The 64,613-nt window shown below is 37.1% G+C and overlaps 8 protein-coding genes and 1 pseudogene across 8 annotated transcripts; 5 read left to right on the top strand and 4 right to left on the bottom strand.

Moving 5' to 3' along the window:
* Positions 1–5,999: 5,999 nt before the first annotated feature.
* On the top strand, positions 6,000–12,722 carry LOC131784268 (transient receptor potential cation channel subfamily A member 1-like). The gene is made up of 14 exons (XM_059101066.2): positions 6,000–6,134; positions 6,405–6,599; positions 7,347–7,633; positions 8,077–8,176; positions 8,261–8,551; positions 9,139–9,212; positions 9,624–9,806; positions 10,146–10,319; positions 10,797–10,952; positions 11,441–11,521; positions 11,685–11,859; positions 12,124–12,184; positions 12,379–12,445; positions 12,597–12,722. The coding sequence occupies exons 1-14, from the start codon at positions 6,000–6,002 to the stop codon at positions 12,643–12,645; spliced, it is 2,028 nt and encodes a 675-aa protein (XP_058957049.2). The 3' UTR covers positions 12,646–12,722.
* Positions 12,723–12,961: 239 nt separating this feature from the next.
* On the bottom strand, positions 12,962–14,847 carry LOC131784267 (uncharacterized). The gene has a single exon (XM_059101065.2). The coding sequence runs from the start codon at positions 14,578–14,580 to the stop codon at positions 13,270–13,272; it is 1,311 nt and encodes a 436-aa protein (XP_058957048.2). The 5' UTR covers positions 14,581–14,847; the 3' UTR covers positions 12,962–13,269.
* Positions 14,848–16,976: 2,129 nt separating this feature from the next.
* On the bottom strand, positions 16,977–25,017 carry LOC131784264 (sorting nexin-7-like). Its single transcript, XM_059101061.2, has 11 exons — positions 24,857–25,017; positions 24,098–24,292; positions 23,565–23,675; positions 22,466–22,630; positions 21,689–21,884; positions 20,877–21,007; positions 20,105–20,173; positions 19,932–20,018; positions 19,462–19,566; positions 18,484–18,636; positions 16,977–17,919 (listed from the first exon to the last, which is right to left on the bottom strand). The coding sequence occupies exons 1-11, from the start codon at positions 24,968–24,970 to the stop codon at positions 17,845–17,847; spliced, it is 1,401 nt and encodes a 466-aa protein (XP_058957044.2). The 5' UTR covers positions 24,971–25,017; the 3' UTR covers positions 16,977–17,844.
* A 9-nt stretch (positions 25,018–25,026) lies between these two features.
* LOC131784265 (ADP-ribosylation factor-like protein 16) lies at positions 25,027–26,707 on the top strand. Its single transcript, XM_059101062.2, has one exon. It carries the CDS (start codon positions 25,096–25,098, stop codon positions 25,642–25,644), a length of 549 nt encoding a protein of 182 aa, XP_058957045.2. The 5' UTR covers positions 25,027–25,095; the 3' UTR covers positions 25,645–26,707.
* A 740-nt stretch (positions 26,708–27,447) lies between these two features.
* Positions 27,448–37,352, bottom strand: LOC131784261 (cystinosin). The gene is made up of 11 exons (XM_059101058.2): positions 37,178–37,352; positions 35,780–35,861; positions 35,204–35,282; positions 33,979–34,094; positions 33,760–33,859; positions 33,453–33,478; positions 32,573–32,672; positions 31,637–31,756; positions 30,911–31,081; positions 29,856–29,973; positions 27,448–28,420 (listed from the first exon to the last, which is right to left on the bottom strand). Exons 1-11 carry the CDS (start codon positions 37,233–37,235, stop codon positions 28,221–28,223), a joined length of 1,170 nt encoding a protein of 389 aa, XP_058957041.2. The 5' UTR covers positions 37,236–37,352; the 3' UTR covers positions 27,448–28,220.
* Positions 37,353–37,906: 554 nt separating this feature from the next.
* On the top strand, positions 37,907–39,721 carry LOC131784266 (large ribosomal subunit protein mL55-like). The gene is made up of 3 exons (XM_059101064.2): positions 37,907–37,971; positions 38,094–38,210; positions 38,661–39,721. The coding sequence occupies exons 1-3, from the start codon at positions 37,955–37,957 to the stop codon at positions 38,941–38,943; spliced, it is 417 nt and encodes a 138-aa protein (XP_058957047.2). The 5' UTR covers positions 37,907–37,954; the 3' UTR covers positions 38,944–39,721.
* A 709-nt stretch (positions 39,722–40,430) lies between these two features.
* On the bottom strand, positions 40,431–41,971 carry LOC131784259 (micronuclear linker histone polyprotein-like; annotated as a pseudogene).
* A 3,243-nt stretch (positions 41,972–45,214) lies between these two features.
* On the top strand, positions 45,215–48,487 carry LOC136277476 (uncharacterized). Its single transcript, XM_066159651.1, has 2 exons — positions 45,215–45,342; positions 47,113–48,487. The coding sequence occupies exons 1-2, from the start codon at positions 45,245–45,247 to the stop codon at positions 48,425–48,427; spliced, it is 1,413 nt and encodes a 470-aa protein (XP_066015748.1). The 5' UTR covers positions 45,215–45,244; the 3' UTR covers positions 48,428–48,487.
* A 9,426-nt stretch (positions 48,488–57,913) lies between these two features.
* LOC131773205 (angiopoietin-related protein 7-like) lies at positions 57,914–61,989 on the top strand. Its single transcript, XM_059089192.2, has 4 exons — positions 57,914–57,938; positions 60,381–60,557; positions 61,024–61,404; positions 61,715–61,989. The coding sequence occupies exons 1-4, from the start codon at positions 57,914–57,916 to the stop codon at positions 61,987–61,989; spliced, it is 858 nt and encodes a 285-aa protein (XP_058945175.1).
* The last annotated feature ends 2,624 nt before the right edge of the window (positions 61,990–64,613 follow it).

The raw sequence follows: 64,613 nt of genomic DNA, 5'->3' as shown, positions 1-64,613 counted from the left end.
CCTCAGTTTGTATGATTCTCATTAACCAATATGATTAAATTTGCAGACTAAAACACCCCTTATTTGATTAAGAATAATAAAAATAAACAGTGCATGTCGATTTTTAATTCCTGATGGATGCTACTGGGCTTTACTTTAACTGAGAAATTTGCAATCGCTTACCTCAGCTCTCTGTGTCCCATGCCGTAAGAAGCACAAGAAAAAAGTTGATGATAGTGAGTCTTGGCTGAGACAAGAAGAATCAAAGAAGAATCTACGGTCCCCAGAAACGCCACTTTTAAACACGAGACAACTAAGTTAAATTGAATGAATTGTTATTTCTTTTATTTAAAACTATCGTTCAGATTATAAGATACGCGAAAAAGTCTCCCCACCGATTTTTCCTACATTCTGTTAATCAAAAGTTTCAATAATTATAAAGGTTTTCTTGTTGATCGTCTTAATAGTAACAGTTTCCAGGATCCAAGGGGAGCAAAAGAGAGAACAATTTTCTGTGTAGTTAGGTAAGGCGACATGCCGGCTTTATACCACTTCCGGCGTGATAACGATACTGATGACAACCATGGGCAAAAAGCACCGTCCGCTAATGATGACGATTATCATAGTTATTAACAAATCTCAGTTATAGTCCTGAAAAAAATCTCAGGGGGTCCTTTGAACCATCCACTTAATCTCGCCAGAAGTCAAAGTTGCCTACACTCATTCTAAAGTTCGTGCGATTTTACGACGAATTTTCAATTCCGGTGTGTTGCACGCGCGACTTTTGATAGAAAAAATCTACACGCGCCATAACTTAAAAGAACGTGTCAGCGGAATGATTCAAATCTCTATCACTTTGCATACATTCTTGGGAACAGAAAAAATTACTTAGAGCAAACACTCTAAGTACAGTGTTCATTCCGTGCAATGGGGCATAAATAAAAGGTTCTGGTGGAAAAGACATTTTATTTTATACCACTGATGACAAGCAAAAAGGTTATATGGGTACCCCGTTAAAAATATATTGATAACTCTATTAATTAATACCAGTTCTAATTTAAAGGAGAAAGTTATGAGAATAAAATAAAAGTTGTCTGTACCACGAAGCATGCCTTCACTGTTTAGACTGATAGTCCTAGAGCTTTTTGAGCATTTATTCGAATATCTTATGACGATAAGCCCGCCAACCACCCCACCCCGCGCTATGCTGTTTTCACTTAGCGGCTGGTCAGCGGTCACGTTTATGAGGTAAACAAACCGATCGATTCCTGATCACCGTTCTTGTCGATCGGAAAATCAAAATACCAGCGTGATATTGCCGCGAAGATGAAGCAGTTATGTTACTTGATTCGTGCTTCATATTCGAGTCGAAGCTTGGGTGGCACAGGTTATTTCTTGCGGTGGAATCGACGAGGACTTAGAAGACTTACTAGGAAATTGAAAGTCAGGGAATTTCATCAGCTGTCAGTCGTAGACTGCTTTATCTCTCCAAACATCGCGACTATTCTAATCAAGCGTTTTTATAACGTCGCCACAATGAATCTTGCTTTGCAACCTGGCCGCCTACCCATAACGAAACAAGTCTCGCTCCTTATATATTTGATACCTAGAACGGCATCTCGGTTTGTGTTTGTATGAACTGACGGTTAGAGGCTGAAAAACAAACTTCAGATATTAAATCAGAAGTAACTCCTACTTTGTTTTTCAATCTTTTCAATATCTATTTGGAAGATCAGAAGTTCGATTTGAGGCCGTAGTTACCCTACCCCTAAAGGGATATCAAAATTTTTTCCTCTGAGCAATTAGGAATCAATTTTACTTTAAGAGAAGGGAGCTGATGCGAATGTCATCTATTGAACGCAATCAAAATTTCTGTTAGGCTACTTCTTTATCTTTCTCTAAACATTTTGTACCATATTGGGCTCATAAACCTTCACGGAAGATATGATGAGGCGTCGAATGACCCCAGGGAGCTCGCTGGTTCAGTTAGGGGGGTTAGTCTTCGGCCGTAAAACGGCCAAAAAAAGTAGGCGTTACGCATAAAAATTGAAAAATTCTAACTTTCAGTGTTAGAAAAAAATAACCGCAGAAATGTTCGTTTCAACCGAGAGGGAAAATTACTTCAGCCGTAAAATGGCCAAAATTTAACCGTTAGCCATGTAGAGCAGTCACCCCATTGAGACCCAAAATTAGATGCCAGAGTATAACGGCACCTCATGATCAGCCCACATACACTGTTTTACGAAATGACGTGCAGGAACCTTAAAAAAATCAACATTTTTTCCACTATTTAATGTGTAGTTTTCAACATTCGTATTCACTCTTACAATCTTTTAAATACTTGTGAAATTTAAGAAATTGCTTATCACACTAAACTTAAATAACAAACGGTGCCAAATAACGTACCTGGGCCTAGAACATAGTGACTATATTTGGATATACAAACATTTCTCCGTCATGAAATTGTAAGCTATATCAGGGTCCATTCCATTCAAAAATTGCTTCCTGAAAAGAATTACCTGGTAGCACAAGACTAATATAAATGTCTCACCAGTTACAATACCCATATGTTTAACCATCTCTCGTATCATAAATAATTTTGTGTCATAAAAGCAGCGTATTTTTAGCAGCTTTTGAAACTAAAAAACTCAAGTGTTTTGTCAAAAGGACACTTCTGTCCTTACAACAAAAATAATAAACTTCGTCCGAGTCGCTGATTACAACTAGTTTTTAAATTTATTTCTGACTCTATAAAGTATTAAAATACTTTTTATCAGCAGTTCTTCTTTTTATTTCAGTGGAAATATACAAAAATAGTACCAGTCTCCTGCTGTCAGTAGATGAAGCTGTACTCTTTCACCAATCCAGTACAGTCTCTCCCAGTACTCGTCTTATGGTATATTCGAGGTGGTCAAGGGCCGGGTTTCCCTCCCAAATTTTCTCTCCTTTCAGACGAAAAATTCTTTTTTCATCCATACCAGTTGGGATCCAATCATTCTTGTTTTTTTCGGTGAAGAAAACCATAATCAGTTTCTCCACAAGTTTTCTGTTTTCTGTGAACTCTTCATGTATAACTTTACCGTCAAAAATGATCAAACCATCTTCTGTTTCTTGCTGTTGGTTCTGAATAAGGAACGAAGCTTGACCCGAACCTACTAAAACAACGCAGTCACTGCCACGGAGTTCTTTCCTGAAATCATGTTCGTCTGCCAGAATGTCGTTGGTATTTTTCACGATTGCCTCTTTTTGCAGCTTTCCTCGTAAACAGTCTTGTAGCTCTTCAGGTTTATCACTGTCGATTCCGGAAAACATTCCAGTATACAGATATAAAATATATTTCATTTTGTCTTGGATTTTTCGGCGAGGGTAGAAAAAAGGTGCAGAGTAATACGCTTCTTTATAGGCAACAAATTTTGCGGGTCGTCTTTTAACTTTTGAGTTCCAGAGAGAATAAGGAAAAGTGCAAAGGACTGCTGCCAGAAGCAACATATATCTAGGTGGATGTGATATGCAAAATGCCACTGTGAAATAAACGTGGAATGTACGTAATAAACACCACCATTAAACATCTTTTTGTGTTATTTCTCATCTTTTCAACAGAGCTTCTATCTCCATGATTCTGGTGAAAGCTTAAAGGGAAGCCTCAAGCTGAGTGCGAAATCGCCTTCATTAGGAGGTGAAAGAAATTCCAAGAAAACACAATGCACGAGCAGATGGTAATTTGTTGCTGCCTATCCAAGGTCATCCGAGTGTTTGATAAAATACAGCGTAGCATACAATCTCCGCGTGGTTTGCACTGTTTTTGCAGATGCTAATTAGAAATAACGAGTAAGGGTGTACATTGAATGTCCCTCTGCTTGCATAAATTATGAAGAGTTTGCTGAGTTTTTGCCGCTTATTCATCGACACTCAGTTAGCTTTTACTCAGTGGAAAAGACGAGTGAAGCTCCTTTTTGGGAGAATAGAACTTCATCGGAGAAGCAGCATTTGTCAAATCGGGGCAAAAAACGTCTTTTTCAGTTTCTTAGTGGTGAAATGCTAATTCAGTTAATCATCGAGGATGAGGTGTTAGCCATTAGAAATGAAATAATTAACTCCTTGGAGCGCATAAATTTTTCCGTACAATGACAAGTTGACTATTGGTGCTAATACAGAAATGCGAAATATTAAATACGCTCGATTAACTCCAGTAATTTCCAAGAACAGAAATCTTTTTTCCAAGATTTTCCACAGGTTTTTCCAGAACCCACAGAACCCTATTTTGGGTCTTCGTCAAATATCGCCAGTTCGTTAAATTTGTTTTCATCGTCCGTACCGTGAAATACTAATGCTTGTAAATGCATTAGTTGATGTTCCAGTGTTACAGCAATTTCAACACCAGTTTTTCTCAGAACGAGACTGAGTCACGTGGCATTAGCAGGACTTGTGGAACCTTAGGGTTTAGATGCTAATTTAACTCGGACTTTTTAAAACTTATTGTATGGTTTCGGTCACGTCACGCTATTTTCACATGTCCTTCGTTTAAAATGGTTCAACGAAGGACACTGTGTCTTAGATTCTTGGTAAAAATTGAGTTACAACGGTTCACTTTAGCCAAGTGTGAGAGGCCTCCGCAAGCGGTCATTCTAATGCATTATATCAAGAAAGGCTTGGAGAAATACAAAAATTCGCAATTCGAATCAGTTCATGAAATTTACAATTGAAAGAAGTGCTTTTAGAACAGTTTAAATCCGGTATTAAAAAAGTTTTAGATGACCTGTTAGTTCATAAAAAGATAAATAGGAGAAAGATAAAATTCTGAGTCCCCACGAGGAATCGTACCTAAAACGTTCGAATTCCGCACTCCGATGCTCTACCACCGAGCCACAGAGACTTTCCGGTGAGCAAAGCACATTACGAAGTTCATATATGATAAGCGTCCTGCATACTGCTAGAATCAGCAATGTCGATAGCGTCATGTTTTATAAATAGAAAAGGAAATATGGTAAGTTTTGAATTCGGTAAAAAAAAAATTAACTGTTTCTTCACCGAGCTCAAAACAACCATTATTATTCTATATACAAAAGTTAAAATTCTTCAAGAGAGATAAACCATGAACTTGAGAACTAACGCCAAACGACCAAACTGTGGGTGACTTTAAACTCCAGCCTTATCCAAAAGAAAGAAACCAGAAAAATAAAAATTGTTATCTCACTGGTTTGAGGAGGTTTTTGCCTTATTGCAACTTCGCCTCATACAGCCTTTACGACTTCACCCCCTTAAGTAAAACAAGTTCCCCTCTACCTTGACCATTTCGCCCACAAAGATTTCAACTTATTTTCTGGACGCAGAACGTATTCCTATCTTGTCGAAATCATATTGTGACCAAAATACAATTTCATAGCGAAATTTCAGATTCAGATTGTCGTTGGGCACAACGTTTCATAGTAATATAACTTCTAGGGCTTTCGTGGTCTAGCGTTTAACGCAGAAAAAGTAGAATCGCATGTTGACCTAAATGTATCATGATTTCCACAGAAATGAAATATGCTCCGTCGAGGAAACGAGTTGAAAGATTTGGTAGCAAACTAAAAGCAGGGGCCAGCTTGTAGTGGGGGGAAATTTCCCCATCCCACCTGGTAGATCGAATTTCAGTTCGTATAAACCCCTTAAATAGCTACTCAAATCTTGCGTGATCTATTGTAGAAAACCCCTTCCCTAACCTTCCTTTTTTGTAGACCGTTCTCCTCTCCCTCCACCCCGCCTCCTATACATTCTTCGCTTGCTATATCAACTGCTCACCGGAATGATCGCTACTATTCAACGGCTCTCTACTGGCAGAGCCTCGGCACCAGAATTAGTCCCGAGGAACCGTTGGGACCTGGGAACTAGAAATGTAATGAGATAGTCCTGCGTACCGTGGCACCGTCGCTACTCTCACCTCGTTGGCGGAAGTCTCATTTCGTCGTCTTTAAAGAATGTTGAGAGACTGTTGGAACTTACCTACCTCTTAGATGTGGCTTGTGGCAAAATATTCAGATATGAGAAAAGAAGATCACTCTTTAGTAGAGTTTAGCTACAAAGAAAAAAACAAATACGAGTTCCAGCCTGAAATTGATCAACAACAAGAATCAGGCTTATTTGAAGATGAATTGCACACAGAGCTCTGGATTAAGGTGAAAATCTTTTTTAAGCCAAAATGTCGATATTGAACATTGCTAATGATATCTACGGCCTAATGTATATATGCTGATCAGGAAAACTTTTCAGTATAGTTTACTGAAGAATTTCAATATTACACACAGTGTGTGTCAGGCTCGTAGGAAATGGCTTACACAAACCAAACTTATCTTAAACTATGATCAAAAGCAACGAGCTGAAGGTATAAGTTGTAGCTAGTAAATGATTACGGTCGATGAGCCTTGCATGAAATCATTCTTTTGTAGATTAATCAAAAGCAGAGGGAAGGAATATCATGGAATAGGGCCATGGATGAGGTGCGAGTTGAAAAACTGATCCAAAAGTACAAGGATGATGGCGAATTGGACAGTGAGGATCCGGCACTCATGATGTTAAAACAGTGGCCAAACTCTGAACGGTATAAAAATAGCCCTGAAAAGCTTCCAGGCCTTGAAAGGCTGGTAAGTGTCGAAAACTAACCTACCCTCAATTTGTTAGTTAGAAGTACATAACTGGGGTTGAGGGGTACACACAATAACCAAAAGAGATTTGTATTCATTGGGCCCTAAAGATAGTTGGGCGACATATTTTTGGTGTATCATTACATCATGCATGTCCAATTTTTCTACTATGTAAAATGGATTAATATCAGTCTTGCTACCTCTAACTGTATGTGTTTTGATATTTAAAGTCATCTTTTCTTAAATATGATTTGGAACAGATAGTTACTGCATGAAAACCTTACTTGAAAAGTAGCCATTTAGTGGTCAAAATTGTAATATTTGATTTTCAGAAATTTGTTTTCTATTAAGATTTGATAAATATCAATCACTTAAAAAAGTGTGAAGCTTATGTCACAATATGCAATGACATGTAGTCCCCTCAAGGTGGAAAGTCAGAAAAATTGGAGAATTCCTGGTCCATGACTCCTTAAATTTCTTTCAGGTTGGGTTATTGAACAACCATTGCATACAATTCTATAAATCATGAAATGTAATATGTCTTCAGGCTTATGATAATTAAGTCTTGAATATCAGATGTTCTTAGGAATACCTTTAGCAACAGAGATTGCTCATTGTGGGGTTTGGAAGCAAGATTTTGAAAGAGCTATAAAACATGATTTGGGAGTTTTACATCTTGTTAATAGGGATCCTGAGTATGCATGCTGTGTTAGCATGATGCTATTGTGTGTTTATTTTTTTTTGCAGATAAACCGGTTATTGGATATTCTATTGGACAGTGAACTGAACTATGAGAACAAATACCAGAGATTCAGAGATAAAGAAGATAAAACAAAGAAAACTTTAATGCACTATGCAGCTGAACTTGGATTTTTAGATGTCACCAAAACTCTTGCAAAGAAATGTCCATGGTTATTAACAGTTGCAACAAAAGCACCCTTGAAAAAAAGAGGATTAATACCAGTTGAGATAGCATTAGAAGCAGAGAATGATGAAGTCACAGCATACTTGATTAGACTAATGTATCATGAAAGGTAAAGTGCCAGATGGAAAGACTAAAGGAGCTACTCCCTAGAATAATTAGGAGTTTTAGTATCCCTGCCCTCAGGTCTCAAGAGAAAGTAATGAAGAAGCTGCAGAACTATCCAGAAATCAGATGAAACTAGCCTGCACCATGAGAACCAAATAGTTTCCTCAATTATTTTCAATTTACAAATAAAATTTATGTAGGAAAAAAATTCTCCACCAGCTTGGCAAGAGAAATTATAATTTTGTAATGAGTTTCATGAATACAGTTTTATTTTGATGTTGTGAAATTGGAGGTGTATTAGCAGTAGCGTGTATCTTCTTGATCCAGATAGTGCACAAACTGTAGGAAGGCACAGATAGGTACTTATTATATCTTATGTTCACAACTCTCTACTGAGGTCAACATTGAATATTTAATCTAAATTTCTTGTTTCTTCTGCCCTAATAGAGCCCAGAGTTTATTTTCTTGGCGACCAGATCAGGACATTACAAATCCCCAGCCATCTTTCTACACTTTCAAGTCCATTATTGAAAATCCCAAAATGAAGGTGAGTATTTTTTTTTCACCAAATTGCCTAATTTTATTCCTTTTTAAATATGCATTTTACTTTGTGTTTGTTATTCACATGCAGAAAACAGTAGTGGCGGTCCTTGACCAGATGGTGAATCCTCATTGGCCACACCTTCCAAAACGGAAGGAAACATACAGCAATGAAGAAGAGAGAGAGGGAGTTGAAGGTGCCTGGAATTCAATCACTGATGATCCTTTGGACTATCAATTTTATTATCATATCTTGGATGGTGATGAGGGAGGGCGGCCTCCTAAGATTGAGACCTCAGCAGAGAAAAAGGAGAGAGACAATCCACATTTTAATTGGAGGAACAAATCTTGTTTAGAAGTCATAGCAAAGAGCAAAAATAAGGTAAGATCAAAACCTTTTTCATTGTGACAATGAAGGCTACTTAGAAATGTTGAAATATTTATAGCAAGAAGGACCCTTTTTATTTCTGTTACAGCTAGATCAAAGAGGGCAACCTAAAGCCCAGCTTGCCTGGCAAATCCATTAGAGTATCAATTACAATATCATATGAGATGCATTACATCCATGATAAAGGCTATTTGTCTTTAACTTTAACTTTCTTCCAACATTAATATTCATGACTACATAATAAACTTTTGGGCCCACCCACCCTTATATTGATAAAGATAAAAAATTTTCTACTTGTTGAGGCTTCATGTAATAGGGTATAAAAAGAGATGGGAAAAGCTGGGGGGCCCTGGGCAGGGCTGTGCAAGAAGCCAATTTAAATTGAAAGGAGAATTTAAGAAGAGAATTTAAAGTGAGAGTTGTACTCACATGCTAAACATGCTGAGTAATTGAGTTAGGTTGACCCAGCTGAGAAAATGTTTGGCCCAAGATCATCAATACTTTCCTGTCATTCTTCTCAATCAATAATTGATTTTTTTTAATTACATGATCATTTTATTCTGCTTAATTTTCATCTTCAGGAGGCTTTGCAACATCCTGTGGTAAGAATGTTGGTTAAAACAAAATGGAACAGTTATGGACACTTGTTTCTGAGGTAAAAGTGTTTGAGGCTTGTAAGATAGTTTTCCTAAGCAAGCTGACAGGTCCCTTACTAATTTTTAACAGTAGCCCTGCAACTTTAGCACTGCCTTCCTTCCACACAGGGTTCCCTATTAACAAGCTAATGAAAAGTGCATAGTCAGTTACTAGATTCACATCTACTGTTTATTCTGGGAACTTCTACAAGTTAATTGAAAACATGTTTTAAATAGTTTAATGAAAATTTTTTCAAGTCCAATAATGCATCTAATAGCTTCTTCACCTGACTGCTTCCTACAGAAGTGAAACGTTTCCATAAAACATCCCCACCGCTGGTTGTTAGACAGAGTTCTCTGATTATAATGCATATGTTCATGATAATGTGATATGCATATATTTACTCGGTTTATCTCTTTTTTTTCCTCAGCCTTCAAGCAGCTTTGTATGTCATCTTCTTGCTGTTCTTGTCATATTCTCTGCTTTATGCCTCCACAAAACTGGACCCTACCCAGTACAGGGGTACAGCAGATTTACTTCGTGGGATTTGTGAAGTGTTCACCCTTCTTATGGTTTTGTTTTACATGTGTGAAGAAATCAATCAAATGAGACTGTAAGTCGTGAAACTTTTTAATTTTTTACCTTTTTTCATTTCAATTAATTTTTAACAAATTTTGTGGTTGATATAAGTACTTATTATGTTACACTATTGTTGCATATTTGAGTAACAATATGGTAGTATTAGTGCTGTTTTGAGAAACTGCTTTATAAAGTTGAGTAATTTAATTACATGTAAAAATTGATACCATGCACAGAGATATATCATAATACATAAAAGGGTTCAATTTAATATTCTGGGACGCAGTTAATTTCAGATCAAGAATTCATGAAAACCTGTAGGGCTTAAAGAAAGTCTCGGTCTTAATTCTTGTGTCAAACTGGTTTCTTTCAGAAATGGCTATTCATACTTTATTGAGTGGATAACCTTGTTTGACTGGTTAGGCCTGGTGTTGATCCTGTGTGTAATACCCTTGCGGTATATTGGTAGTAAATCACAGTGGTTGGTGGCATCGTCAGCTTTCCTATTTAACTTCTTGAGGATATTAAAGTTTTCTTGCCTGACGAGGTAATCAAATACTCAATCTATGTTTTGTTGAATTTTAATGTTAATTTATTGTTCTCTGTAAACTTCTATAATTTGAATTATGACGAAGTTTGTGCTGTGCGACTTAGAGACCCCCCTAATCAAGTGTAACTTCAGAGGTTTAAAAAGGCCAAATTAATTTACTATTTTATAATGGAAGAAGATCGAAATAGGTTCTCAAATAAAGACCTTTAATTTTAAGTTTCGATGATGGAGTTTAATCTGACTTGTAGAGGCAAACAAAAACTTAAAATTATTAGCATAACTTAAATTTCTGGTCTGGTGCTGGTTACAGTTATCCCTTGTGTTTCAATTATTTTGTGTGTTGTTAATGTGCTTGGTTTTGTTTAGTCTTTTACCTTGTGTTGTGTTGTAACAGACTTGTTTTTTTTAGAGTAACGTTTATTCGTGATCCTGATTATTTGAGTTGACAGAGAACTATGATTATTTTGCCTGTAGGACCACAGGGTTATACACCAAGACCTTGGCTAAGATTATTCAGCAAGATTTAGCCCGCTTTCTGGCTGTTTTTTCCGTGATTTTTTTTCCTTTCTGCTCTGCCTTGTTTTTATCTCTCCGTTCTTCTCGTCAAATCCCAGATAACAAGGAATTTAGGTGGGTATCAAAGAGAAGCAAACTCCAAAAACCATTGAATGCTAATCTCTGCCATTAGAAGCGTATAGATTCCCGATGAGAGCGGTTTTTTTTAAGTACACAATACTCTTGGTCGTTACCATTCATCAAAACTTGGTAAAATTTGGTCGAGATTTGAAGAAAATGTCAGGGAAGTTTTTGTCGATGTTAGACAACTTTCTCTGTAGATGAAGATTTTTCTTTCTTTTTGGTTTTCTTTTGGGTCAAAATTCTCTCCATTTCCAATCTCATTTTTTCTATGCTTTAAAAAGGTCGTATTTGATGATGACGATTGCACAGGCGTGAAAATATTCTACAAGCCCAACTAACTTTGTTTTCAAACAGAGCATCCATATATTGATCTACGGCAGCTCTGTTTTTCTTTAGTGGCAGCTTTGACTTTGGCTCGTCATTCGTATGGCGGCTTTAGCCACAAAGAAAATCACTTTTTATTCACTCTTTGTTTTTAGTGGTTTTCAAAGTGTTTTGTTAAGAGGTTTTCGTGCACTGTCTGAACAACGACCAATTGCAGAAGATTACTCTACTTTCAAGTAAGTGCCTTTGACTGAAGTGCATGTAATGTATACGTTACATATGTTACGTTTTGTTCGTTACGTTTCGTTACCTTAGGCTGCGGTACGTGCTCGTTCTTGCACGAATGTCGTGATTGTTAATCGTTGAAAGTCACTGATTTCATTAATGTTTTCCTTGCAGTTGGCTCTCCATTCTGTTAATGCTGGCGTACATGGGGACAGTGATTGTGATTCTTCTCAACATACTCATTGCACAGATGAGCACGACCTACATTCAAGCTAAGAAAGTTGCTCGTCTGGAGTATGATGTGGATCGTATTTTACAGCTCACACGCATGGAAAGATTTCCTTTTCTGGTAGGTAATAAGCGGTAACGCACGGAGATCGTGTTTCAAAGGCGTGTATACTGGTCAGCGTTTTTCTTCTTGGGTTGTAGATTATTCATATGCAATAAATCTTTCGTTGCTGTGCAGTTGTGTAACCCGAATGAATTTGGCGTGAATCCTAACCCAAGTAATGCATCAACTCGATTTCTTTTTCTACTAGATGAATTGCAGATGAATAGATTATTCACCTGATTTACTCGTTTTTTTACGTGTTGTAATAAATTGTTCTTCCAGAATCTGCGTGTAAAGTATTACAAAAAGGGAGGCTGGATTAGCGAAAAGAAACTAGCAGAAGGTTTGGTTTTTGTTCAGACCGATTGAAATTCTTGTGACTTAATGATTACCTCATGGGTAATGGCTCTAAGAAGGAAAAATTCCGGCGTCATCTTTAACTGATGGACACTTACCTACTTTCAGTGTTTTATTATTGAAGTCTTTAAGTGTTTTCATCTTGAAGTCGGTTTAACTGGTCGTCTCGCCTTTTAATAGAACTTCTAGAATTTAGTGAAGATCGTAGTCCTTGGGAATCAGTGGAAGATAAGCTCTACGCGATCAGGTGAGAATCATATTTTCTATCTTTTTTACCACCGACCACTTACAACCGCGCAAGCTTAAACTGTTTACGCACTTGCCACTCGCCCATTTAATTATCCTCTCAAATAATTTGCGCCACAACAATTTTCCTAAATGAGACTTTTTTCGTTCAGGGATAAGATGAGGAAAATGATCAAACAGATGAGGCAACAAAGAGAGTAAACAGCGTCTGTCAGGAACCCACAATGGGAATATGTTCATTAAAATTTTAAAACTTTGTCTTTCTTTCAGATGTGTAGCATGTTTTCAACCTTTTTCGCGCAAAAATATTGACCGATAGGGTTTGCTCGTCAACGCTCTAAAGAAATTTCATTTAGTCGAGTAATGTTTAGGAGTCATGCAAACCGAAAAAACCACAAGGTCTAGCAGGAAAAGGAAATATAAAAATAAAAAGACAAGCATTAACAATATACTGATTTGTAAAGCACATCTTAACAGAGTAATTTATTGTACACTGATGTGATTTGAAAACAAAAACTACAGCAAAAACGAAAAGGGTCCAACAGTGAAGGGTCCAACAGTGCGTAGTGTCCAGAACACTTACGAAAAATTGAATTCAAATGCAGAGCTGTTTTTGTTGTTGAAATATTCGTCGAGTATAAAGAAATGGTCACAGGTACAACAGGCTAAGAAAAAATTATAATAGTTAACACTTTGATTACTGAATTTTTCATAACCTGTTGTGCCTTAATTACTTTTGAAAAATGACATTATTATGGCAATTCAAGAGATTATAAAATCTTGGAAAAATTTCATTGACAGGCTATTACGACTTTCATAAATGGGTCAATGCGCTGTGGAACAAATGTCTTCATTTATAGTTTCTTTGTGCTGCGATTTGCTGTTGGAAGCTAACCATCTGGTTAGCCACTCTTGGCATTTCATTTTGACATCCACAGTCTCCTGCGACCGCGAGCTTTCAAGCAAAGCTTGTTCAGTTAAACTACACGTAGAAACTGCAGACCCAAAATGCGGGTTAGTGTCATGGTCCGACAATTTTACTCTTTTTTGAGAAGCTCGAAAATCGGCAGGGCAGCTGATGCATTGTCTGTTTAAATCCATTCTGTCGAAATCCGAGAAGTGCACACGACTACTGTTACAGGTACAAACTGCTTTCGTCATGTCTATTACATGTTCTTTGTGAATTCGCCGTTCTGTGAAAGGAAATGGAGGTCCCGTTGAGATTTGTTTTCCTAAAAGCCGGCGTCGCGTTTTCAGAACAGCAAGTGAAGTGTCTGATTGTTTTAGGGCATCGCCGCCATCGTACGAATTTCTTTTGGTCTTTAAAACAACTTCTCTGAGTTTCACACAGTGTTCGTTTGTCTGCAAAGTGCAGTTTAAACTTTCACCATTATGAGAGGCCGTAAAATTTTTAAACGCTATCAAGTCAGCATGAAGTGATTGTTGCGATTGAACACACATGCGAGGCCGTGCTGCTAGCTTTTCTGTATTTCGCACTATAGTTTGCTTTCGGTTCAAAATATTCCTGAAATCTGACTTTATCTTATGTGTTCTTTCTCGAGGTGAGACTCGGCTTGCCGATTGATCAGGCGAAGGCAACGAAGTCGAGCCTTTCGAAGTATTCGACACCTGGTCGGATTCATTCGGAGAATCAGCGAAGTAAGCCGCAACATCGTCGCTTGAATCTTCACCAAATCCACTGTCAGTTTTCGAAAGACGGCTTCGTTGTTTTCTAAGTTTCTTTGCGCGATCCAATGGCTGAGAGAATTGGGGTGAATCATCTCGATCCTCATCCTGAAAGTTCAGTTTAGAAACGAATAATCCTTCTAAGTCATCCTTGCTCTTTCCTCCATTTTCTTCCAACGCAACGGTGTTATCTCTAAGTCGGCCCTGTTTCGCAACCTTCTTTGCATGTCCTGGATTCGTTCCTTCGCTGTTCTTCGGACGTGCACGAGCCATTGCGAAGTTTTGTGTTAGTTGAGTAGTTGTAATGTCGGGAAGAACAAAACTTTCTCTTGTTTGGCTTAATTCAGGAAGAGAATACCTTCCAGTTAGTACTTTACCTTTCTTAATTCGCGCTCGCTCTGCAGCAAAATCTATCGTATTCCTCTCCACTCTTTCTTTAAAGGCAAACATCTCGTGCGCTGAGTTCTTCGACGCTGCCAAGGTTTTTACGCCAAAAGGAGCAACTTCTTTCACTGAACAGTCAATAAACAAATTTAATGAGCTTAACGTCGTCTGGATGAGGTGTGAAGAGCATTAATTACGAGTTGATTGGCTCATAAATTAAAGCAAAACAGTATATATCATTCACTCGTGATTTCGCTGAGTGGAGAACTTGTAGGATACTTGTTTAAATCGTCCTTTGGAAATGAGAAACTGGCAAAACGGATGTTATCTTTAAAGGACGAGAGATCACGTTTGTTCCGTGTGGGTAGTTACGTTGCAATGACATATTTTGTTTTCCCAAACAAACGAGGAACATTCCAGAGAAAGTTTATGAATATTTTAAGTCTTTACAGACTTTTTCTCTTTTGTCCTTTCCAGCGTTCTCTCTGACAATTAGCCTATGAACTCTACTATGCTTTAATACTTCTTGATGAAATTTCAGAGTATTTGAGTCCTTAAAGCAAACTGTTGAACTTCGAGAGAACGTTTATGAATATTTTAATCTTGGTCTTTTCAAACTTTTTCTCCTTTGTCTTTTCCAGGGTTCTTTCTGACAATTATCCTTTGAACCATAAAATGCCTCTGTTATTTAATACTTCGTAATGAAGTTTCAGAGTATTTTGAGTGCTTCAGGCAAACTATGGAACTTTGAATATGTAAGAGTAAAAGCAGTCACAGTCGCTTGCACGATTACACAGCGTGAAAAGAAAAAAAAATAAAACAATGAAGTCCTAATTTGTTAGTGCTTATTGTTGGGAAATTCAGGGAAAAATATGTCTGAGCGCGTCTTTAGTAACAAAAGCGAACTACGCGCAAAGAATGTAATTAAAAATGACAATATTGCGACACAATGGCAATGGAGATAAAAAATATTACAGTAATAGATGCATGCATCGGCAAACCTTTAAACTCTTTATTTGAATAACCCACTGTTAACCCTCTATTAAACCACTTTCCTGCAATTATGTTTTACGTGCAAATATTTGCTTCTCTATCTAAGCGTGGGGAGGTGTTGAAGTTGAAAAAGCCACGGAGGCTATCGAACTGCACGTGCCTCCGCGGGTTGGACGAAAGCGTGTGTTTGCTAAGACTCACCGTTCTATTTCAAGAGTTGATGCGCTCCTAACATGCACTCCGTTAGCATAGGGAAACTTTTAGTCTGCACGATAATTAAAAACCTCAGTAAAAGTCTCGTACAAGCTTTGCGCATACCTGGAGAAAAACTAACCTCATCCAACGATACGGAAATAACATGTCCCTCTCTAAAGGAGAAGTGTGCCCCATATGCTCATACCATTTTAATCCCAGCCATTGAAAAATAAATATTAAAAAATAACCGCTTGCTGCGTTTTTAGACTCCAACGAGTCAAGTTGTCATCAAATTTTCCTCACTTTCGACAATCCAGTAATGCAATGGTCATCGCAAGTGAAAAAAGAGGCCCGATAAAATTCAGTTCATATGCGGGGATCCTTATTTATCTGATTTCCATCCGCTGGTCAAATACCCTCAATTTGCGTAATTAAAAATTGTAAATATTCGACTATGGCCGCGGCCATTTTGTAATTGATTCAAAAGTCTTTCAGCACGTGTATGACATCCCAGAATCGGTTCAAAATAAGCTGCTACTCGTGGATATCATTATTTGGGATATGTCTTTTTGTATAGCTCCTTAATCAAACAAATATTTTAGAGGAGAGAGGAATGAGACTTTGAAGTGTCACAAGAGGCCAGGCTGCTAAGCTAGGTTTTAAATGGCGGCATTTAAGATCGCAGTTTTCCACACTTAATTGTAATTTTCGAAAGGTTCAGTTATCCTTTGGAACCAATAAACGGAAACGATTAGTGGTACAATTTCAGATGCACAATGCATATGTTATTGGTGGAGATGAAAACCATGATTTTGAGCGCGTTCTTCCCCTACAAAACATCACATCGGGAAGAGTAATAACTAGAATGAGTGGCGATAACAGTTGGCACCCCTCCCCTTAGTGGGTGGTCTACAACACCCCACTCGATATAATATACAGAAATCTTGTAATTCATCTCAAATACGTTGCTTTTTCCCCAGAGCAATGTTGGCTGCAACAGTGGGCATTTTGTTTACAACCACGCAACATTAAAATCGGGGAGAGGGGAAGACAGATGAAAGCTTAAGGAAAAATTCAAATAGTAGTTGAGCGCGTCACTCATGGTGGTTTCCTTTTCGCTGCTTTTTCCTCTCGGCCTTTAGTGGATCAGTGGACATTCCACTTTCCATAAACTCTTCAAAACGTCCAAACAAACACATTTATTTGCAATGTCAATCATTTCTCAGCGACCTGAGATCTCTTTGAAACCGACAAATTATGGATACATTCACCGATTCATTAAAAAAGTTTATTAATGGTAATGAACGAAGTTGTCAAGACCTGATATTCTTCTAACTTAATTTATACGTACGGAGAAATAGAATCCTCTAGTTTCAATTCTAGTTTATACAATAGGCTGAATAACGTACGCATTTCAATTAATTCTTGCATTGGAGGAAAGACGCACAGATGATGCTACCATTTAAATTTTTTTGCTTCTTTACTATATAAAGCAAATAGATTCCATGTAAAGTAACAGACCTCAGAAGACGTTAAAATGCGGTAATAATAATAATAATATCAGTGACACACTAGAAAGCGCCTCGCGCGCCACATTTTATTTCTTACCAAATTTTGACGTCATTTGTGACGTATCACTGAACAGACACATGGCACCATGAAATATATTTGTTAAATGGAATCTTTTCAAACTTCATGGGTTCATTTTGTAAACGTTGGACAGTCGTCGTTCAAAATAGTACACACTGAGTTGACCTTCGACAGTAATTCATTTTAATCATTTCTTATTCAAGTCCTGTAAATCATATAATATTTTTCATTTGAATTTCGCTTCAACCTAAAACGAAAGAAAACGAATAGTTGTTTTTTTAAGCCTAACATACACACGACCTATAAAATGAATTGAATTCAATATTAAGTCATTTATCAAGGAAAACATTTGTCTCAATATTACTCTTTAAAAAAACAATTCTACCTATAGCACTGAATATTTGAATCAGAACGGAAAGATCGATGGAGGCAATCTTCTGCGCATATGACCTGAAGTGGTTCAAGCACTCTCTAATCCAACTACGGTGATCGTCCAATCATTTCCCATAGCTAAATTCATTTTCCATTTTCCTCTGATTCACTTAGAAATTCTTAAGACTCTTCCAAATCTTGGTCTTGCTGACTACCAGTCACAATTTGTAAGGCCTCCTGCCAAGCAGCCAAGCACTAAGTAGAAAATAGACGAAGTTTAATTTCATTTTATGGCTACTACTACTCGAAGGTCATGTCCCTGGACTGACTCCTAGCGCTTTGTACAATAAGATCCAGTTTTAATCAAGCAGGTTTTCAAATGTGCTGTACCACTTGCAAGCTACAAACAGGCAAGGTAAATGGCAGGAGAAAATTCCCACGGAAGACCGCACTTTTTTTCGTTTTCTTGTTTTTCTGTTTTTCATAAGAGACGTTACAGACACCTAGGTCCCATCCCCCACACTCTTACCATGCCCTTACCTTGCTATTGGAGATTTGCTATTCCCAAATTCGAACATTTCGACCTCGAATTCAGCGCGTCAACCACCTGACTGTCACATTTCGCTCAATTTTTCGATGCTACGAAATGACGATCTGTCTAAACACAGCGCCACCTAGCTTCTACAACGCTCCTTCATCCGCTGACACATTTGACCGCTGTGTTTCTCTTCTATCCTTAGCTCATCTCTGAACCCTATATCCAGACTAAGACGATACACGAGCCTTTCTGATCCGATGAATTAGAGGATAGCCACCTACCTCTTGGTAATAAGTAATATGTCTCTCTGAATACTCCGCGAATAGTTCTCTAAAGTCTGTTCTCTTGTTCTTGTTCCACCGTTCAATGTCCGCCTTTAGATCAACATTAGCACACTCGAGTCGATCACTTCCCTGCTCGGCGAGTTTTGAAAGCTGACAGAAACAAAATTCTGAGTCAACAAAAATAGAGGCTAAACCTGAGAGGGTGTTTGTGTACTTTGACTGGCGCGCTTATCACAGATTATACTTGAACGCCGATTTACGACAAAAAAGAGAAAATGCAAAACAAAGCCCTCTTCTCACCAGAAGATGCCGCCATAACGATAGGCAAAAATTGATATGTGATGTACATTTGATATGTGGCTTAAGACCAAAACTTTCGCGGCCAAAGTGGATGTGCGACTTACAAAGAGGATTCTCAAAGCGACTTCGCTTTCCACGTACATTCAGTAGACATCTTATTCACACTTCATGCAAAAGTTATTGTCACACCACGGCACTAGGAAACACCAATCAATATTTCTGATTTCTCGGAGGTAGATATATATAAAACGGTATTTTAACTTTTTTTTCCTAATTAAGCGGTGTATTTTTTCATGCTTGAATAATTAACTTATTTATTCAGCTTTTCCTATCTAGAATACAACACTTATATGTATAAAAATTATTGGGTAGGCGACAGCCCGACCAATTGCAGTGGACCCCTTCGTTAATAAATGTTAATAACTAAAGCTACTCAAACGAGAAGAATAAAAAAAGGAACAAAACAAACAGGCATAGGAGAGTCCTCGCTACATTGCACTTGGGGACTAAATTGTTCCCTAGGTTCCAATGTCGTCAACGTCAAGCAGATCTAGAGTTTAATTGCATAATAGAAGTAACGAACGTTTAAATGAAGCTGAAGAGTTGTGAATTGTGGGTAACTTAGCAGGTTTTGATTGGCTGTTACACCAAAATGACATTCTCTTACTCACTGACCTCTTCTATATTAGAGTCCACTCTTTCTCGTTTGTCTTGTTTCGCCTGCTCTGGGTCTTTACTAAAGAAGCCAAAACTACGTCCACCGCCAGTTCCTTTATCAAGCTGAAAAGTTGAAGTTTCTTTCATTAACACAAAAGTGTTTGAGTCAAATTGTTTTATAGTATCTGCCAAATCGATCGCTGATGTCAGTCGTCTGTACAAGTGATTTTTAGTAACACAGATCGCCTGCCAACTTAACTGTTTTACTCATACATGTAAGATCTGATTTGTAATTCTCCCTGTAAATGCAATAATTTTTTTCTCAATTAGTGAAGAGAATTCATTACTGTATCAACGTGAAACCTCTTGCTGATAAACTTGGCTACTCTCATTACCTGTTCGATGGACAACGTCTTAATAATGTAAGGAGAAATTAGATGTCAATCTGTCCTGGAAGTTCTATGGGTAAAATACAAAATACAACATACCTCTTCTTTTTCAGCTTTTTTCCTTGACAGCTCTTCTAAAGTTACTTCATATTCCATGTGAATGGTATCGCGGTGTTTAAGGGTGCTCTGTATGGAGTCAATATTTCACAGTGAGTGCCCAGCAGTGATGCTGAAAGGATTTTGTCTGTTGTAAATGGTTTTCATCAGCTTACCTTGATGGCATCTGTGTAGAGCACATATTCATGTATAGGTTCCATAAATCTGGAGTCTTGAGCTTTTAGCTGAGCAAAAACAAAATACCAGTTTAAAACAGGAAAGGATGAGTTATACCCCACCTGTGTTTCTGCCGTTATCTATTTTAAATTTTAAGGAATACCTGTAAACCACCCTTAGCTTTTTCATGTTGCTACAGTGGTATAGAGCTAAGTAAATTAAGATCAATGTCAGTATCTGAGCAACTGCACACCTACCCCTCCCCTAACCCAAAAACAGTCAACCAAGTTTGGGCTAATGTTGGGTTAGGGGAGGGGTAGGAGTGCAGTTGCTCAGATACTGACATTGATCCATAAATTGGTGTAATGAAAAAGTATCTTTATCTGCTGATAGTTACTTTAAAACAGACAGAGGCTGGAGAGGGATAAAAGTGGAGTGAAATTTTCCTTCACAAATAAGTAAAAGTGTAAGCAATGGGGTCTTAGAAAAGTGTTTTTGTGGTATGTGTAAAGCAGCCTAAAATTATTTATTTTTCTGTGTTTGGGAATACCAAAACCACACTTCACCTTGTGTACCCTAAATTGATTTGCTCTGATGTAGGACTAACCCTCAAAATGTCAGCTTTTGAAACTCTCAATGGCAGCCTATATACACTATCAACTCAGCTGATAATACCAAAATACCAAACTACTGATGCAGTACCACAGTTTCTTAAGAAACTTATCCCCTTTACCCTAAACATACATCTGTCACCTTACAAGCAAACCTCACCAGTGTTATCAGAGCAGAGCTATTCTTGTCAAAAGCACTTGCCATGGCATGTAAAGGATCAGTTAACTTATGTTCAGCATCTGCCCACAGATTGAAGATTGGTATGTACTCTTTGTACATTTCTAGAAGATCTGTCAATTACATCACAGATTTGTCATCAGAACATGTTCAACCCTTAAAACCCTTAAACTCCCAGACGTGATTAACATGTGACTTCTCCCTACAATATCAATACATTATCACACAAACAGGTAGAGAGAATACTCAAACTTATCAGGTACACAATATTATCCTGATCGAACACCAAACTCTCCTAACCAATTTACAAGGAAATGTGTAGCAGCTAAAGGAGAGAATTAACAATCAAGTCTTGGGAGTAAATGGGTTAACACTCTGACATCAGTATCCATATTCTCCATACTTTTCTCTATACATTTCCTTCGGTGATGACATGGAGAATTTGCTTAGCAATCAAAGCTCCTTAGGTTGGCCATCATTTGGCAACCTTTATTCTCATGATCATAGTGAATGATCAGCAGTGTTATAGTAAGGAGAAATAATATGCTGGTCACTTTTTGGGGTCAAAGGGTCAGGATGTAGAGGATAGTATCTTGGTGTTTTGATACTACTATGAAAAAGTAAGAGATAATTCAACACCAGGAGATTTTCTCAAAATGTCTAAACCTCACATTTCTTGAGTCATTCCTGCTGCTGGCCCCTATGCTGTATTGCCAAAATTTGTTGCCTAGCATTGCAACCTTAATTCTCTGAGAGAAACTTTGAACTCTAATCAACAAGCACTGGCATCTTACCAAATCTATCCTTAGCAATCTTGTCAGAAGCAGCCTCTACAGCAAGCATCTTTTCTCTAAAAGCCTTTGTATAATCTGCCATTTCTTGAAATTCAGGCTCTCTGCTTTTCAACATCCATGAGGATGCCATGTTCTTCATGGAATCACTCATTCTGCTCATCAAACCTGGACCCTGTTTCTTGACGGATGTTAGTTCCTAAATTTACAACAAGAAAAGAAGTAAGAATTCATTATAAAGTTTTATAAAATAACTGAGAAACTATGAGCACGCTGATTGGTCAATAGACTATCATTTATTGCACCAGTAAACCAATAGTTATTTAATAAAAGCAATTGACTGCACTCTCTACGGGTTTGCCACCTACAGGTTGTGATTTACCAATTTTGCGAGTGTTTTCCTAACTATCTGCATATAATATCAATGTTACAATTCTCCTGACAAAGATCCCATGGCCTTTATCAATGGACATATAGTAAGAAAAATGTTTCATATGAGCCTGGAAACTTGTCATGCAACAGAACTGTCATCTAGCAGAAAGCAGATTGGTTCATTTTCTTTTTTTTCTTCTTAAAAAACAGCAGTGTGTGGTAGAGCAGCAGTTATACTGAATCAGCCAGGAAAAGAATGTAACAATTTGTCTACTGGGGAGTGTTACCTTAATTGACACAATATCCAAATCTCCCCACCACTTTGTGGGGAAATGTGCTTTGTGGGGAAACAGCCAGAGGGGAGAATTACAAACAGATCAAGGTAGGTAGAGAATTAAGAACACTTACCCATGTTTTAGCTGTAAGGAAGACATGGAAGTTGTCATTAAAAGACATCACAGGGTGATCCGCAATCCTACTAACAAACTTGTTGAGTGCTATTTGTCGTGATTTCAAAAATTCAGGTGCAAATCGATCAAAGTGCTTTGTAAATGAATGCTTCTCTGGGAGTGGCTGGAAGGATAATAAATCACAATAAGGTTGCAGTTAGTGACAGGTTATCACTGTAAAGATAAACAGAAAATTTTCCCTCTGATTCTGCTTGTAACAATAAAGTAGGAAAAGATCTCCTTTTAAACACAAATGCAATAATTTTAAAATAATTGAGAATACAGACCACAGACAAAAAGGCCAAAGTTCAGTTCAACAATCAGGGAAGGAATTTTGGGCTGTCTAAATGTCTCGTCCTGTGATTGGACTACAAATGACCTTACTTGTCTGATCGGGCACCAAAACAATGTGGCAATAAATTCTCCTTTTACCTGACTTTGGACATATAACTGTTTTTCCATGTGTAATAACTTTGGTGCCCATAAAAAATTAAATTTTGTATGCAGAAAGTAAAACAAACATAATTTTGAGTTAATTACAGTTGCGTTGATTGCACACATGAAGTGTGGCCATTAATTTCCAAGTGACTCCCTCTCCTTACCCTGTAATTGTTGTAGTCAGGTTTTTCCAACAAGCAAGCTTGTGGTCCCAACAAGTAAAATAAATGTGTTCCTATGTGTGCAGGAAGATTTGAGACAAGTTGGAGGACATTTTCCAGACCTCTTACAGGCTTGCATTGCCCGGGCCCTCCCTCCCAAAGAAATGTTTGTGTCAGAATGCTAATAATGAAGGCCTGCCTGCAGGCTATGAAACTTTCTGGATTGTGATTTAACCCTTCAACTCCCACGAGTGATCAAGACTGAATTTCTCCTTGCAAAATATCAACACAACAGCCATCAGATAAGTGATAAGAATAAAGATAAATATCAATTTGGGGATAATAAGTTGATAAAATACTAAATTTTTTTAACTAACATCATAAAAATTGTAAGGTTGACAGTAAGGAGAATGGCAAATTGATCAGGGAGTTTAAGGGTTAAGGGAATGATACACTTACAGGGATGATGTGTGTAGGGTAACTCTCTTCTAATCTGTGTCTCAGCCACAAGAAGTCTTGATATCTTCTTCTAACACTGTATTCTGGGTGATCAAACTGTCCCCTTGTAGTCTGTGTTGAAAAAAAAGTAAAGGATTTTAAGGATCTTGACTTGTGTTCAGTAGCCTAGGTATTGGAGAAAGTGGATTCTCTGGCTACCTTGCAGAACTGTAAGCTTAACTTTCAATAGCCCAAATAGTATTCTACTCTAATGCGATGAGACAGAATTTTTCCTAATGATATGATTACAATATCAAGTAAACAAGTGATGAGAAAAAAATGATATCAATAAGGGGATTATCAGTTGCTCCAATACCAAATTCTCCCTACTAACTTCATGAAATTTTTAAAACAGACAGCTAGGAGGATTACTGATAAAATCTTGGGAGTGGAAACGTTAACTTCCCTCTGTCAATGTTGTTATTCCTAAAAACAAAAGTTAGCCTTTGCAATCTGTTCCTCCACTATTACACACAAAATATGTAGATACCAACCTTTGTTGTAACACTATAACTGACATAGCCACCCACATGTTTTTCTGGATCATCAACTGTCACGTGTAAATCCTTCACTTGGCCTACATCATCATAACCTCCAATCTTAAAAGACTCCAGGAAAGGTGTATTTTTATCTGCTGAAGAAGTGTCTAAGTAAATGGAATGTTCTAAGTGATCTTCTCCTCCAGGACTCTAAAAAAAGATCATGAAAATAAAATAAGCAATAAATTGTGTTCTCAATACAAATTGGTACAAATGCTTTATTTATCTGCCTAGGCACTCAACCTCAAATAAACAGCAACGCAATTTCTCCACTTGAGAGAATTTGAGGTTAAATGGTTAAATTGTACATAGAATACAAACCCAAATCAGAGCGAAGTTCAAACAAAAACTCCGTCACATGTCTGGACACAAACTTTACACCACACCGAATTATTTCAAATTAAATGCTCAATCTATTAAATTATTCCAAGTTGAAAACTATTATGCGAAGTATATTGTTGGGCTTTGATTGAACAAAAAGGAGCAGAAACTAGCGTCGCATGCACGAATCTTGCCTGACGCTTTGAGTACAAAAAGATAGAAGAGTTGAGTAAATTTCATGATGGCCTTTTGATGAAAGATCACAATGTGGTTAAACGTAATAAAAAGCCAAAATCCACGATTAACGGGTTTACGTGGCAAAAATGACCCAAAACAATAAAACATTTTTTGATTGTGCTAGTAAAATAACACAAGTTAAGTCTTCGGGCTTACATCTGGTAAAACAGCTTGTTCTTCTCCGGGACCATCATCATGTTTTTCGTTCTCAAAAGGATTGAAGGTGTCAATATCGTCCGCCATGTTGCAAATGGTGATCAAAATAGTCATGTGCTGCTCGGAAATATTCGGAATTTTCCGAAAAGTCCGGGAAACTCCGATACATCACGAGCGTATCCGAATATAGCTTCCGCCATTTTGTTTCTTCCAGGAGACAAGGTAGTTTTCTTTTGGCGATGGCCGAAGCACAGCTGTTAGTTCTGGGCCCAGAAGGTGTTGGAAAAACTGTTATGCTAAAAAGGCTTCAAACATTAACTGCCCAGCAGAATTTAGCGCAAGCACTTCACAAGCAAGATCTTGGCGAAGCACCTTCGACAATTCCCACGATTGGAGTGAATTTGGTTACTGTAACATACAACAGAAAGAAATATACATTCAGGGAACTCGGAGGAGCAATGGGGCCAATTTGGAATAATTATTTTAAAGACGCAAGTTATTTAGTGTACATCATAGACACGGCGAATCAGACCCAGGTTGCGTCTTCATGTATTCAACTTCTTGAAGTGCTCGCCTCGAAGCAGACCCAACATATGTCTGTTCTTCTGATTTTTAACAAGATTGATTCACCAGACCGCCTGAGTATGAGCGAAATAAGTGCTCTATTAAGACTTAGGGAGATATCGGCAAGCGCTAGGCAAGACATTACAGTTCTGGAGTGCAGCTTTCGCGAAGGGGCAGGCTTAACTGAAATTTTAAAATGGCTGCAGGAGAAATGTGCGAAGTAAAATGAAATAAACATCTGTTTTGAGGTATAAACACCAATTTTTGTTTTCTCTTTCATCCAAGTCAGTTTTCCGGCTTAAAAATTTTAGTCTTTGGAAAACATTACTTTCGTAAACCTCTGGGTAAATGTTCAATACTTATGTTTTGCTGATATGTATTGTGCTGTCATTATAATCAATAGATTCCATGTTACCTTTTATATGTTCATCAATTGATCACAGAGAACATTAAAATGTGATCACAACAAAAAAATTGGTGTGGAAAGTGAAGGCAAGTGTGTCACTCATGTTCTTACCAAAATTTTGATGTTTTCTCCGATCTATAATACTGAACCAACCCGCAACAACATGGGAACTAATTGTTATAAAGTAGCAAAATGTTGTTAGAGGTGACATAATCTATGCAACCATCCTCCAACTGATCAATAATTAGAACCAATGAAAATGTGTCAGCAATTAGCTTATTATACAAATTTAATACAGATTTGATGCCCTGAAGTGAAGGTTAGGTGGGTGTGTGCTACCAATGAAAGTCTTCAACCCCAGGTCCTGTCTTCCAGGATATCCTTTTACATGCTTCCTGATATAAACCAGATAACTGTGTCAGCTCAGGCACCCTTAGTTTGAGAGTATGCTCTCAATGATGTTAATTCATAAATGGTTTTGCCCACAGGATAATTTGAGTTGCAAATAGAGTGAGTTGGCAAGAGGGCTGGGATCTGTCAGACTCAGCTCCTGCTCACTTTGCTTCCAACTTGAACTATCCTGGGGAAAAACTGGTTGTTCTGTACTGCCAATGAGAGCCATCTTGCTAGCGATGGCTGGCTGACTTGAACAACCTCTTGGGTAGAAAAACCTACTCAAACATTGGAGGCTTAGTGGCAGGTTAGGCTGACCTTAATTGGACAGAACACTTCTAATTAGATTCTAAAAGTTGTAGCTTTGATAAACATAGCCTGTTCTAGGCTTTCAGTCCAGAGATGAGTAATGAAGTTGTATATGCTGTCTCAGAGGCCCCTAGAACTAACTGGAGGGGTAAAACCTGTTCTGCCCAAATATGGACCATGGCCATGTGACATTAAAGTAAGATTCAAACTTGCTTCACTAGCTTTGTTTACTTTTTACATTGGACTCCAAACTATCTGGATTGGGAGGTTCCCTGAAGTGGATTGGCATTCAATTGTTAAAGAGTGCAGTTGAATCGTGCTAATCTTATCACCACTGGGACATAAAAATTGCTGCATTAACAGGGTGACTGAAATACTGGGCCAAGATCAAATTTCTTAATCTCTTTGCAAGTTGTATTGGTGGATTTTCGGCGTCAAGATTTATTTCCTTTGCCATGTTTGTAATGGAAACGGAGGAAATTTGCTTCCATGTGAGTAAATCGGCTTTTTGCTCAGTAAATGACAGAGTTTAATGAGATCAACATTTCGAAGGTATTTTGGTCCTCTAATTTTAATGCTAGTTTTTTTATCATTGGGCTGAAATTGTAAAGAATCTACTCTGGGATTTTAAAATGTGGTCATAACAGATGACTACATTAACAAGGGTGTTTTAAGGCTGTTTTCATGGCCCATAAAAAAGTGGACGCAATTGCAAGGTGACCATATTACTGGGGTGAACACCTCACTGAGTTGGTGGTAAGGCAGGGTGCATTCCTTATTGCTTAGAGCCACAGAAACCAGGGAAAGGCACTGACTGTGAAGAGCTGTTTGGCCATAGGAGTTAATTAACCTTCAGATGCCTGCCATTGCTCAGAACTGACTAGCTAAACTAACACAGAAAAGATTTTCTTCTTGAATATTCATTTAAAAAGAATCCCTTTTTATTCCCACATTCCATTTTGATTTTATAGTTTCGATTAAAATGTCACAATATATTAAACACCATAATCTGCATTTGATTACATGGATGCACTCAAACTTAGCAAACATTTGAGAAGCATGGAAATGTGATCAAGAACTGTTTGGAGTTAAAGTATTATATATATATCTTCTCAACTGATAATTGAAAGTTAAACGCTGTTAGTTAAAAAATAATTAGAACTGTAATAATCCATGTCATTGCTTTAACATTTTTCTTATTGAGCTCTTAATAAATTATTTCTAAGCTGAAAAATATTTTGGACATAAATAAAACACATATGATCACTGCATGACATCCCTTGAGGAGAAATGTTGTAAGAAATTATCCTCCTCGTTTATTTAAATAGTAATGCATGCATACATATTTTTCTTTATTTTTGTATTCACTTTTTGACTGACATATGAGATTGAATGATATGTCATAAGAATACAAATTGAAATGAATTTCATTATATGTAAGACTTTACCAAAGAGGCTTATGAATGTTAGCCAACTTCCCTGAGAAATTATCTCATGAACAATTATTCCTGAACAACAATGCCCCTTTATTAAAAGTAGCTGGTGAAAGCTTTTTTCAGTTCATAGTTCATGTCCCTTGAACAGAGACTGTACCAAAATAAAGACTGATTCTTCTTTAGAATCAAGTGTGCAAATAAAAGAGCTGCCTAGTAAACACCTATCCAATCATGTTGGAAACTAATAACAAATAAGCTATGGATGAACTGCTCCATAAGAGTTCAGTGCTTTGTCGCTGTGTTCCTTAGGATCTCTGCTTTCAACAATTACTTCATATCTCTGATGCTTTGACCCATAAAGACAATAGTGTTGAACCATGAAAAACACATCAAATAGAATTGAGATGGCTCCCAAACCAAACTTGGTAAAGTCACCAAATATAGACTTCCAATCATCTGCAAAATAATATGAAAATTTCTTGATCAAAATCACTTCTTAGACTTGAGGAAGGAAGGTAGTTAACCATTTAACTTCCAAGGTCTGATTGTTAATTCTCCCCTCTAGTCGTTTAACACGTTCCTTGTAAATAACTTATGAGAATTTGGTGTTAGATCAAGACAACAACTTCTACCTGATACATTTGAGCATTCTCATTACCTGTTCACTAGCTAGTGCATGGATATTGTTGGGAGAAGTTACTTGTAAATGACTTCTGGGAAGTAACACATGCAGTATATATGAAAGGTAACACATGGAGCTTGACATGCAGTAACCCTAACATCAGTATGCATTTCTTCTCCATGTTGTTCTGTATACATTTGCTAGGGAGAAATAGTTTAAACAATGAAGAGCTTCACTGGTTGATGATCATTTCTTTTATTCTTGTGTCCTAAATGTGTCATTCAGGGATAATATTGTAAGGAGAATTTAGACGTTTATAGTTACCCTTGCTTACTTTGTTTTCACATAGCCTCCCCTGCTGCCATTTCAAGGAGGTTGTTTTCATCCTTTTGTAGGGGAACTTAACCCTTTTACCCCTAAGACTTAAACCAGCATCTAATTTCTCCTTACAATATCACCCCTAAATCAGACATTAAGGTCATGAGAATAGAGGAAATAATCACCAGGCAGCTAAAGAAGCTCTTGATTGTTAAACCAATTCTCCTTGTCGACACCTTAGTAAATATTAGAGTATAGTGTGGAGAATATGCAAACTGATATTAGTGTGTAAAGGAATAAAAAAACCAAATATATTACCGAGCAACAAGGATGTGGTAATAGCAAAAGATGTTGGTCAAGCATTATAGTGACAAACATATATATTTATAAGCTTTGTGGATTTTCCTATTTTTGAAAGGTGCAAATAATTTCCAATAAACTAGAGACATTGTATAACAATTATTTGCAAAGTGAATATTGTTAAATACATGTAATTCAACTATTTATGACAACTATTATTCAACAATATTCACTTTGCCTGAGGTGTATGCCAAGGCAGCAATTTTGAAATTTAGCACCCCTGCTATCATCACCTCATGCAAAGTGATAATAGTGGGATATGAAGCAGTCCTCCACCAATCAGAGCACACTCATACATACAATCACTGGAGCAATCATAATTAGAATGTTTAAATTGTTAGACATTTTATATAATCATATAAAAATCAAACTCTATGTCTTTTCCATGTTCTACCCGGCAGAATTTGGAAGGAATATTAGGGAAAGGAAATACTGTATTAAAATGGAGTAGGAATATAATATATTCCTACCCCATTTTAATACAGGTGGCAAGGAGAAAGGGGCGAGGAATTTTTTGGTGGAAGGGCACAAAAGAAGTGATTTCCACAACTTGCAAAGTACTGGTAGAAACGTCATGATGCATGCACTTACCATTATTGTAAGCTAAAAGGAACATCTGTAGAATACTCAAGGATCCTCCAGTAAAATCTAGGAGAATGTTACCGATACTCCATCCAACAGTGCTCTGACGTCTATAGTTCATCCATGCCTGTTAGGAAAGAGTAGACATTTGGGTTGTAGCATTCATGAGAAATGCTAAGGTCTAGTACAAGATACCTATAGTATATAACTAGGTGTTTGTTTTGACTCATAATCATTTTCATGATTGATGTACATGAAAAAATTATGAGTCTAATTAGCTGAAAGTGAGTGAATTTTCATGTAACACAAGTGTAAAGTTGTAGCATATGCACAAGTACAAATTACAAATAGCATGCATGGACACATGCTCAAAATTTCATCTGTCTTGACTTTCTGTGATGTTTTTTCATGTGCATTTATTAACAAGAAATGACATGGTTTCTCTTACAATTTGGTGTAAGGGATATATAGGCAGTTGCAAATTTCTAAAGACAGGCTGATTATTTTGTTGTCTTTGAAAAATTTACTTGTGCTAATAAAGTAACACCAAATTGCGAGAGAAATCACCTATATTAACAACACCCATAAAATCTACCCCTAACTGGAGCAGCACAACTTACAGTTTTGTTAAAAGCTTACTTTACCCCCCAAATTTACCCCAATAAATCAAACATAAGGCATCTAAGAGTTAGTTGCTGCTAGCTACCCTTGGATGAAATTCTAGTCAGGTATTGCAGGTTACCACCCCTCCCCTCTCATATTGCCACAGTTTGCCAGTACCCATTTATACCCTAGGGTGGGGAGGGGAAGGCATGTGAGAACAGTGTCTTACCCTAAGAACACAACACAGTGGCCCAGTAAGGTCTTGAACTCAGCCCTCTTGATCATTTGGCTGAGATCTTTTTAAGGCAGTTTTATGGACCAAGATGAACTATTTATCTTAGCATATTGACATGGTTATATTTGTATGAGCAAATTAAGGAAATATTGGCATACCAAAAAAAGAAAAAAAAAAAAAAAGAAAAATCACATTTGCTTAAATCTTTCTTGTATTCTGTATTTACCTGTGGAATGTACTTGATGAGAGTTACCCCAATTTTGATATATGAGAAATAATATAGATAAGTGAGCCATGTAATTTTATGGCAAATTGTCACCACCAATGCCACTGCTGCAAACAGCCATGTACCACTTAGTAGGATCTTAGATAACAGAGACACTTTCTGATTTCCACGCTGAAAGATAAATAAAACACAAATATCAAGAAAGTTAATATAATCATGTTAATGTATATTAAGAAAGAGTTTGTTAGCAAAATATTACAAATTATCAGAACCCCACCCAGTCACACTCCTTGGGTTAAGTCACGAACAGTATGAACATGCAAAGGACCTTTAACCCTTTCCACTCACAAGATAATTCTCCTTACTGTCTGCTATACAAATCTTATGATATTAATTTGGAGAATTTGGTATTGGATCAAACAAAAATCCCTTTATTGATATTTTTCTTCCTTCTTATCACTTGTCTTCTTGATGCTGTATGGATCAATTCTAAGGAGAGATTCTGTCTTGGTCACAGTCATGGGTGTTACAGAGTCAAAGCAACTGTATCATGGACTGTGCCCGTTGTTTGATACTAATTGCAACTTCAATTTTGTGAACTTAAAATATACGATATCTTCAATCAGTTTTGTTGCTGAAAATGTTTCTCTGTAATCACAGACGTATGGTTGTAGTTGTAAACTGAGAGAGTACAAAATATAGAGAAAAAATGTTCAAAATACTTACCTCGTAACAGAAACATTGAAAAATTGTTATAGTAGTAAGAAGAATGGCATGGAGAGTAAAAAATACATCATTGGGTTGAACTGGGTTAACTCCTCCAGGGTGCTTTGCAAAATATTCACGCTGAAAAATAGAAAGATTTAACAGAGTAAATATTATCTTTCCTAAGGGGGACAAGGATGAGAAATTATAATTTCAACTATTTTTATTATCCCTGCCAAGTAAATTTGAGATAATTTCTTCTGCTTTCCTCATTTTTTATTTAACACTGGAGCAAAGTTGTAACACAGATAGCTTGCATAGGCTGTCAAAATTTCATTTTGTCTTAAGTTTTTGTTCTTGTTAACAACTAATTGCACTATTGTCTTGCAATCTTGTTGTTACTTATACCAATAACATCAAACTTTCAGGGCTTGTTCAGGTGGAGGTAAGGGATCCCAGGTAGGTGAGGTAACCTGTGCATGCCTAGGTGGGGTAACCCACCTGTCTAATATTTTAGCTTGTTCATACACGTTTACACGATAAGTGTGGTAATCTGCCATGGAGAGTTGCTCTGTCTTTTGGGTTATGTAACTCTGTCAGCCAGGGAGACAATTTGCCATGTAAACATCTCAAGATGGGGTAACCTGCTTGGGCAGGGTTGCAGGAAATTCTGGGGTTGAAAGATTTTAGTGAAGTGGGTTACCTCACCTACCTATAGGGTTCCCCACTTCCACAGAAACAGGTCCTTAATTACCTTATAGTGTTAGATATTTTGTGACTGACAATTATCAAGATTTCAATACTTAATTCTGCTCCCCACAACAATGAAACTGATTGTTTCCCACACTAGTTTTTTAAAAGGTTTTGACATCTTTATGTTATATAGTTTCTTGTCTATACCTACTCCATCCAACCTTCCACCCCCAATTCAAACAAACCAAACCATTCTGTACTAACCTGAACCTCATGCACCCAAAACATGCCTATGTTAAATAAACCATAGGCTACAAATCCTGTGAGGTTGTAGGCCAAGAAGTCAAAATTGAGACCTATCACACTGAAAAAAATTAACATTAGATTACATTACCAAACATTTTTTTTTTTGTCCAAAGTCGATTCTACAACTCAAACAGGCCATTCCTTCCTAATTCTTGTTACACACACTGCACTGTCTCATAACTTGTTCCAGAAATTTAATCCTAGTCTCACTTTCACTATAGACAATTAGAAATTTACTCTCTGCAATACAATTTCAGTATTAGATAATAGTCCCATAATTGATTTTTTTCTTTATTTTCATTCCTTATGAGCTCAATAATGGATTGATGTTGTAAGGAGAAATTCTGTCTAGCCATCAATCACAGGAGTTTAAAGGTTTAAAAAAGTCAATTAAAAAGCTCAGCTGGAAATATAACCAAAAGAGAGTTCAACACTTTTGCCTTACCAGACATTTCTGATAACTTGTAAAAGTAGAAGGAAGATTTGATTTTTTTCTATTTATGAGGAATCACAAAGGGGTTATGCCCTTTTCATGCTACTCCCTGGGAACTGGGAAAGTTTTCTTTATCTGTGATCTTGATTGCTCCATGATAATTATCTTGAACCCTTTCATTCCCATCAGTGACTTGGACATCATTTCTCCTTATAATATCAATTCATTATCAAGCAGACAATTTGTGAAAAGAAGAAAGAAGAATATCAACTATGGGAATATTTATTGGTCCAACAATAATTCCTCAGAATTAATACTAGAAGAAATATATGGCAGACAGTATAAAAAGAATTGCTTGCAAGATCTTGGAAGTGAAAGGGATATATGGCTATATATAAAAGTTACCTTTTCCTCTTCCAATTGAGAAAAGCCTGCAAAAAAGGCAATAATTCTTTCAGGAATAATTGGCCAGAGCATACATATGTATTTCTGTTCTACACTTTCGAGACATGTATCTTTCTGAGCCTTGAAATTCTCTGCTGTTGAAAATCCACCTTAGAAATCTAGACTTTCAAACAACAGTTTTATTCCAAATTCAAAAGGTTTCTTTAAACTAAGAGACCCGCCTGAGTTATTCAGAAGGAAGCTGTAATTCAAGTCCTAACCAATAACTTCATGATATAACATTGCAATATTCAAAACTCTTCAATACCTGAGGATAAAATGAAATGGACCATGCCACAAAATACAACCAGCCAATCACTTGGTTGATTATATACAGAGGCATGGAGTGCACCACTCTCATGTCCAAACTAAAATCAAGAAAGAAATTCAAAACATGCAATCAATTTCAACAGTTCATCTATCTGAACAAAGGGAAATTTAAAAAGAATGAATGTCACCATTTATTTGATGCAGATAGTCAACATACCTGAAATGGCTGTCTGGATCGGTCTCATTTTGCACATGACATAAAATAGTAGCTTTTCCAATTCCAATCCCTTTAATGGCCACTGAATGCTTTTTGTCTAATGAGTGCACACGAACCTTTGGAAATAATAGGAATGAAATTTAGCTCATTCAGTTGTGTACATGTAATCTCACTGTATAAAGCTCCCCCCCATCCTTCCATTTCTTGACATCTGCAAGAAATTAACCCACACCAGGATACCTGGTATATATATATATATATATCAATCATGTTTCACAATTGTAAAATTGTTATCAATGGTTCAAATGTTGGGTAATTGTAAAGAATACTGCTCTCTGAGAATCCCTGTCAGCGAACAAATAACCAACAGGCCACTGACAGCTTACCGTTTGGAAATATTATCAAGAATTAAATAAATGTAAGAAACAAAACAGTGCCAATATGTTACATTTACTTTGAAATGTTAAATTTCCTTGGTATAATTATGTTGCATCTAGCTATTACCAAAAATTAACAACAACATTTCTGCTGCGATCTCTCAAACAACAATTAGTGTTTTCAAATGGCTCTAATAAAGCCAATCAGGTTTTTTCAAGGAGCAATGTTCATCACAATTACCAAATGTTGGGCCAGAGAACATAACTTTGAATACTGATGTTACTTTTTAGAACAGATTATTTTAAAAGTAAGCAACTTAAGCCAGGTAATTTAGGATCTCTGTCATTTTCACTGTTCAATCACATAATATATTCATGTAGTGATCCTTCAAAAGACCATTTTACAGTTGTGTTCTTAGAAGCCAAGCCTTTGATTTAGAGTGAGGCTGTTGTTAACCTTGTTGTGTTAGAGATCAGTATCCAGTTAGCAATTGATAACAAAGTTAAATTTAACTTTGAAAAGTGGCAACATTTTTATCATAACAAGGTCACCCTTACCCTCACTCCTATTCAAAGGCTTGGCAACTAAGCATGCAACTTTAAAATGGACTGTGACCATGCAAGATATAATTTCTCCTTACAATATCAATACAATATCAAGCAAACAAGTGATGAGATCAAAGCTCTATGAGAGGATTATTAGTTGATCCAAAACCAAATTCTCAAATCTAACATCCTATGAATTGTATGGCAAACAGTAAGGAGAATTACTAATGAGATCTTAGCAGTGAAAGGGTTAAACAGAGTTAGTCTGTGATGTGTTTGGAAAAGCTACATTGTAAGCTCACCTTTTTGGGCACCTTAATTATTTCTGGCTTGGTATTATTTATGATTACCACTATGGTAACATTTGAAGATGCTTTACCACTGTTAAGGAAAGAAGAAAACACAGTTTTGAAAGCATCCCATGAGGAAAACAAGCCATTCGACAAGTTGTAAACATTTGATTCGCATTGCATGCCTTCCTTGACAATCACTTGAAAAGGAGAAGGTACATGGTAAATGGATGGAGGAATCATGGAAGATTCTTAGGAATACCAATCACGGGAATCTCCATTTTGACACATAGGGAGTCAATCATACTACTTTTAGAATTACAGACTAATTTAGTGGCCTGATCAATGGCTGGTATGACATATTCAAGATCAAAACTTCTAGGTTTGAGCCTTGGCCAGTCTCAGCACCACATTCAAGACTGAAACTTCTGGGTTTGAGCCCTGGCCAAGAGTCTTCAGTCTTAGACGAAGTAAATAACAATTATTATAACATAACATATCAATATCACATATAAAATTAAATATATTACTATTATCAATGAAACTGTTTAATACTGTAGGTGAAGTATTAAGCAATAGCAATATTACCTTTCTGTTACTGTAAACTCAAAATGTGTAGTTTCATTAATTTGAACTCTGTCCTTGTTTGACTTTAGATGCAGTTTGATACCTTCAAATTAAAAATAGAGGTGTAAATGAAGCATTCCAGCCCATGATTTTGCCACTCCTGACTGTTATGTCAGGACCAGGTTGTTCAAAGCTGGCTTAAGATGACCCACTGGGTTAGTGTGAAATCTGATTTCATAACTGAAAGTTTTCGAAGAAAATTCATTTTAATTCTTTTAGTCTGCGATTTGATGATTGGATATTTTAAAAAGACTAGAGAAAATTATCCCAAAAACACTCTTGAATAAAGAGATAGCAAAACTTGAATTAAAATTTTAACCTTGGATTAGTGCTAATTGGCTTTCAAACAACTGGTTGCTAACTGAGCTACAACCAAAACTGTAGACAGAGATATATAACTGATGGAAATCTACCCTTGTTTTCAACCTGAACTAATATATCCTACTCCTCCTGACCCCAGTTTTCCTTTTTCAATGCTGTTTAGTTTGTTATCTTTTCTTTGTAACATGTATTGGTATATTCAGCTTAAAAGACAAAGCAGCACTGACAAGACACAGGACAAGAGAGGAGTGATTTTTTTTTCTCGTCTTGCATTTAAGAGGTATTAAATGTCTGTGAACAAATTGTCTAGAGTAGATCGATTTGCCAGTTAGACCCCCCCCCCCCCAGAAAAAAAAGAACAAAAAATTATTTTTTTCCCCTTTTTTTTTCAGGATGGTTTAGATAGTTTACCAGCAAACATCTCGCGAGACATAATGCTAGGATTAGAGAGTCAATGCACAATTTTGTTACATGTACGTTTTTGTCCTGTGATGGACTTCGGGATAAGAACATTTGGGTGTTTTGCCACCGGTGATTAAAGTGAAAGATGTTAAGTTCTGCAAGTGACAAGGGCATGCCTTCATCACATCTACCGGTGACATAATTGGAGATATATGGAAATTATTTCTGTATTTCGAAACTGCAATTTCTCGTCACTTTTTCCGTAAAGGTCTTGTTGAATTGCATTGCTTAGGAGACTGCTTAAAAAAGTGCGCGTTAATTTCTTTTTGTTTTGGAATTTAGGCAGAAGAAGCCTGCATGCACAAATTTATCTTTGTTATCAGCACTCGTAAGTTAGAATCAACCTCTTGCTATAAGGGAATTGTACTTCATGAACCCATCGACAAGGAAGTTGAAAATCACACCACAGTTAATGGTTGGTTTAAGAATACATTGAAATTCCAAGCAACAAAATTTGATAACATTTTCCTTATAAACATGTACACGAAAGGTTGATCAGAACTACTGTTCATGTAAAATTATCCCTCAGGTCACCAGAAATTAAATGTAAACAGCAGAGCCAGTTTCTCATCTCACCTTCAGTACTTAGTACTTGCACGACAATAAAGCACGAGATAAGCCACGCTTTACACATTCTGTGAATCGATCTCTTTCAAAGACTCTCGGAAGCTACCATCTATGTAGGTAGGATGGTTTCTGTTATCTCTCTGACGGAAGATGCAGACTCATTTTCTTATTAAATTGTCGTTAAGAGCGCGTGAATGTCACGCGCCGGATCACGCGCCGATCATAATAGTGTACAATTGTACAGCGGCTTTTCCACAATAACAACAACAAAAAAGGTGGGGGGGAGGGGGAAGGGAAAAAGAAGTTTCAAGGTTAACAGCCTTAGACCTCAGCTCAAAGTTAGGATTTAATGCATGCTAAGATGTTTCTTTAGGAATATTTGTTTCACTTCTGATAATGACCTTCTGGGAAAATTCTCTCTTCTCTAAATTCTCTGATGATTTCAAAATGTTTTTTTTTGCAAAATTTAAAATGGAAAATAAATTCAAGTTTTAACTTTGTTTTAAATTTACATGATCTATAACTATAGAGAACCCACAAATTTAATCTCATACCAGTTATACCCAGATCCTCCGATGTAACTAGCTCGACCGTGGGATCTGAAACTAAAATGCAATCTCGAGCCCAGAGTCATTTTGGCCCCTTGTAGCGATAATGGTCCCTAAATGTGCCATTACTTTGGCGACCGCTGACAGGGTCAAATAATCCATGGGCTCGAAATTGCCCTGCTAGTCACAATACGTGCCCACTGTACTACAATTCTGCGGCGCTACAACTCAATTCATAATGGCGGCGCTCTTAAGGTGGGCGAAATCTACTCTTTCGCAGTGTTCTCGGATTTTAGAGCAAGATCTTAACCTCTAATCGACTGATTTTTTCCTAAAAGATATCTTCTAACTTTAATTTATTATTGCTTGTATTACAGAGCAAAATTTTGTCGGTTACTAAGGAAATGTTTGTTCCAAGATGTCTCATCCACATCACCGTCATCGACATCGTTAAGCAAACTAAACTTATTGATTTCTGCGAGAAGACAAGTCAGGTAAGCTTTCGTTGGAGATTTTTTGTCCTGGGCGCAATAGTAGGGAGGCACGAAAGAGCTCATGAGAGATTTATGCGTCGCGTATACATAAAGCTCAGTTCCTGAAATTGGGACGTATCTAATCGTTTTTTTCGATACTCGATAGAAATCGAACGTTATCATGGTATTTTATCATTGCCCAAGTCATTCTATTTCTCTCACTCTCTTCTCCAAGCCATATGTAATTTTGCATGTATTTGAAATCTGCTGTAAGTTTTGAAGTAGGTGAATGTTGCTAAAAATCAAGTTGTTCCTATGTTTATTTCTTAGAGATATCTTCAGATGACAACTGAGTTTCTGGCTAAACCCCGAAAAAATTATCGGCTGAATGAAAATTTAACATGCATGTTAAACTCTGTATTTATCAGAAAAGTATTAGTAGAAACAATGATTTGATTTTTTCTCTTCCAGTATCTGTAGTGCAACAATTAGCCGAATTCCAAAAAAGGTGTATTCTCGCAAGTACAAGGTCAGGCTGGTCCAACCAGATGGTTCATCTTTCTTCATTAGATATGAAAAGCCATTGAAATTAATTAAACAGCCAATTAACCCAGCTGAAATGACAGAGGAAGAGAGGAGAGCAAGAATGAGGCGATTAAAACCTGAAAAGCCAAAGACAATATATGAACTTGAGGATGAGGATGGTGATCATGATCAGAGATCATGGGCTAATTTAATGAAGAAGAAATCTTGAAAGTCACAAAGTAACTCTATCATTGCTCAAAAGACACCAGGACTGGCATACTGTAATGGTATACACACACTAAGTGACAAATTGTTATGAAAGGTCTCTGCAAAGAACAGCTCTGTGAATATGAAAGTGATCTTCAGCTCTGTGTTGCTTGCCCTAAATTCTGTATGAATTCAAAACAAGCTGAATATGTGTGACTTATCTGAGATGAAAAAAATGTTACATGGGCAGAGTTTCATAAGGGAAAATTGAAAAGGAAAGTTGTAGCTGCTACCTATTGTTCATTATATCTGCCAGGACTTGTCACTTAGTTTGTCCCCTCTTCTGGAAAAAATTCAAAGTTAACACAAAGTTGTACAAAGGGGGTAAGTTTGTAAAGAACTGTAGTGCTGCTATGGTGAGAGAGTAAAACAGAGTAATTTAGTATTATCAACTGAGTTGATGAAGTAAATGATCCACAGTAAAAAGTTTCAAAGCAGATCTTTTGAGCATAAGCTCTTCGTCAGAGAAAATGACAAAGGGTTAACCCTTGGAACATCAGCTTTGAAACTCCAAACGGTGGCCAGTTTATGTTATCAACTCAATCAATAATACTTAATTACAAAGTTGTACAGCTCACTCAGCAGGCACTCAGGTAACCACTCCAAGTGTTTGAGGTATATGTAAAGGTCAATATGAGCATGGACAAAGATTTATCCATTTTATTTGACTTCTCAACCATGTGTGTCACCTTAACTTATGTGTAACAAATAATTTTTTTCAATAAAGTGATGAAACTTATCCAGGGTTACATTAAAAGTTTGGTTCACTTTGCCCTCTGGTTGATCTGCCAAACTCATGCCAGTTACTTCATCAATCAAATGCAAGCTTAACCCTTTGATCTTTAACAGGGACTGGGTTTTCATATTCTCCATACTGTTCACTGTGCATTTACTAGGATGTTGTTAAGGAGAATTTGTCTATGAATCAAGAGTTTCTTTAGTTGGTGATCACTTCCTTTATTCTCATGACATTAATGTGTGGTTCAGTGGTGATATTCTGAGGAGAAATGCTAGATTGCTAGTCACTCTTTCGGGTTAAAGGGTTAATTAGTAACTTTTGTAATTAACTTAGGAGACTCAGTGGTCCACTGCTTAGTGAGCTAGATGCCAGGTCAGGAGGTTTGGGTACAAGACCTAACTGGGTCATTCTTTCATGCAAAAACACTTTGTTTTCACAGTGCCTCTCTTCACTGAGGAGTATTAATGAGTACTGGCAAATTATCATGGAAGCCTGATGAAATACTGGGGGGTAGCCTCGCAATGGACTGGCATCCCACACAGGGAGCGCAGTGAATACTCCCAGTTGCTTTATGCTATGAAAACCAGGATAAACTCTGGCTTCCAGGACAACTTGACTCAAGTGAAGACTTTAACTTTATTATTAACTTGCTCATTGAAATTTAATGATTTTCATCCTCAAATTATTTCAAAATATTGGGACAAATTTCCTTAATTCAACTCATTTGCATGTTCAACCTGATTTCACTCTTTACCATTTTTTCTCTCCCTTTTATGGCCAGTTCGTGACTTTGTCCTTTACTCTTATTTTTTAGTGTTTTCCCACTAAGTCCATTTTACCCTTTAACTCCCAGATCCAATTTGTAATTCTCCTTACTGTTAACCACACAATTCTTATAATGTTAGTTCAGAGAATTTAGTATTGGATCAACTAATTATCCCCAAATTGATATTTTTCTTTATTCTCATCACTTTTCTTGTTGGTATTGAATTGATATTGTAAGGAAAAATTCTGTCTGTCATGGGAGTTGAAAGGTTAACGTGACCTGCTTGACACGCAATGCTTCATTTTATGACTGCTTCTCAGACGTCACTTCCGCTTTCGGCAAATTCTGAAGTTGTTCTTCAAAGTCTGGGAGAGAATCAGCTTTGTTGTTTAGCTTCACATCATCTGTTAATGGTGTGATTGTTCTGTTGTTGTTTTCTCCCTCCTCTGAGCTGTCATTTTCCTGCAACGGGATTTTAATGACAGATCTCTTCACTTTCTTCTGCTGCTTTACCTCAGAATCAACGTTTTCACTCTTTCTGATATCTGAACTCCAGTTTAAACTACTAATTCTCTTTTTGAATTTACTTTGTTTCCCCTCAGTTCTTTTTTGCTTCATAGATCCTCCAAGGTTTCCAGCTTTCTCAATATTTCCAGTCCCCTCTTTAACTTGTTGGTCGTTGTGTACTGGTACAGACATATGATGCCCTTCCACTGAAAGCGCATCAACATTTGCTTCGGTACCAGTGTCTGCGCCTCCAAGCACTTTCCCGCGTAACTTTTTCAAATTAATCTCATTTTTGACATGTGATTCGAGTAATTTGCCGTTGGTATTGGCGGTTGTTTGTTGTTTTCTGTGCACTGGAATTTTACGTGACTTTTTCTTGATTGTGCTCTTATCATCTTCAACCTTATTGACTCTATTTGCTGCAGCTGCTTGTACGGTTTTCTCCGTGGAGTTTGGCACACTAGAAATTTTATTTGTTGACTGTGTAGAGACAGATGAATTTTTTTCCTCTTTTATCTTGCTTTTCTGTTTTTGTTTTTCTTTTGCGTCTTTCATTGTTTGCTTCATTACCTTTTCTCTCCTCTCCCCTAAAGTCTCACTCCCTCTCACTTCCGGTCCACTTTTGATATCGTTGGTGTAGTGGGAATGTTTCTCAGTATTCTTATTCCCAATTTTTTCCTCACCGTCTGTTCTGTCCAGTTTTTCCTTGTTCTTGTCCAAATCATACATACTTTTGTCAAGTAGAGCTAATTCTCCTTTTGTTGGAGCAGAATAAAATGTCCATGCCCCAAGGTGTCGAAGAACTTTACTTGGAAAATTTGCTGCGTATTTCCTTGGAGGTGGATCATCTGAGAACAAACGATCATGCGCGGTAGCTTCCTCTCTATTCACCACAGTCAGCGGTGGAAGAAGGTTTAACACGTGATCGCGGCGTGAAACTGCACGTGATCGTATCGGGGTTGTCGTTGAAAGTGCCATGAGCACATGTGAAAATAACGTTTACCGAGACTGTATGAAAAAATGTCTGAATAATGAAAAAAAGAAACATTAGAAATATCCTTTGCGTAAATAATTTTCCTTACTTATGAAAATGATTAGGTCAAAATGTCTTACAAGTCTTTTGAAGCCCTAGCTTAGCTTCGTTAAGAAATTCTATAGATAGCGAGCAACAGTCTCTTCACAAGTGCACTTGCCAAAATACTTGCATCATAATCAAAACTGTGACAAAATTCCTGACTGTGATTGGTTTATCAGCAGCCTGATTTGAGCATTTTTAGGACAGTGTGCACGACATGCTCGTAAATGGACTGTGTAGTAGGACACGTATAATTGATGACTATTTTGTTTTTCAAATCTCTTCATAGATTTGAATAATTGATAGGATTTTGAGTCTTCCAATTCTGTCTGTAATCATACTAGTGTTTAATCATACTCGTGTAAACATATTCGTCGGGATTTTGTCAAATACTACATTAAGACCAATTTAAACTCTATGAAAACCCTTTTCCACTATTAATTGTATTATCAGCTCTCTCATAACCATACTTTTTCAATTATAACTTATCATGTCGTGAAACACGAGGAATAAACTAGGTCAAATACCGGAGCAAGTTTCCATTCCTAACCGGGAAAGGCCTTCGCTGACTCAAACACGAGCATATATTTTAAAATAGGGTTTTTACTAAAATCGTGATTATATAATAATTTAAGAACTTTCGGGTTAGTTATGACGTTTAGAGAGAAATTTCAATATATTCGTTACTTTAAAACTACAATAACAGACTGTACTTCAAGAGGTCAGAATTCCTGTTACATACCGTTTTCAACTTGTGAATAATATCCTTGACAACAGCTTTTTTAATGTGTTGCAGTCGGCAAAAGGTTTTAAGCTACTTTAAAAAGCTAGCGCATTTAGTGACACCTTGCACAAATTTTATCTGTTCGTGGAGAGCTAAAAATACCTTTGAAGGCTTAAAACCTTTCCTTTTGGGCATAAAGTCTGTGAGAAAATTTCAGAGTCCCGAAGGAAAAAAATAAACATCTGGGCCCATTTGTCAACAAATAGTGATGCTAGCGACAGGTTTTCCCAAGTGTAAATTTTATTGTGTCAGGTAAAAGTTTATTGCCCTTTGTTAAGCTTAGTTAAATAACACACCGTTCTGCAGCATTGAATGGTTCCTTTGTGTTTGCTGATGAAGAATTAGTGGTCTTAGTGGCGGGTACTTTGTGATGTGTTAATGATGTACTTAAGAATTGTTTTGTAACAAACTGAATATGTAATGATGAACATATCTTATTCTTGTTTGTTTGAGTGCTTTTTTTCTGTTCTTGTCAGTAAACCCATCTACTAGCGAAAAATCGGGTAACTTTCCTCAAAACAAATTCATTAAAATCGCGTGATTATGCGAGAGTTTGCTCTACTAGTCAATTTTTGACACGAGTGAGCCTTTCAATGTAAATCTCAGACAATAACGACGTCGTCTATACCTCCATTAGTTCTGTGGCACGACTGTTCTCTCGCCCGCGGGTAAAGAAAAGGCATTAACTGTTTAACCCCTAAGAGTGACTGGCATATAATTTCTACTTATAAAATCACCCATAAATCAAACACTGAAGTCACGAGAATAATCTTTAATTACAGAAGCTCTATATCGTTATGCTAATTTTCCTTGCAAGCACTTTAGGAGATGTATAGAGAACAGTATAGAAAATATGCATCCTGATGTTCGGTTGTTAAGGCATTAAGCAAACCGAGCCAGAGAGAAATCTACGAGGGAGCTGGCTCATCATCAGTGCAAGCCGCTAAGAGACTTTTCACCCCCTCGCGGGCCTTGCTCATGGCCTAAAACGTTTTCTGGAGTGAAGAAACGGTCCTACTGAAGCAACTACTTGTATTAAGATGATGTCTGTCTTGATTAAAAGTTAACGACATTTTACTTAATCCTCAGTACACCACGGTATGGAGCTCTGGACTGGACAACCCGAGTGTCGACTGATTTAATAACAGACTTAATTATGAGGGCTAAATAAGGTTTCGACTCTGTACTTGATAATTAAAGAAAATGAAAATCTATTGTTAAAATTGATAGCCATACAAAATCTAACCAGTTGGTTGGAAAGCGAAACAGATTTACATATTTCGAAGTTGACATAATATCCTGTTCTACCTATTTTTTCCACAATATTTAGAATGATGGTAAGAAATTTGAAGTTGTTGGTAATCAGGTCAAGTGACTTCGCTAGAAGTGTTCAGTCGATCTGCAAGTAGCGTTTGCGTCTGGAGATTCACGTAAACAGCCATGTATGAGCATATCGAGAGTTCTGTATTACCATTGTGCGAACTTGGGTTATATTTTATACGGTGTTAAATGTTCAATGTCCAAAAGAATTTGCAATAGTTCCAAGGAGCCCACCATTTACACGTTATATCTCATGACCATTAACAACGAAAACCAAAACGCCTCTCGGCGTAAAAAATATCTACTCGTCTGAGCGCACATAAAGAATGGTTTGGTATCAATATGGGGAGGGCTTTTTTTGTAGGGGATGGGGGTATAAAATTAAAACAAAAAATGGAATTGTGGCGAAAAAATCACGATTTAATTAATGCTAATAGGAGTAAGTGAAATCCAATTCGGTTTGTAATCAAACGAGTGATAACCAAATCGGACGTTGCGTAGTGGGAGTCCGATTTGTTCATCATGAGTATGATTACAGACTGAATTGGACAACACGAAGTCTCATTACCAATTAATTATAAAAATTGCAATTTCCGAGAGAAGAAGAATGACTAAGTTATGAAAGAAAGGGAAAATTTGCATGTTTGGTTGATTTAAACTACAACTTTGAATGTGATTGGTTGATCTAAGCTACAACTTTGAATGTGATTGGCTTATTGAACTGTCCGATGTAAACTGTCTGTTAACAACTTGGTAAGCGAATTAGTGGAAAAAAGGAGTTTTTCAAACCAATCACAATCGAGGAAATTGTAATTTTCATAATTAACGATGTAAAGGGTCTTTTAGGAGAGCTCGCGCGCAAGGCCACCTTGCCGACCTCATTGATACCCATCAGTGACCCAGCGAAGGATTGTTGAGAATTGTTATTGGAAACTATATACGTCCGATGATTAGTCTAAAATGCAGATTGAATTTGATTGCTTTTCGCTTTCAGACCATCTTTCAGTTTTTTGTTAACCATTTGATCGATCCACTTTAAATTACAAAACGCTGAGGGAAGGAGGAGGGATGCATGCTTGAGTCTTTTGCCTTCGCAGAGATTTGTTATGGCCTTCCAAGAAACTGTCATAACGGCTCTAATAATTTTGGCTTTCTCGAGCACAAGTTCAGGTAACATAAAACTCTCTAGAATCTATTTTACGTTGTGGTTTTTTTAGACAGCAGGTTTACTTCCGAAATCAATGACGTGAAATGAAGAAAAATAACGTGATAAGGTATCATGCACATCGATTCTTAAGCAAAGATGGGTGCCTCTGTTATTCTGTGTCGAGTTGCTCTAAGGGCGCATAACGATATCCAACGGATAAATCGCTATCCCGTCAGCGGATAAGTGTTAACAAAAACGTAGTGCGCGGTCCACCGGACAGATAGTTATCCAGAAGATGGCGTTATTCACCCTTCGAACTACCGAGGCCTAATATCATATACTGTTTGCAGGTTAATTACCTTCAACAGCTGAAATATCGTCTACATAGTTATTTAAATTTTTCAGTCTTTCGATTATATCAAACGGCCATAGAAAACGAAATTCATCTTGGTGCTAAGTTGAATTTTAATGTTCTAAGATATCTATGGCTTTATTAATAATAAATATTAATAATAAATAATAAATAATATAAATTTATTATTAATAATTATTTGTTCATTATCCTATTCCTATTTATAACTCCGGCACTTACCGAAAATCCAAAGTGAATTTTCAAACTCCAAAATTTAGCCTGGATTAATATAAAAAAACACGAATATATCATTGAAATAACCTGAAAATAGTCTTTAGATAAATTAATCTCCTGATGCGACTCAGAATTTGCAATGTTGGTTTTTTTGAGGGGGTAGGAGGGGATAAATAGAGATCTAGGAGCAAATATTTCAAAGAAAAATCGATAACAAACGAGAAATTCAATTTGGAATAATTCTACGCTCAGGAATCAAAACTTAACTAAAGCCATAGGAGACGGGTGCTGGCTCTGCTCCAAAAGAGAGTTTATCCGGAAGAGAATTGGAAAAAGAGACAAAGCGAAGACATCTATTGAAGGAACCAGTTTGTCCGTGTGTAAAGAGACCTAATTTAATATGTAGTTAACATAATTATGTGATCCCTGGAGATTATTAAATTAATATTGTTATTGTTCTAAGAAAATGAAAACCCTTAAGGAGCAAATCCTGTATAGCGTGTTTGGTACAAGAAGAAAAGGGTAACTGCCTCATGTCTTCCTAGATTGGTTCTGATTTATAACAAAAAGCAACTGAAAATAAAAATGGCTGTAGGAAAAAGCTTTAACTTGCTTACAACGTAAGCAAAACGGTAAAACCCCTCTCTCTGGGAAAAGTAATCAGTTTTCTGCTACAGGAATATCTCGCTTTAGGAGGCTCCATGGGGTTTTTGCTCGATTTTGGCGCGCGCGCTAGTGTCATGTTTTTCTAGAAAATTTTGATCTTTTGGTTTTTCAAGGTCACTAAAGGTCATCAAAAGGTGACTAGCAAGGTGCAGGCTATTATTTGCCGTAGTGAATATTAACAAAATGATATTCGTTATTAAGTTAAGGCTCCAGGAAGGGAGGCGCTCGCCAATGACAATATGTCTTTCCCTATGATTTTCTTCAATTTGCTTCAGTGAAATCTCGCAAAAGTTTCACAATTTGTGAAGTGTGAAGAAAAAAATAGGTTGTTTTCCCTCTATTTGCAATTTTGTGTTTTCTTCCTCTATCAAATTCGGTCTTGTTCAAGCCTATCGCTCATGACTAATATAAACGCATCTTTGAGAATTACAAACTCCCTCTTTCGTAAAAATAAAGCAGACATTGGAGGATCGCTTTTTGCCAACAGTCCCAAAGGTTTCTTGAAAATTGAGCTCACAAACGTTACTTTTTCTTACTGCAGAGCAAATAAAGGATGCACCATATTTGTTGGAAATAATCCGTCATGCCCACACAATTTATTCCTCCGCCTTAAAAATGTAACCATTGACCAGTGGAATGGGTACAAACACAAATGTGAGGCTGTTGAAGTTTTTCTTAAAAATGGAAATGTCGTCATAGAGCGGTCCACGTTTAAAAGGAAGATGAAAATCACTGTGGCTGGTGCTCTGCGCGTGATTACCACGCAGGGTAAAACCAATGTGACAATTTCAAGATGCATTTTTGAGGACACTGCTATAAAAGCAAGGCAAGGAATCTTTGTCCAAATACTAGCCGGGAATGGTAATGCCGGCATGGCAATGATTTCAGACAGCTTGATAGTCAGCAATATAAAAAAAAAGAAAGCCCTATTGATAAGTCCCAAATACCGCATCAAGATGGTGAACGTCACGCTAATGTCGTTTAAAATCGGCCTGCACATACAATCTTCAAAACCGAAAAACTGCTCATTTCCGATTGATGTCCTCATTGAAAACTGCACTTTTGTTGATAATATTTACGACACGATACTCACTTTTTATGATCCAACATCAGTCAAATTATTCATCAGGAACACTCGCTTTATCAGTAGTAACCATACAGTAGAAGTGTTCCAAAAAAAGAAGAACTATGCAATTTTCCTTAACATTCCACCACTTGAAAACATTACGTCTACAAAGGCAGTCATAGAACTTGAAAATAATGTATTCCATTATAGACCACCCAGTTATTTCTCTCTTCTGTTCGAAGGGGAGAAAAATGTGACAATAAGGCGCTCACACTTTCGTAATTGCATCAGTGCCTATGGACGTCAATGGATCAACAAAGAATCAGGATATTTTTACCAGAAAATAACTGGCGCAATTGCTGTCTTGTTTAGCCCAGATAAACCGCAGCGTTTGGGCTGCATGAATTCACATATTAGTCAGGAAGTACATCCTTCATGGACCAATAACAGTCGCATATTGTTTGAGGATACCAATTTTGAAGACAACTTTGGAGTGGCAGTTGGAGCTGTATACATCAGTAATGGTTTCACAACATTCCGAAGATGTATCTTCCGTAACAATTTTGGCATTCAACGGGCTGGACACGTGTACTGTGCGTATGGAACTGGTAGAATATATTTAGTTGATTGCTCATTTTTTCGAACAAAGTTAAACGTGACTATTAGCAACATGGCTGCATCAAAGACAGGCACGTTCATTTATTCTGAAAGCGCAGGTTCGTTAAAGCTTGTAAACACATCTATGATTTCCACGGTCACGAAAATGCTGAAATCCAGAAGCACGAAATGAAATGACAGCGATAAAAATCACACTTAGTGGGCTTCAAAATTTGATAGATGAATCTGCAGACTCGAGACTTAACTGGAATGGAATAATTTTAAAGTTTAATCACCCATGTGGATTCATATTAACAACTCACTTGTAGTAAACTATCCTCGGTTTGTGCTTGTTACACTCTCAAAGAAAATAATTTCGTTGTCCTTCAAGTGGTCTATAAAACCGGTAGTTCAAAGCTGATAATTATCCTAAAGAGCCAAGGTTAGGATATTCAAGAACAAATATAACGTAGACGGTTCGTTGAAACGACTGCTAAGTCACTTTTCAACACAACGCGACGGCGTTCTCGACCCAGTTTTTTCTCGGCATTTTTACTGCGCGCGCCGTTCTGAAATGACGTTCCCGTCCTCTTGCTAAACCACTCTAATATCTCTCGGCACGAGATGGCGAAGTGATCTTGAATGCATTTGAACCAAAGACGATTTTGAATCACATCTTGCTTTCACCGAGTACCGATCGCCAACACGAATATCACCTGCACGTAAACTTAGTTCGCAGAAAAAAAATACCACAATTTCCAATATATAGATTGAACAAGTTCTCATAGCAAGGAATATTACGACACGGCTAATAAATTTAATTACGCGTGCGTGCGTCGTAATCCTATTGAGCACGCGTATGACGTCATCAAACAAATGCTTCATGGTTTGAAGATTTTTATGATGTCTTTTTTCCGTTCCATCCCGATTGAGATGGATCTTTGAGAGCTCTAAACGAAAAGCAAATTAACGAAAGGATACCCGATTTAGAAAGCAACGGAAAGCGACAAAATAACTTTCGAGTGAACAGTTCTACGATACTCAAACGCGTTACGAATCAAGGCTGGAAAGTGAAAACTGAATTTGTTGACTAAACAGGGGCTTCGCAGTTTCAGACCATTCTTTGGCTAGGTAATATTATTTTTGGATTGTTGATATGTCTTTGCAGTATTGGGCAACAGAATATTTTGATTCAAATCTTACAACTATCAGAATTTTCAATACAACGCAATGTAATTTTATTGCGGTGAAGTGTAGCAGCCATCGATTCAACCATAGTGAATCGAATGCGCAGTTCCCCATAAGCACGGAATTCTGACTATTTTCGCTTCTAGGTAGCATTTCTAGTATTTTTTAGCTTTTTTTTCGAAATATTTGTTTATCATTTTTGCCCGGCTTTGTAGTTGTAGTTTTCGGTTAGCGCGTCGTTATTTGGTGAACCTGACATCTGTGTACGTCTACTTTGAAATCCGATCGCTCTGTGATTTTCATCTAACATTTTCATTTCTGAGTACATTTCACCTAAAATTATCATCTTTTCAGGTTGGGAATAGGTTTTTGAACTGCTACCAGTTTAATTTATCTTGAAGGCGATTTACTTTGAATGTATTGCACGTTGTCTTTCTCCGAAGTTTTAAATTGTGAGAAAGGAACATACATACAACTGCGATGACACTGCTATAACACAATTAGTTCTTACTTTGGCTATTAATTCATCGAGATATGAAGCACACGACGTGGGAAAGGTTGGAGAGACCTCAAGAAGCTACATTAGCTTTAGGTTACGGATTTTAGGAAACCGCCACAAACTGGATATCAGTAAAAGGTTATTAAATGCAGATTTTGATGAGACTGCAAAGCTATTTTGATCTTTCTTCTTTCAAGGTGAACGAAGTCGGTAAACAGAGCCACGACCAAATGCCATTCCGTCGAATTCATCGGGTATCAAAAGTAGCTCTTGCCATAAGGGACCTTAAAAAAGAGAACCTTAAAGAAAAACAAAAGATCTAATTGGCCGTGCGTTTTAAAACTTTGTGCATTTCTTAGCCGTCCTATGCAAAACAACAACTTGAAATCACCACATTGGCGTCGTCTGCGAAACGAAGCCGCGACAGCAAATTCTTTTAATTTCATTTTGGAGCTCAATGCTTCCTTTAAACGTTATGCTGAAGTTAAGGTGTGGCGCCGTACGAGTCGGGAAACACATGCAGCCATTTTTTAAATTCTAGTTAAAGGGAGAAATTAATTTTTTAATCGAAGTCTTCCTTGGCGTTGCCGTCCTGGCTGCTTAAGGTCCCTAATCTTTCGTGTTCCCCCAACTTCTCGCGTGCTTCATATGACTATGAACGCATGCTGACGTATGAACCAATTGTTCATTTTCATCGAAAAAAGTTAATATGAACACAAGATTAACAATATTTGCAAATGTAATGAAAACTTTCCTTAAAAGTAAAACCGCTCATCATAACGAGATTGATATATCCATGTTTGAAGACACAACTTGCGCAGGCCGGAAAATTTATGAGACAAACTTTCAACATTATTAAAATTAGTCCATCATCATGCAATCCTCCAAGAATAAGAATTATTAGGAGCCGATATGTATTTCTCTCCAAAGGCATGGGCAAACAATTTTTGTGGAAATTTCCGGTCTGATATAATCGAAGTTTACAGCTGAAACAATCGAGCTGAATAAGCGACAATAAGCCGTAACTTCAAAGAGCTTACATAGTACACAAGCGCGCGCGACTTCAACAGTGGTTCATTCAGAGTTAAAAAATTGTATCTTTATTCTCAAATACCGAATCAACTTTCATGGGACTTGAGAACGAAACGTAGGTGTTCTTCGGGAAAAAATTCGTACGCACGCCAGTTTCACTGAACACCAGGAAACTATGTATCAGAAGGAAGCTTGATAAATGTAGTTAACAATAAAAATATAAATTAAGCAACTTTTACTTTTAGGAAGTGTCGGGAGGCGATAAGGCTTGAAACGACCAAGGGTTCTTCTATTGAATTTATGGGGTATCTGACGCCGCAGCACAAGCAAAATGGCTGCACAGCCGTAATCACAAGGCATCAATCAACAAAATTGTGTCGGGCTTTTTTGATATTCTGATTGATTGTCTAGATATCGACATATAAAGTTGGAGTAGCCAAAAATATACGAGGCGTGTTGTGTAAATGACGGTACGGGACAAATATTTTACATATCAAAATTTTCCGTAATACTTTCGTTTATCACTATTCCTGGAATGTTTTGGTAAAATTTGACATTCAATTTAGTACTCTATAAATTCGCCAAAGGTGGATGTTTTCTTGCCAAAATCAACGGCGAGATTTCACCTTATAAAGGTTTGCTGACAACTCGCGCCATGTCAGGAGATTATCTCGCCCCTGACTAAATACGTGGCAGTTAGAAATTGTTCGCAGAATTTTCAATAAGAAGTTCTTTCAAACATTCTGAGGGTACCAAATATAAAAGTTTTTTGTTGATTTTTAAGATAAGGAATGTGCGAGCTTGGGTATCCTTTATCAGATCACTATAGAAGTATAACATGTGCATTGAGGCTACAAACGTGATATTCAAAGGCTCCACCAAGTTATATAATAACGACAAAACGTTATTCAACGAGTAGAACCATTTTTACATAGATTCCCGAAGTTTCTCACACAACCAAAATTTTATCTATTGATTACCTTTGCCAAGAACTTAAGTGGCTGATCACCTTAATATGTAACGAGAAAACAAACGGTTCTTCCTTTTTTCTTTCACACGGTATCCGCTGCAAACATTCTTTCCTGGATTAACAAATACAGAGTATTTGTTAATCCCCTGGAAACTTTTGGGATCAAAAAAAAAATGTTCAAATAGCTTTAGTGCATTTTTTCACGCGTTTGGTCACAATCCAATCGACCTTTTGAAAGAATCTTTCTTATAGGACAGAAATTAAAGCTATCTTTGGGTAGGATGCACACCATGAACAGTCGATGAAATCTGCACCAATCCTTATGTCAATGACAGACTTCAATAAAATACCAAATCGTCGTTACGTGAATGACTTTAAACGTTAGACAGGGGCTCAAGCGCTTCTTTTTAGTCTCCAAAATCTGAATTTTCGATCGCGGATGACGATAAATAGCATTTGACGAGGCAGGGTAAAATATCGTGATTATGTTAACAGCGAGCAAGTCAAATAGTTAATAAAACTGATATTTTTCTAAAGCTTCATTCAATTACAGACCCCAAAGCAAACTACCATTTTCAACAAGGGATCTTGGACTCAACCCCGTGTGAGTGGAATAATCAAACAGATAGGGGAACAAACCATTATTGTTATGTTACATGTGATCGGAACACCGCTGATCCTTTGACCGGATTTGTACGGCTTAGCACAGTTTTTAGTTGTTAAAAATAATACCGATAATAATAATAATAATAATAATAATAATAATAATAACAATAATAATAATAGTAATAATAATAATACATGAACATGAGGAAGGGGTGTCAACACCCCTAGGAGAATAGGTAATCTTACTTACAAGTCTCCGATATCCTGTTATATGTCATTTCTTTTGGTACCTCTTCTTCCTCTGCTTCTTTCAAGTGGACAACAGTATAAGTGTTCTTTTGGAAATGTATTGGGGCTGCACGCTTTGATGATAGAATATTAAAAGTCAAAGAAAGTGTCAGAAACAGCAGAGCTGAACCTGAAGGAAAGAAATCATTATGCAGTGTGAAGTTACTCCACCTATGATATGGTATAATGCCAAGTTACAGATTGAAATAAACGAGATTGGGGAAGAAAACTATGAACATGATTCGATAAAATAATGACAGCAAAAGGCCGCAAAAACCTAGGAAGAATATTACGGAGCCTTTTGGGGAGAGATCGGGGAAGTTATATCGTGACTCAACTGAAATCCTTCTGATCCTCCCTCCACCCCCCTCCCCCGCCCCTTACCTCTCTTCTTCCCCGCCGAGGCTGACCACCAATCCACCAGAGAAGTCTTGAGAGCCGTTCGAAGGAATCCTAAACTTCAATCAACCAATCAGATCGATTTGTTACCGGTCTTGCTAACGCTAATATGTTTTCAGAAAGGGAGTTTTTCTGAAGACAACGCACAGGAGAAAAAAGTATGGGAGATCTATCTTTCAGCTCCCTGAATTCTGATTCTTAGCGTGTTAATCGATTGAAACCTGTTTTGTGTTTTACGATTTGGTAGATTTCATAGGTTTAGCCTGAGATGATTTTGTTTCCGTAAATATTGATTTCTACGAGAATACGTAGATTTTTAGGCAAATAAAGAATTAATTTCAACTCTAACGGCCATAAATCAGCCAAAAATATCTGCAGGAACTGATTTGTTAGGAGGCCATTTTCAAAAAAAAAAATTATATATATTTGTCGATCATGCCATTGACTAGACACTGCCTTGCAATTCCTGAAGCAGAAGCTAATTTTAAACTGAATATGCTCCTTACAAGGAAATCTTTACATTTAAAAGATTGAAAAAGCCAATCGAGTTTGGAAATCGAATTTACAGAACTCAGAAAAAAGATAAACAAAAAGTGTCGTGCTACCATGAGCATAAAAGTTCAGCTGACTGTACTTTTTACTGCATGAACCAGATGGTTAAATACTTTGAAACGTTTTGAGGATTTTTCTTTGCCGTCGATTTTTTGAGAGTTCATTCTGGTTACTAAATTAAGAGCAACACGTAAGCTCCACTTACAGTCCTAAATTTAAAAAGGTAAGCATTAGATCTTAGCACATAAGTCCGCCACTGTAATTTTTCGGGTGTCGTTTTCAACGTTATTCCCAAAGGCTGCAAAAACATAAAGAAAATAATAATTAATAAAACAATAATAATAATGATCATAAACTCTTTATAAAAATTGTAATGGCAAAGACTGATAGGACTTAACGTACTGCTAAGTTCACCTAGTCCGCTTATTTAGTTTCTCTTACCGCACGCCCTCTTGGTTCGTGCGAATTTTGATTTATGATGTACGCAAAGGAAACAAAAAGGACATAATCTTCTTTTGTTTTAATTCATGAAATCTTAAAGCTTCCGTCACCACTTAATTGAAAACGGACTTATATTTCTAATTTCATTGCGAATTTCCGACACAGGGTCTTAACAAGGCGCACCTTTGTTTTTTAGTTTGTCTGTAACCAGTCTTGTGAGGAGTTCACGAGAACTTGTACATTTACTACATTACCGGAGCCTAGCTTGGAGTCGGTCTGCCTAGTGTTAGGAAATCAGCTAGTCTGGCACAATTATCTTAATTTCACCTTGTTTCGGCATTCCTGTTCAACGGGAAATATGCAACTTTTTGCAGATCACTTGCGAGGATCATAGCTTTATTTGATTTCAATCCACAGATCAGATAGATTTACTTCATCACAAATTATTTCTTATTTTCATTTTAAATTTAGCTGCTTGCTGAAAACTTAAAACTACAGATTTTCTGAGGCCTAACACAAAAATTAAATAAACAACCGCACTCCGGTTGGTTATCTTTAGACATGGCCTGGTAAAGTCTTATTTCAGAATACCGATTGGCAAAGGTTCGGCGGTCTGTTACGTGATGCATGAAATCGTGTCCCCGGGTAGGGGGCAACTTGAACTATCGGACCATAGTATTTCCCACTGTGGTCGAGTTTACTTAGAGTCTCGTAATCAATAAATTCGCGGTAAAACTAAAGTGGACTGCCGATATGTGTCTTTGAATTAAACATTATACCATTATTTCCTCGTTCTATTCAGACTTCATGTTTAACCAAAGACCTATGATTCCAAGCGGTTGACGCCCGTTTGTTTCAATGAAATAGCAGAAGAAAATCCTCAGATCTAACTGCACCAAACTAATCCCAAACAAGAAATCACACTTCAAGTTGTCGTTCCCGTTGCAAAACGATTTCAGGGCCGTAAGCATTACCATACCTCGGGTAGCAATATGAAGGCAAGTACTCCCTTAGGTTTATCAGTTTTAACGGATTAGCACTTCCTTTCCTTGTTTCATCATGCTCCTGACTCATCCACAATCTTTATTTAGTAATTACTCCACAAACTTGAGTAGACTATGCAGTTTGCGCTAAGAGAGAGAACACCCCAGTCTTCTCTTATTCTACTCTACCCACAAACACTTTTTTTGACTCCCAGAAATAATCAAACCCCCAAATACTCCTAGAGCTTTAAAAGATGAGATGTAAAAGTTGCCTTAGAGCAATTTTCAATGCGTTTCAGTAGCCAAAATTTGATTGTGGATATCTTTCTAGACGCATTTTCCTTATTAATTTTGCTTCAAAGGTTGGCTTTAGTTTGAATTCATCACGTCTCTTTAATTTCATGATAATGATCGGTTTTGCCCGACGCCGAAATGTCGGTGTCTATTATGTCCGGTGCTTTCAACACGAATCAATTAAACCGCTCAGAAAACTTTAAAGTCAATTACGTTGTGGCTGTTTCTAAATTCCGTTGTTTAAAAAAAAAACCACAAAAAGTCTTCTGCTTCAATCCATGTGAACTTTAAACTTTCAATAGTCAAAACTACATTTTCTGGTATTTTACTCAAGTCCATTGCTGATATGAAACAATGGTCAACGTTTCAGCTGACCAATCGTGGCGTGTCATAGTATTGCACACAATCGTAGGTTTTCTGAAATTATTTGACCATTTTTCTTTCGATACAAATTAGTTTCCAGAGGAGTAAGAAATTTTTGAACCATGTTTTGTGACAGATACCAAGTGGACGAAACAGGAGGAGTCGCTTGTTCTCTAACTCGTGAATAACTTGAACTTCTTGATACATAACTTAGGCGGACCCAGTGAATAAAATTTTTGTGGCCTTTATGCGCGTGCTATGTATCTCAAACGACATAGGATATCCAAGGTCACACATTTCGTAAACTCAAGAAATAAATGTTGCTTCTGGAATCCCTCGAAATCACTAAACTTTGTTACTTTCAATAAGTTCAAAAGAACAACTATGAAAATTTGGCCAAACATTTCCGGCTGCCGGCCAATTAATCCATTCAAGACCGTACTTGGCTCCGGGTATGTGGCCACGACGTAGCGTATAATGATTACTGCAATGTGACTGGAATTTAGATATTATTTCTCGTACGATATTTCTGCGAACTGCAAGCTTTCAATAAAAATACGCATGTTATTCTAATTATTCTATTTCCGTTCTCATCTCTGGACCAGAGAACACTACATATTACTAGCGACATGCTGTTCCTCAAATATCACACTAGAAGTAGCTGTAGTATACGCAATACTTTATAAGATCAATACTATAGCACAGAGAATGATAACGGTTTCAATCAGAAAGAGAGAAAATCAAGCGATTATAATAACGAGAGGTTGTAATAAACACTCGTAGTAAACTTCACAAAACTAATTCTGACATTCATCATGGACTGAGATAGAAAGGTCAAGAAATGTCGTTTACAGTTGTAATGATTTTAACATTTATAGCCACCATAACTGTAGGAGGTAGACAATGATTTGATTGATGGATGATAAAATTGATTGAAGAAGGTTAGAAGAAGGCAACTATTTTGGTTGAAATAATCTGTACGTGTGGTGTGCTATCAGGAGTGCCTGATCAAGGAACGGAATTAGGACGATAACGGTGCCATCAAGCACCTTTGAAGTGTCAAATGTAAATGGACAACTCAATTTTATCGCTCTTGTTTATTGAAATCAGTGTATCAGAGAGAATTTTTCAATGCAACCTGATTTGCTCTGCACTTTCATTGTGTTTATGCATCTGATGAAGAGAAATCTTTTTCTGAGGGTCAGTGATGTACCGTGCAATTACCAAGGTCAACATTCCAACCAACAGGAAAAATTGTTATTCTGCTCTGCGTCATAGCTCTGAGGATTAACTAATCTTGAATGCCATTAATAACCTATTACTCTTCACCATACACAATTCTCATGAACTTGCACTTGGGGGCCAATGATGTACTCTGCAACTACTACGAAGCTCGACATTTTAAACAACAAGAAAAATCATAATTTTGTTTTGTTTCCCAGCTCTGAAAATCAAGTAGCTAAAATGTCACCATTTAAGAACGGATACCATGTGAATACATGATAAACACTGTATCTCTGAAATACGTTATCACGAAAGCTACTGGGGATACAGATGCGAGTGTGTGTCGAGCTATCTCATTCACAAATTCTCACGAACTCGCACGTACTAAAACAAAGGTCGGCCTTAAAAAATTATTGTTATCCAGTTAAGTATAACATCCTTCCAAAAAAAAAAACAAGTTTCCATCGCTTACGTTTAAGACCGGAAACTTTACGTTAAAATCCTGAGGTATATTTTTGTGCAATTTGAACTGCGTTTGGAAAATTTCTAAACATGAACTACCAAGGATTCGCCAAAACGGTAATCAGTTTAACGGGTCACTCTTGACGATCATTCCCGAAAAAATTAATATAATTAGTGTTGTCTCTGACGATAGCTGAGGTATTTGACCCTCACGACTTGGAGAGGCCTTGATGCATAGAACATGTGCGCACGCAACTCTATGAATCTTCTTATAACTCAGTAGAGAGTTGAGTCCAATCAGTTTTGACAAAACCTTGCCATCATCCATTTTTGGCAGCGTTTCTGAGTGATACTGCATGCAACACCAAAAGAATTACAATGAGAGGTATTAAACAAGGAACGGGTATGTGAAATCTGGCTCTCTGATAAAGAATTCGCATCTTAATGAGACTTTCGTTGAAAACTGAAGCAGTGATTAGATGCAATGCTTACTTTTCAAAATATGAGATTGTTTGCACATCTATGTCATTTTAACCTAATTTCTAACCCATGGAGTTTGTATTCGACTCTAAATCTTGCAAACAGGAAGAACTTTCGAAAAGTCCACTCTGTATTATCAAACGTAAGAAACAGAGGTCGAACTCCAAACGTTTTGGAATGTCTTTCGATGGTGGCTTTGAATAAAGAATGGTCAGTTTGTCTGATACAGTCGAACAGTCGAACTTTCGCGCTCGTGGTGGCCTATACGGCCCTGTAATTTTCTTTTTCCGAGCTCATCACAATTCTCTTTTCTAGTCGGATAGTTCATTCGTTTTATCGAAAAGATCCTCTTGAAGTCAGCAATTTCAGTTTCAAATTTGCTTCTACCTTTGGAATGACTATTCAATGTCTAGTCAATGACAAGATGGAAAACTATAATCAGTTTTTTTTTTATCTGGCTCAAAGTCTTAGCGACGGTTTTCCTCGACAAACTTGAATGTTGATCTGGCTCAAAAGATAAAACAGAAAGGTAAAACTGCCACGTTAATAAATGCGGTCATATATCTTGATATTTTTATGTATGTGAAGTGCATGAATGGTATTCTCCCTGAGCGGAGGAAAACAGGGGAAATTCCGTTTTTTTTTCAATGTACAAAATCTAGTAGTTGCAGATCCCCAGTTTAAGGAAATTGGCGAAGGATTTCTGCCCTTCAATTAGGCCAAGCAAGTGTTCCAGGTCATTAAGGTTTCCCCGCATTGATCGTTCAATCAAGTAATTTACAATCAATCGCCCAACGGAGTGAAAATTGACCGCTCCGAAAGAAAACTTATCGCCAAAGTAATGTAAAAAGAGAAATTTACCGTCACCGAATCCGGACATAGAAGAGTGACAATTTCACGATTTATCCGTATCAGTACTTCGTAACAACGACTCTGAATCAAAGTCATTCCACGTGAAATCGGTTGGAAGCTTGATTCAGAGATTATGTTAAAGAAAAGAAAACGCACAAGAAGCAACGGCAATCTCCCAATCTGAATAAAACGATGAGTGCTCAGTAAGGAAAACATCCCATTTCTCTCTCACATCCCATGAAAGTTGACTCGGTTTTGAAGAAAAAAGATGCGGCGACTTCATGGCCAAGGTGAAGAAAGAAATGCTGGTAACCTTCAAAATTTCGGGATGACAGGCAAAGCTTTCCACGAGATTCCTTCGCTCTCCCAGAACTTTTATTTGCAATTAAAAGTTCATTTATGAAATCCGTTCGATCCGTTCCTCCGTTCGCTGCCACGCAGCGAAACTATTTGTGAATGTGCTGACCGCTTCTGGAAAGGATTGAAGTTTTAAACGTTGAAGAAAATAGTCGTCTCGGTAAGTTGGTAACTCGTAATTCGTATACTCAGAGCTTGAAGTTGACTTCAGGTTCTTATAAACGAAGGCTGTCTTCGATCACTTCCTTTGCTCGGTTCTACAAAACAAAACACGCGATCAGTTATAATGTGAGGACGTTTTCGCTGGAACACAAAGACAGTGCAGTGTTTCTTTTGGAAGTATTATTCCTTGTGGCTTTGAACGTTTCTTTGATGCGAAATAACTGCATTTTGTGAATATTTGGAGATCGGAAGCAGAATTAACTTCTGGTCGTTTGCATTTGAAAAAATTTGAGTACAACAAATTTAATGAGCTCACAAAATAATACCGAGAAGCGGAGAATTTAATAAAATTGTTATTCAATTTATGCTTGATGAATTTGAGATGGTAAATAGGCACTTTGTGTTAGATGAATAATTGTTAATTATTATACTCTCGCAGTTTCCCTTGCTCTACACACGATTGTCATTGACTGATAGTAAACACATGACCCTGCATCCCGATCGGAATACATTTATGAAGTATGATCAATGTTTAGGTTTTGCACTTGATCAGAGCATAGCTGAGGTGCGTGGTGTGATTGTAGCGCGATATTTTTAAGTGCTCTTACCGGGAACTTCCTGTCTATTTTAAAAAATGACTCGTAACTTGCTCACGGATTCTAATCTTGAAAACGTCATAGAGAAGCTTGTGGCTGAAAAAAATAGCTTTTGTTTACTTCATCAAAAGACGAAATAGAAAACTGATGGAGCAAAAGGCCTCCAAAAAATATGGCTCTTTAAAGGAACATCTTGAGTGTTGCCAAGAAAAACAAGTTATAATGTTATAAAAGCACAACTTTTGGTCTTTTTACTTTGTGCAATTTCCGAATCAAAAGCACTCGTTGATTGTTAAGTTCTGTCGGTGGTTAAATTCATTCTGTAACGTGCGTGGCACTGATCATAAATTATCAAAGCTGGAATGGCTTCACACTGCTCAATGACTTCTTCTCTTCAGGTTCAGCTCTGCTGCTTTTGGCACTTTTTCTGAATTCTCAGTTTATACCATCAATAAGTGCAGCCCCAATTGATTGCCAGAAGAACACTGCTTTCTGCCTAGAAGAAATCATGAAGGAACTGACCCAACTTCAATTTGAGGTTAAAATTTTCACAGAGAACAGAACATTGGTGAGATGTACGTGTACTTTTTTTTAATTGTACTGGTTATTCCATTTTATCTTTATCATTATACAGTGTATCACCAAAAAGGTAGTCTTATGCATGGCGATTTCCATTTATTTTCAGAGGAACCATTTTAGCGAATCTAGATGACAAAATTTCCAACATGCTTGGAGCTCTTATCTTTAGCAACTCTTTGTTCAAGCTGCTGTGTAGCTGAACATTGACAACAGAATAATTTAAATATTCTAAACTTTTTTCGAATCTTTGGTCATTTGTCGAATTTTTTAAAAATAATTTTTTTTTATTCTTATCTCATGATTTGATGCGCTTTTAAAAGATAAAAGATATATGAAGAATCCAAGTCCGTAGTCTTCTCTCCAAGACAGATACTTCTTCGGATGATATAAGCACATTCATACCAAACCCCCTCTTTGAGAGCATGCCCAAAACGTCAAGCATCTTTAATTTATCTACAACAGCTAGGAACTGTGCTGAGCTGTACAAATCCGGACGAAGGATCAGTGGTGTTTACACTATCGACCCAGATGGTTCAGGCGCTTTTAATGTATATTGTGACCAAACTACAGCCAACGGGGGATGGACGGTGATCCAGAAGAGAATGGATGGCTCCGTTGATTTTAACCGCACCTGGAACGAATACAAACATGGCTTCGGTAACTTAGTCGGTGAATTTTGGCTGGGATTGGACAAGATAAACCGCCTGACTCGAAACAAGACAAAGAACAAGCTTCGGGTAGATCTGGGGGTAACTACTGGCAAAACTGTTCACCCTGAGTATGACTGGTTTGGGATTGGGAACGAGACAGCTAAGTACCGGCTATACATTGGCAATATTACAAGTAAGTTAACGGTTTCCTTTTTCTCAGCATTCATCATTCGATTTATATATATTAATTCACTCTCATTTAAATCTCAATACTTTACTCTACTTGGTCGAGTAATGGTATTATAGGCTGGCAAAGTAGTCCTGAGGTAAACCTGATTGGTTCTTACTCGGTCTGGAGTTAGGTATCTGTGCCACGTAAGGAACTCAGTTCTTACTAACCTTAATATTTTCCTTTTTTGCGGTTAACAACAAGTTATCCGCTGAAAAAGGCGTTATACGGATCCTAGAATTATGTAAATTTCTTTTGTTCTGTTTTGAAACAGATGCCACTGTTTCCTCTGATTCTCTCGGTCCCCACAGGAATCTCGTTTTTGGTACCTGGGATAGAGAACCTGTTGATTGTGCTCAAAGAAGTGGCAGAGGCTGGTGGTATGGCGACGGTATTAAATGTGCTGTTTTTTCAAATCTCAATGGTATTTATCCGCGTTGTGGAAGTAAAACCTCTGCAGATATTCATTGGGCAGAGTTAGTTCGAACCAGCGCCGAAGGCAGCGCTCCTTCATCAACTGAAATGAAAATTAGACCAGTAGACTTTTAAAAACTTTCCCAGGGATAAGTACACAGCACATCAGTAGATGATTTTTTAGCGTGCTCTGATAATATCCACCTCTGAACAGCTAAGGCGACGAAATCGTGCGTCAAAGTTTAATTTAGGTTATGAATTAGTATATTGTCAGAAAGAAACTATTTTTTTGGTTTCTTTGTAGTAAAAATTCCAACATTGGCCATGTAATTATCTGTTTATTTTATAGATACTTATGAAATTCCTGCATAAAAGACAAATTTTTAAAATTAATTTTCAATGAATTTTTTCAACATCACTTTCCGAGACTTCAGCAAATCTTCCTGAATGTTCTTTAAGCTCGCAAAAAGTATCGATGTGAAAATTTGGCAGCTTATCGAGAAAGTCACCGGTAAATGTACCGTCTTCACACCTCGAAGCCATTTTGTGAATGAAATTTCAAAAGAACCGGCCGCGGGAAGCTCTCGTGTGATTGGCTCATCATGTTAGTAACCATGGCGACACCAATATCCTCAGACGTGAAAGATAAAAATAGTATCTTCACTGTGCGCGATGAAGATATGAGTTTTTAGTAAAAGAAAAAATCCCGATATTTCATCAGTATCTATAAAATAAAGACGCATTCGTCATGGATTTAATATCTTCAAAGTCAATTTAAATAAATAGGTTACTTTTTACCAAATTGTCATAATTGCTGTCCGGATTCCCACGGTCATGGTATCGCTGTCGTGAGTGTTTCGCTTTTGACAACAACATTGAAACAGTTTGTCTTTACCGTATTTGACAGTCGTTTATATTTATGTCACGCTGCTGCTTTAAAAAAGAATTGCACAGATAAGAGCTCAGAAGAGAAAATTTTGTCATCTTGAATCGCAAAATTGATCCCTTAGAATATAAATTGACATCGCCATTCTGAAAAATAACACTCCTGTAATATAGGTTTTTCGTGCGACGAAATTTAATGATAACGAGAAGATGGAATGATGAAGACAAGGGAGCAAAGAGAGTCTCATACTGTCCCTTTCCCTGTGAGAATATTAGCTTTAAATCGAACTTGCGTCAGTTCCTTCATTACTTCTTTCAACTAGACTGAAGTGTTTTTTTGGCAATCTCTTGGGGCTACACGCGTTGATGGTGTGATTTGAAAAATCGCAGAAAGTGCCAGAAACAGCAGAGCAGAACTTAAGTAAAGAGGTCATTATGCGGTATGAAGTCATTCCAGCTATTCTATGTTATTTTTATCCTATAAACATAACATAGAAAATGCATTTTCATCCTATAAACGATTAAAGACATAATTATTATTAAAAATAGTTCTAAGCAGAGCTGAACTTATGAATAGAAAAGATATATTTCTGATATGCTACCTTATTGCAACAACTGGCGTCTTTGAAAAAGTGACATTTTTTTGGCTACAATACAAACTGAAGTCGCGAGAAATACAGCAGGGTATATTTTTCTTGGAGTCATCAGTTGCAAAGTGGTTCCGTTAGATAAAAAAATTTTCCTGAAATTCCAACAGAAAATCGAATGGAAAGGAAAGTTTTCGGAAACTCGTTTGGAAATTCTCAAGCTCTTGAGATCCTCCATCTTTCTGTAAATTTGGAAATTCAGGAGCTGTTCTGTTCCATTCGGCATTTCCAGTCGTTACTACTCGCCCATAAACACAGCAATGCTGCCTCGACAAAGGTACAAGATGGCGGAGTTACCATTGCTGAATCAGTGTACAGTGCGTTTTTATCGAGACACGTTTGTGTCTGCCGCTCAGAAAATGTCACGCCACCCATTGATAATTCCAAACCAAAGCTAAATGACTTGACTCCCTCGTGTACATATGTAATTGGGCGAGTGAAATGATTCAAATCATTTGGGCGAACTGAATATAACAATAAACTTGCGTTACCGTTGCTTTTACTATTATCTGACTAAAGTGATCGCAAACTTATTCATGAGAGCTCACTGAGGTTGGCCTCTGTGCATGAAATTTCACTTGTAAAAGTAGCATATTACTCAAACAGCATTAGTCGATTTTTTTTCCAAATTATGCTCTAAAATATGCTCGTTTTTGGACATCATTCTCCTTTTTCCTAAAGTATATTTTTAAAAAGAGAAACACTAAACATCTCAAAATTATACATATGATGTTGATAAACATGTGTCTTTTTGATCATGAATCAAACACTTGCTCTGTTACATCACAGCTCACTACCACACACCCATTTAGTTACTTGTGAGAGCGGAAACTGTGACCGATCTGTACTTCCGGTTTCTGTAGTCCATTCAACGACGAACGACGCACTGTTGCGATAAACTTATTAATCCAACACATCGCAAAATTGAACAAAAAACTGAACTTAAAAATGATCAATCTTAGAGACCAAACAAGTCATGACTCTATCTCTCTGGTAATATTCCCGTCAAGTAAACTTAAATTTTGCTGATCATGCAAGCTAGTAGTGCTGCTTTTATAAGAAGTTCAAAAATTATGTTATTCTTTCCAAATTATGCCAAAAATTACGCTAGCACAATCTATAGGGGCCTTTCTTTGTCTTAGGGGTACTAACATATTTTTGGCTAGCGGCTCACAGAGCCTGATGCTGACACATGTCTCTGGGCGGGCGTAAGTCGTTTAAGAGATG

Source organism: Pocillopora verrucosa, chromosome 12 (assembly GCF_036669915.1).
Source record: "Pocillopora verrucosa isolate sample1 chromosome 12, ASM3666991v2, whole genome shotgun sequence".
NCBI classification, from domain to species: domain Eukaryota; kingdom Metazoa; phylum Cnidaria; class Anthozoa; order Scleractinia; family Pocilloporidae; genus Pocillopora; species Pocillopora verrucosa.
This window is presented reverse-complemented; position numbering and strand designations above follow the sequence as displayed.

What these genes read in the sequence shown, in the direction of transcription:
- LOC131784268 (XM_059101066.2), top strand. Translation starts at nt 6,000, where the DNA reads ATGAGAAAAGAAGATCACTCTTTAGTAGAGTTTAGCTACAAAGAAAAA. An exon ending in TAGCAAAGAGCAAAAATAAG is followed by an intron (nt 8,552 to 9,138) that starts GTAAGATCAAAA and finishes TTTCATCTTCAG; the next exon opens with GAGGCTTTGCAACATCCTGT. An exon ending in TATGGACACTTGTTTCTGAG is followed by an intron (nt 9,213 to 9,623) that starts GTAAAAGTGTTT and finishes TTTTTTCCTCAG; the next exon opens with CCTTCAAGCAGCTTTGTATG.
- LOC131784267 (XM_059101065.2), bottom strand. Translation starts at nt 14,580, where the DNA reads ATGTTTGCCTTTAAAGAAAGAGTGGAGAGGAATACGATAGATTTTGCT.
- LOC131784264 (XM_059101061.2), bottom strand. Translation starts at nt 24,970, where the DNA reads ATGACTATTTTGATCACCATTTGCAACATGGCGGACGATATTGACACC. An exon ending in AACAAGCTGTTTTACCAGAT is followed by an intron (nt 24,293 to 24,856) that starts GTAAGCCCGAAG and finishes ATCTTTTTTTAG; the next exon opens with AGTCCTGGAGGAGAAGATCA. An exon ending in TGGACTCTAATATAGAAGAG is followed by an intron (nt 18,637 to 19,461) that starts GTCAGTGAGTAA and finishes TGTTTCTGTCAG; the next exon opens with CTTTCAAAACTCGCCGAGCA.
- LOC131784265 (XM_059101062.2), top strand. Translation starts at nt 25,096, where the DNA reads ATGGCCGAAGCACAGCTGTTAGTTCTGGGCCCAGAAGGTGTTGGAAAA.
- LOC131784261 (XM_059101058.2), bottom strand. Translation starts at nt 37,235, where the DNA reads ATGTGTAAAGCGTGGCTTATCTCGTGCTTTATTGTCGTGCAAGTACTA. An exon ending in GAGTTTACAGTAACAGAAAG is followed by an intron (nt 35,283 to 35,779) that starts GTAATATTGCTA and finishes TTTCCTTAACAG; the next exon opens with TGGTAAAGCATCTTCAAATG. An exon ending in CCTTTTAGCTTACAATAATG is followed by an intron (nt 28,421 to 29,855) that starts GTAAGTGCATGC and finishes ATTATTTTGCAG; the next exon opens with ATGATTGGAAGTCTATATTT.
- LOC131784266 (XM_059101064.2), top strand. An exon ending in TCTGCGAGAAGACAAGTCAG is followed by an intron (nt 38,211 to 38,660) that starts GTAAGCTTTCGT and finishes TTTCTCTTCCAG; the next exon opens with TATCTGTAGTGCAACAATTA.
- LOC136277476 (XM_066159651.1), top strand. Translation starts at nt 45,245, where the DNA reads ATGCTTGAGTCTTTTGCCTTCGCAGAGATTTGTTATGGCCTTCCAAGA. An exon ending in TTTCTCGAGCACAAGTTCAG is followed by an intron (nt 45,343 to 47,112) that starts GTAACATAAAAC and finishes TTCTTACTGCAG; the next exon opens with AGCAAATAAAGGATGCACCA.
- LOC131773205 (XM_059089192.2), top strand. Translation starts at nt 57,914, where the DNA reads ATGAGAGGTATTAAACAAGGAACGG. An exon ending in AGGTATTAAACAAGGAACGG is followed by an intron (nt 57,939 to 60,380) that starts GTATGTGAAATC and finishes TCTTCTCTTCAG; the next exon opens with GTTCAGCTCTGCTGCTTTTG. An exon ending in ATACATTGGCAATATTACAA is followed by an intron (nt 61,405 to 61,714) that starts GTAAGTTAACGG and finishes GTTTTGAAACAG; the next exon opens with ATGCCACTGTTTCCTCTGAT.